Source organism: Acomys minous (genome assembly GCF_964271855.1).
Source record: "Acomys minous genome assembly, chromosome: 14".
Classification (NCBI taxonomy): domain Eukaryota; kingdom Metazoa; phylum Chordata; class Mammalia; order Rodentia; family Muridae; genus Acomys; species Acomys minous.
This window is the reverse complement of record NC_140496.1, coordinates 72,842,473-72,914,561: the sequence shown is the minus strand read 5'-3', so window position 1 is coordinate 72,914,561 and position 72,089 is coordinate 72,842,473. Positions and strand designations below refer to the sequence as shown.

Below are 72,089 nucleotides of genomic sequence, written 5' to 3'. Positions count from 1 at the left end.
TTCCTCCTCCTCTTTTCTTTGAACTGGATAAGTTCAAAGAAAGAAAATGAATTTGCCCCATACCATAAGGTTGGTTCTTTTTTTTTTCCCACCCTGACCCATCTTCAAAGAGGAGATGTAAACAAAAGAGGGAGGTAAGGATAGAGTTCCACAAGAAAAAACACTGTCAAACGGGAAAAGCTTAGCAATAAATCCTTTAAGATTTAACAGAAGATGCTTATCTGGGTGAATTTTTGTTTCCCATTTGAATTGCTATTGCTATTCTACTCAGGAACCACCTTATGCCACTGCTGCTTAGGATGTGAACACCCTACCAGCCTCAGATTTCATCTTAAAGAATTCCAAGTTTCCAGAAACCAGTGGGGGGTGGGGGGGGGGGACCCAGTAGACTGATTGATCTTGGATATTCACAAAGAGGGAAAATTATATTTTGCTCTAAAATTTTCCCTTCAGAAGACATTTGTATAGCATTTCAATTAAATGTATTAAGAAGATATTTTCATTGCTGAGGTTTAAGAACTGGGTGACATACAAGTGACGAGAGTATAAAAGGGCAGCTGCCACTGTCCCTGCTGGGTGACATCCTGCATCTTCAAATTCCACAGGAAATTTGGGCTCTAGTTAAATTCTAAAGAGGTCCCTACAGATCTGATTATTGTAACTCTATTTCTTGGAGCTCAATGCTGTTTAAAATCTCACCCCACCCACACCGCCATGGCTGTATAATGTGATCCTTTCAGTCTTTGCCCTGAGCACACATTAAGCAATCTAACTCCTACGCTTAGAATCTCACCAGAAAAGAAAAAGTAACAGAAGAAGAGGGGGAGGGGGAAAGAGAAAGAGGAAAAGGAAGGAAGGAAAATAAAGGATATGGGCCCAAAAGAATCTCACTTTGCATAATAGATTCAACGAAGGAACAGCAAAGATATTTCCCTCTATTTTACAGTATAACTTCCAAGTGGAAAATGATGAGGACTTTGAGGGAGAACGATATATTTTTTAGGGTCCCTTCTAAAGGTCTATGTAAAGCATATATGTAATAAACACTAGAAAAGCATCCATCTCTCTAAAAAGAGACCCATTAAATATTTTGAAGTAAGCTTTCAGTTGGCATCTTTCAAAACACTTGTTTCCAAAAAATCTTGAAGCTAGAATTACAATTGTCTGGAACCCAATCTGTCAGTAGGCAAACCCCCACCCAGCTTGTCCTCCTTCAAAGTAGAATGGGCCAAGGGGCAGACACACTGACAGCTGGCTCATTTCTTGCTTTGCCATGTAAAGCCACTTTAACATAACTGGCTCACACCCTGGCTCTTAGAGTGATAGTTCTGCCTAGAAGCTGAACTAATTGGATAAGCTTATAGAGTATTTCCATAATGACAAAGAATCAGACCCAACCTTCCAAGATTTCCAGTCAGTCTAATGGAAAATCTGCTGGACAAGGGGTGTTACCGTTTAGTGAACTGGCACCCTGCCCACGTTGGCTTCAGTTCTCCCATGTGGGAAATAAAATCATTGGGTAGCACTTTGATCATAGGGAAGGATGAGTGTGCTCTTTCTCTTGAACCAATCAGTTATGGTACTGGCATACATATGTAGAGAGATGCACTCAGCAAATGTGAAGGCACTACGTGAAAAGTAATGTACACACTAGTGTCTTTTTCATTGCTGTAAGAAAAGACTCTGACTGAAAGTAATTTGGGGAAGAAAAAAATTTAAGTTTACCTTAGCTCACATATCCAATCACAGTCTCTCATGAAGGGAGGGATGCTCCTATTCCACATAGCCTTCCCTCCTAGGGAGGCACTCACTTCACAACTAAGGGAGCAGAGCAGGGACCATGGAAGATGCTGCTGTGCTAGCTAGGTCATAGGCTACATTATACCCAGCTAGTTTTCATGTATAGTTCAGGGGCATCGGCCTAGGGATGGTGCCGCCCACAGTAGGCTTGAGCCCTCCTACATCAATTTATAATCAAGATCAATCCCCCACAAACATGCACAAAGGCTGATCTGACCCAAGAAGTTCCTCAGTTGAGGCTCACCCCTCAGAGACTCTAGCCTGTGTCAAGCTGATTGGTAAAGTTAACCAGGGTGTGGCTTTCAAAACCTGATGTACATTTTTAAAGATTTGGCTTGTCCGACATGATGATTAAATACTAGCAATGGTGATTATGAAGTAGACCCTTGTGGAGTATGTGTTCATCTCCATGGCCACATTTTTCTAAATTCTCAGTCTTTTTATTACTTTGAGACACAGATTCACTGCATAGCCCTAGCTGCCCTCAAATTCACAGAGACCCACCTGTCTCTGCCACCTGAGTGCTTGGATTACAGGTATATACCACCAGGCCTGGCCTTCACTTAATTTTGATAGCAAAACTTCATGAAAGACTGGTTATTCCTGTCAGATTCCAAAACCACCTCCATGTATCATTTTCCTCAAGATTTTGATATGGACTTTGGATGTCTTTAAAAATTACATAGAGATAAACATTCTTATGATGTAGGTGCATGTGTGTACATAGTATATATGTAAATATACTGTACAGGAGACATGCTTTGAAAGCCACAAAGTGGCGCTTATAAACCTGTATGTAATGACTTGGCAGCTTGTCATCCACTGTCTCCTATGGAACCTGGAAAGACTAGTTTATCTATGAAGATCTCAGAAAGCAAGGACTGTGACTATAGAGTGTCCCCTTTGCTTCCTGCATTGACACTTGGGACTCATTCCCGCCATTAGCTCTGATTCGTATAAATCTAAAACTTTCAAACAATCTAACTGTCTTCTGTGCTAGACCAAAGCTGGCCCTTCCTCTGCGCTGCCTCTGATTTTAATTATCTTTTTTACTTTCTTCAGTGTTTACTGTCTTCCATTTGCCTCTGTCTTCTTCAGTAAAATGGGTTCACTGTCTTATTTACTGTCTTTGCCTGAAGCACACAGCACGCTGTTGCATAACCAGTAGATGGTTTACGAAGTGTGTGGTGTACGGATGGAAGGAAGAAGTGGTTAGAATTCAGAATTAGAAGCTTCTGCTCAGAAGTGCCATCTCTTCACATTCCTGTGTCCAGTTTCCAAATTGTTCACATGTGTAGTAGCAAAACATGTTCTAGGAAACTTCTTAAGGGATACAGAATACCCATCCACAAGTCCACTTTTGAGAGGCCAACAGAGTCATATAATCAACAATTTGATCATGAGGAAACAGCTCTTCAAAGATCTATTCCAGTTCCTCTGTTGGCACTGATTGGCTCTGTCTAAATGCAAGGATGTTGTTCTCGCCATGACATCAACAAATGTAATTCAAGTCCAGGAAAAATAAAAGAGGAATGTAAGATTTTTAAGCCAGTAGAAGGGACTCCACTCAATAATTATTTTTGCAAATCCAGGACCAAAACTTGCAGCTATTCAAATGTTTAAAGGTATAATCAATTACTCTCCAAACAGAAACCACAGACTTCTGGAGATAAAAAGAGAAATAACTTTTCTAGACCAAAAGCTAAAAGACTGGAAGATGGTTTAGCTGTTAGATCACTGGCTGCTCTTGCAGAGAACTCAGGTTCAGCTCTCAGAACTTATATGGTGACTCACAACTACCTGTAACTCCGGTGCCCTCTTTCAGACTCTGCCTGCACCAGGAACTGTGTGGTACACATACACACATGCCGACAAACATTTGCACACATGAAAAAGTTCTTTAAATCTTTTTTTTAGATAATAAAAGATTATTAATTTAAACTATCTATCTATTTATTATTTACGTGTACATTGGTGTTTTGTTTTCATGTATGTCTGTGTGGGGGTGTCAGATTCCCTAGAACTGGAGTTACAGACAGTGGTGAGATGCTACATGGGTGCTGGGAATTGAACCCGGGTCCTCTGGAAGAACAATCTTATCTATTGAGCTATCTCTCCAGCCCAAGACCAATATTTTTTTTAAATTAGCTAAATCAAAGCAGAAACAATGTAGCTGTTTAAGTTTTACATTTTAGTTTAGTTCAATTATTAACTCCCACATTGTCATTAACCTAGCAGTCTTTGTAGTTATTCTTCCCAAAACAAAACAGAGACCCAACAGGTTTTCCTGGAGAAGGACACTGAAAAATAACTTCTTTCATGGGATAAAGGTTACCAACCATCTTGAATGGGATAAAGGTTACCAACCAATGGTGTTCTGTATGGATCTCGCTCGATGATAAAGTGTAGAGGGACAGAAACGCCCTTACCAGCGACAGCTTAATATGAGATATCACATATAATGAACACAATTAAAACTGCACCTTATTTCAGAAACTTTCTTTTCTGGTCCAAACATTTTACATGTTACATTGGATTGGCTGGCTAAAAATGAAAGTGTCAAGTGAAGGCATCACAGTGGACCAACATTTTGGAAAACACCCAAACCCTAAAACAATACTGAGGGAAGGGCAGCTTCCTTCCCTGCTAACAAAGGAAGGAAAGTGAATAAGGCAAATGGTCCTCAGTGAATGCTCCCACTAAAAACAAATACAATTAGATTTGGACCAGGATGGTTCTTTTCATCTTCCTCTTCGGTGCACACTGTGCAAGCATCCAATGTATGAGCACTGAATTCATGGAAGCTCTCAAACATGCTAAATATTAACATTTAATTTATGTGGACAAAGGGAGAGAAATAAATAAGGAACCATTTTCACTTGTGTTAGTAGATTATTAGGGGAAATTGCTATATGCGTTTTGTTAACTTTTTTTTTAACCTGTGGTTATTTATAGTATGATGAAAACAGCTGCACCTTTTATCTCTACACAGTCAAACAATTGGTTTCATTAAATATCCTTTTCCACCAGTTGTTTGACCTCTAGGAAACCTAGTCTGAAGGAATTAATAATGTTCAAAGAGAAATCAGGCTGCCTAGCCACACACAGTATTCTAATAGTGTAGTCATTTTTAATATATGAATATACTTTGAGAATACCTCCTTCGCTGAATAGTTGCGGTCTGTTTTCTAATAACTGTCTAAGAAAGATGATTATGGGCTGTGTCCAGGCTTTAAAAGTTTGTTTCACAAATCACCAAAATGATGAAATTTGCATGTCATGCATAATGCATCATTCTAGGTACATGATATATGTTGTTTAACATCATGGTATGGCATCTCGTTGTGACTATGTAAACAGTGATGGATGATAGCACTGAGATGGAGCTCTGGGACCCGATGCTCCTAGATTTAATCATAGTTCACCATATCTATGGCCTGTTTGTACTTTAGTCTTTTTGAGTGTTAATTTCTTAAGCCGTAGACATTTTAGTGCACAGCAAGGTAGCTATAATTAACAATAACTTATGCTGCAAAATAACTGAAAGAAAATATTTTTTAATCTTTGCATCTCAAAGAAATGGTAAGTGATTGAAATAATGACTGGGCTAATGACCTTGATTTGATTCTTTTGTAACATATGCAGAAACAAATATACTCTACCCTACACAAGCACTGCTAGAATGTGTCTGCTAAAATTAGAACATTATAAACTCCCTGTCTGCTAACTAGGCCTATAAAGCACTTATTACACATTAAAAAGTCCAATGAATCAGGTGATCACTATGTGACAATTAATGGGTGTCCATTAACTGTCACATCTCACCTAGGCATTTAGAATATAAACAAAACTTCTTCATTGCATGGAGGCTATAGTCTAGATCAAGAAGACAGATAACAACAAACGCACATTTTACCTTGTTGTAGAAAACAAATGTGGTGAAAACAGAAAATAAAGTGAGGCGCTGGGATTGGCAGCAGCAGGAAGATCTCAAGTATTACATTGTTGTGTGGTTAAGGCAGAAGTTCTTAGAGAGGAGATAACCAAGAAACATGTATGGTTGAATAAAAGGGAATACATCACAGAACTATGTGGCAGCGTGAACTCCACACAGAGAAAATAGTCTGAAGCCTAAAGCAGAAGTCTAAGCTGGGACTGTAAGTAAACTTGGGCATCTCGGCATCTTACTGTCATAAATTCTGAAAGATAAATAGAGAATAGACAAAAAAGAAAGAAAGAAAAACACCATCAGCCAGGCACCTGCCCATGTAAATTTTAAAATGGAAAAAGAGAAGAAAGAACCAATAAAGGAAGCTAAAGGGACATCAGGGAAGTGGGGACAAAGTAGAAAGCCAGATGTTGGGTGGCCAAGAGAAAAAGGAAGAGAGGAAGGATAGAATCTGCACAACGCTGCAGATACCGGAAGTAAGATGTGCATCCATACTGGGGATGGACCATACGGAAGTTTGTTTACCCTCTCAACCTTAAAGGTCAAATTACCTAGCAAAGAAATAAACAGTGCTATAGTATTGACAATACAAAAAGTGCCCTGGAGTAAACATCAGAGATCTCCTGTAACATGTGTGGTTCTCCTAGTCACAGACCATTATATTCTCGCCCACAGCAGTTCTGTCCTATTGAGGGGCCCACTAGAAAAGGCCACAGTCAAGGGGCTCTTACCGTAGGATGGGAAGAGTTGGGAAGAACAAAGAAGGGCGGGTTAACATGGAAACCTTTGGGCCAGGATTGTCTGAATGAGGCTTTTGGAGGTAGTGAAAGGAGGAAGCCCCTGAGCCAGCTGTGGTAGCACACGCCTGTGACGCCAGGAGTAGGCAGATGATGCAGAAGGTCAGGAGTTGAACACAAGCCTGGGATGCATAACACACTCAAAGCCAGCCTGGGTTAAGGATACTCCATCCCAAACAAAATCTATAGAGAAAAAAAATTCAAGCCGGGAGGTGGTAACGCACACCTTTAATCTCAGCACTGAGAGGCAGAGGTAGGTGGATCTCTGTGAGTTCAAGGCCAGCCTGGTCTACAGAGTGAGTTCTAGGATAGCTGGGGCTTAAAAAAAAATCAAAATACCAAAAAAATTTACAAAGAAAACAAAGTGAGTATGGTGGCACATGACTATGATCCCAGCATTCCTGAGGCTCACACAGGAGGATTGCCACAGTTTGAAGGTGGGCCTAGGCCTTGAAGAGTGCTGAGGCACTGTCATCTTGTCTGAAGAAAAAAAAATTACCCTTATCCTTAGACTTACATGAATTTAGGCCTCCAGAAGTCTAAAAAAGTTTGAGTCAATTTCCTAACATAATACCTAGTTTTAAAAGATTCTAGAAAAGATGAAATAATCACTCTGGGGTATGTGTATTACCTACTATTCACATTTATATCTGTATGCATACGTAAGCACTCAGATCCCATTTGCTTTATCCTATTCATGTACATTCATCATCCATTTTGTGCTTTTATAACAACTACCATCGACTGTATCAATTATAAACAACAGAAGTTTATTGGCTCATAGTTATGGAAACAGTATTTCAAGATCAAGGGGTTGCATCCAGAGGGGCATTTGGCTACATCATAAAGTGGTGGAAGTTATATGAAAAAGTCCAAGGAAAGGAGAGAAAGGATCACACCCCCTTTTTAAACTAACATAATATACTCAAAAAAAAGTGCCCTTAAGTCTAACCACATCTCAAAAGCACATAATAGAAGGTAAATTTTCTCCTGCATTTTGGAAGCTTTCAAGTGGCACCAATGACTTCCTGGCTTCTGGGTCCAGACCTTCTGAAGATTAAGAAGAATTCTGGGGATTTTGTTTTTTGTTTGTTTGTTTGTTTGTTTATAAATTTTTTATTAATTTATTCATATTACATCTCAATGGTTATCCCCTCCCTTGTATTCTCCCATTCTTCCCTCCCTCCCATTTTCCCCTTACTCCCCTCCCCTATGACTGTGACTGAGGGAGACTTCCTCCCCCTCTTAATGTTCATTAGCAATGTTTTAGTATTTCCCATAGGCACTCGCTCCTACAGCCTATTTCTTTCATCATCATCATCATCATCATCATCATTGTTGAAAATATTTCACACAATATATTTTGATCATGTTTTCCCTTCTCCAGTTCCAAATCCTCCCCATTTCCCTACCATTCAATCTGTCTCTGTCTCTCTGTCTTTCTCTCTCTATGTGTCTCTGTCTCTGTCTCTCTGTCTCTGTGTCTCTGTCTCTGTCTCTCTGTCTCTGTGTCTCTCTCTCTCTCTCTCTCTCTCTCTCTCTGTCTCTCTCTCTCTCAAAGACAAATGAAATGAAACACAAAAATGAAAAACAAAACACAATAAAATGGCCGCTGAAACAAAATTACTCCTGGGCATGCTGACATGGGGACTGCCCTGAACTGTGGCTGATAAGCCCAGTGAGACTCACTGGAGAAAACTGACTTTCCCTTTGCCAGCAGGTATCAATTGCAGGTAGCTTCTTGGTTTGGAGTGGAACTCATTGTTCAAATCTCACCTCAATGCTGGGACCCCGTATGGATTGAACTTGTGCAGGTCTTATGTGTGTTATCACAGTTTCTGTGAGTTCCTGTGTGCATCAGCTCTGCTGTGTCTGGAAGACACTGTTTCCTTGGAGTCCCCCATCACATCTGGCTCCTACAATCTTTCTGTCTCCTCTTCCACTTAGATTTCTGAGCCTCAAGGAAAGGTGTTTATGAAAACATCCTATCTTGGACTGAGTGTCCCAAAGTCTCTCACTCTCTCCACAGGGTCCAGTCATGGATCTCTGTGTTAATTCTCATCTACTACAAGAAGAAGTTGAACAGTTCACTTCTGCTTGTATAGCAGTTTGTTGCTATGTTCCTTTAGCAGAATAAAATTTATTAGACTTTCCCCTAGACCAGTAGTTCTCCAACTGTAGGTTGAGACCTCTTTGGGGGGCCATATATCAAATATCCAACATATCAAACATTTACATTATGATCCATAACAATAGCAAAATTATAGTTATGAAGTAGCAATAAAACAATTTTATGATTGGAAATCACCACAACATGAGAAACTATATCAAAGGATTGAAGCCTTAGAAAGGTTGAGAACCACTGCCCGAGGCCCATAACCTGTCTAGTCTCATGCTCTTAGCCATGTTAGCAATGTTAGATATACGTTCCATCTTCTGGAGTGGACGATGAATCCAATCATAAAGTGGCTGGTTACTCTCATAGCACTTGTGCCTCTATTGCATCAGTTTATCTTGCAGGCAGGTCACTGTTGTAGGTAACAGGGTTCATAGCAGGGTGATATTGGTGATGTGGTTACCTTTCTCCTCTGGTAGCATGCAGAGAACCTTCTAGTACCAAGAATGCAAGTTACTGGGTATGCAGCTTCTCGTTGGGCACCGGCTCAATGTCTCTGTGTTCTATGACATATCTAAGTGTTCTCTTCAGCAACTGAGACTCACTGTCAGGTTGTAGTTTTACTTGGAGGTATAAAATGTCTAATCAGGCCATTATCTCGCCTACTATTTAGTGACTCCATTTAGACTCTTTTCAAATATATATTTACATATATTCATATATATTGAATATATATTCAAATATATATTCAAACATATATATTTTAGGAAGCTTATACATTAGAAGGCTTCTATATGATTTTTCAAATGCCCTGTAGTGTTAGTTGCCCTCCCCATATTCCTTCCCTTGCTCTTCTCTTCCAGACCCTTCCTTAGTTAAGCCTCATATTTTAGTCTCCCATTTGTCTCTCCATAGCCCTATTTCCTCTTCCTTAAGAGATCCTCTCTAGATCCTTACTAGCTACCTAGCACCTGTGGTTATTCAGATTATAGTGCAAATATTGAAAGCTTAAAAGCCAACATTCACATATAAGAGAAAACATAAACTATTAATCTTTGGAGGTCTGGGTTATCTCACTCAGAATGATTTTTTTTTCTAGTTCTATCCATTTACTTTCAAATTTCATATTTTCTTAACAGATAAATAATATTTTATTTTTATTCAAGTCTAAAAGTTTTTAATTTCTTTCTTAATTTCTGTATTGACTCATGTTTCACTCAGTAGTGAGTTGTTCAGTTTCCATGAGCTTGTAAGCTTCCTTGTTTGTTTGTTTCTATTTTCTTTTGTTGTTGATAGCTAGTCTTACTGTTTGTTGTTTTTATTGTTGTTGATATGTAGTTTTAATCCATGGCATTCAGATATGATATAGTGTTATTTCAGGTTTTTTGTTTGTTTGTTTCAATTGAGAGTCACTGTATTTCTAAATATGAGGTCAATTTTGAATAGATTCCCATGAGCTGCTGAGGAGAAAGTATATTCTTTAGTGTAGGGTGGAATGTTCTGGAGATGTATGCTTTGACTGAGCTTTCTATTTCTTCCAACTTGTCTTCAAGATCGGAAATTCTCTCTTCCACTCTTGTAATTTGTTGGTAAGGTGTACATCTCAGGTTTTTGTCTAACTTCGTAAATTTTTATTTCCAGTTTTATTTCAGTTAGAATTTTCTTTCATGATCCTATTTCTTTGTTAAATTCTACTTTCATGTCTTGAAATGCTTTTGTTATTTCATTTAACTATTTGTGTTTTCAAAATCTTCATTAAGGCATTTATTAGGATCCTTTTTAAGGTCCTTGAACATATTCATGATGGCTGTTTTGGAGTCTTTGTCTTATATTTCAGCTAAGTTGCTTTTCTTGGAGCCTATTGCAATACGGTTACCACGTTCGTCAGGAAGCATTTTGTGTCAGGTATTCATGTTTGGTTTTATGACAGGATCTACACATCTGGAGTTATAACATTTGAGGTGTTTTGTTTGGTTGGTTGTTGTTTGTTTGTTTTGGTGTCTTCATTGGGTGGTTGTTCCATTCTTTGGTTTCAGTTGCCCATTCTGGATCTTAGGCAAGTGTGGTGGTTGTGGCGTCTCTGATAGAGAGTGATTCTGCAGGTCAGAGATAACACAAAGGAATGCAGATAGGCTACAAGGAAAAGCTGAGAGGGATATGGAAAAGAGCTAGGGGGACAGTGTCCACATCAAGAGGCAGGATCCTCAGGGAATATATTTCCTAATTTCTGATAGCTCTTCCTGCCTCATTTTTCCTTCTTCCCATGTGTCCTGAGAAAAGTTGACAACTTTATTCTCCTGAAATATGAATCTGATCTTTCTTCTCCCACTTCCCTCATTCACTTTCCATGAACACTGAGCTCACTGTATAGATATATATTTCTGTCAGTCTTTCTAATACTTCTTTCTGCTCAAGTAAGTTGGTCCTCTAACCCTAGAAATGCCTTTTCTGCTTTTAAGTTCAGTTTTCTCCTTGAGGTAACTTCCTTGCACTTCACATTGATCTCTTGTCTTCTTCCATTCACTTTGCCCTTACTATCTATGCCACCCATGGCTGTTACTCATGTGCTCCATGAAAGGAATCCAATGGAAATTTCCAAACTGTAGGATACTACCAAGAAAAGTAATAAGGTCTCAAATGGTGTAATAGTTAATACTTCATTACAGCGAGATACAATGGTGGTTGGCTTATTGGTATGCTTTGTTTGTTCACTAATTTCTTCAAACACATGCCTTACCTCTCCAACCAGACAGTAAAATTCTTTGCAAGCAGAGGAACTGTTTCAAATGTCTTATACCCTGATAACTCCCAATAAAACTCAGATAATGGTATAGTTTGAATGTGCAATGTTTCCCATAGGCTCATGTGTTTGAGCACTTGATCACTGGTGGTTTGGGGAGGTTGTAGAGCTAGCAGAGGTGGGTCAGTGGGGACTGGGTTTTAAGGGCTATACCTTATTCCTGCCTCTGGCCCAGACTCTTTCCTGATCCTTTAAGATGCAGCAACCCTGATGACAAGTTACTGCTACCCCAGACCAAGACATCTCCATGCCTTCTGTACAATGATGAACTCTTGAACTGTGCACCAGAATAAATTTCTCTTTCTTTAAGGTGTCTCTGTCATGTATTTGTCATGCTGATGAGGAAGGCAAGTGAAATTGGTAATAAAGAACAGTATTTAACTTATCACTCTCATTTATATTGATTAACAAACAGCAGAAGATCTGGTTAAACTATTTTAATAAGATCATTGAGAGCAGATAGAGCCCTGCTGTTATTCTGCAAAGGTCTCCAATTGTAACATTTAATGGATGCTAGTTCACTAAGCCACACTGCTTTATGAATTATAAATCTAGGTATTTTATAATCCAATTTACACTTCTAGAGGTACTGTAAAGTGTATAAGTCCATCTGAGACATCTTTTCTCAATCCCAAAGTCATAGCCAATTGCCTCTTCAATTATGGATAACTAATTGACTTTGTGAAAATATAAGTTCTTATTATCCATATTCACCCTCCTCACAGCCCCATCCTCTCCCTCCAATTTTTATTCACAAATTTCTCTGCCTCAATTGATGGGTGATACTACATTTTCTCAGATCAAGAAACTCAAAGTTTATCCAGAACCTTCCCTTTCTCTCATACCCTATATGCCTAGAATCTTTTTTTTATTCTACCCAAAAGATTAAAGCCTGTACATAATTCTAACAACTCCCACCACACTTACTACTATCATCTTGGACCAAACCATCATCTCCCACACAACTGCCTCCTAACTACCATCTCATCATCCATATTTCAAAGACTCCGTTACTGAAAATCATTGGTTGCTGCTCATTCCACAGAGAGTGGAAACTGTAGCCTTTACCATGGCTTACAAGGTTCTACATGGATTGAGGAATACTATGGGCCAGCTACATCACCTGTCATTATCCTTCCCTTGGTGCTCACCTTGAATGACACTAGACTGATGCTACAGCATGCTAGCAGTAGGGCCTCTGCATGGACTTTTCCTCGATATGTTCTTGCCCTTGGTACCGTCATGGCTAACTCCTACTTCCCCTTAAGGTCTTATTCAAATGTTCCCCTATTATCTAAGCTATCATAACTACCCAGTTCTAAACTGAAGTCTTCATCCTCCTCCATGCTCTTTTCTCTATAGCAATATCACTATTTCATGAAAAAGCATCTCTCCTGCACATCAAATAGAGAAGCCTGAGTGGGTGAGAGTCCTTTGCTGCTCTCTAAACTCTTTCTCTGTGTTTGCATCTAAGCCATGCTTTCCAATGGCTACTCTCATCCAGTCATTGACTATGGCAGAAACACTAACATGAGCTGGTTTCTGAAGGACATTGGACTACTCTGATAGCTGACCTTGGCTCTAGGACTCTCTAGCAACATGGCCAATGCCCCTTTGGCAGGACTGCAAAATCGACGGCTCCCATACAATCTTCCATCTCCCTTCCACTCAGATTCCTAAACTCTTCCAGCTTATCTCTCAGCATTCCTGCATATATTCATTTTTCATAATAAAGTTTTGCCTATATAGCTTTCTTGGCATTTGATTCTCAGAAGACCCAGAATAATACAACACCCATATATATTGAATATTGTATTTGGTTTTTATTGCTTACTAGAATTTAAATTTCTAGAAAAGAAGAATTTGGTTTATTTAAGAATCCCAAATCACCTTGCTAACACAGTAGTACCTGACAGGCACTTCAGTAAATACAGGATGAATGACTGAAAGTTCTTTTAAAAATATTATCAGTTTTAACACTATAAATTATGTGAATGAATAAACATTGTACCCCTCAGCTCTCTCCTAAATTTCTTTGGTTTGCCTCCCCACCCTCCCTAGAAAAATCTTTGTTTTCATACAGCAGGAATGAGATTTGGGTGATAAATTGGTTTTAGGAAAAGATCCAGATTATTAATTGGATGGCTTCCCATTAGTTTTGGCAAACAAATGCAGAATTCTGACCGAACTATTCACCCGCTTTGTCAACCTTAACATCAGTCAGGATCTGCAAATAAATAAAATCAAAAGCTTTGAAGATTTGATTTGATTTCTTTTTTAGTTTAAACATTCATCCAATAATAAACAAATTTGATCGCTGCCTAATTCAGGTTCTTACTCTCTACCCCTAAATGTCTCTTGAGAATGGAAGAACAGAGCGTCCTAGAAACTTACAAGAAGAACATTATGATGGGTGGATCTGGGCCCAGGGGTCCTGCTCAAACTATGACACCAGCCAATGATAATACATGCAGTAAACTTTGAACCCCTACCCAGATCTAGCCAATGAACAGGACATTCTCCACAGTTGAGTGGAGAGTGGGGTCTGACTTTCACACGAACTCTGGTGCCCCATATTTGACCATGTCCCCTGGATGGGGAGGCCTGGTGGCACTCAGAGGAAGGATATCAGGTTACCAAGAAGACACTTGATACCCTATGCGCATATAAAGGGGGAGGAAGTCCCCCTCAGTCACAGTCATAGGGGAGGGGAGTAGGGGAAAATGGGAGGGAGGAAGGAATGGGAGGATACAAGGGATGGGATAACAATTGAGATGTAATATGAATGAATTAATAAAATATATTTTTTAAAAAGAGAGAATAGAAGAACAAAGAACATCTTTTCTCAAGTATGATTTCAGAGTTTTTAAAAATACTTTTTTAATCACATGTGTGAGGGAAGTGCACATGAGTTCAGGTGCCTGCAGAAGCCCATAGTGTCAAACCACTGGATTTGCAGTTACAGGCTATTGTGTGGCCCTGACTTGGGTACTGGGAATCAAACTCAGGTCCTTTGGAAGAACAAGATATGTCCATAGCCTCTGAGGCATCTCTCCAGTACCCGGACTCTTTTTTATTTTAATTTTTTAAACTTAGCTTACAAAGTAATGTATTTCCATACAAGGTCTTCATGCCTAATTTATTTTGATTTGTTCCCCAAATCTCGCTCCCTGCTCCCCATCTCTCTGACCCTTCCTTCTTTATAGTGCCCTTTCTTTCCCAGTATTCTCCCGTTCCACTTACCTGGATTTTCTTCCCCTTTCTTCACATGGGACCTGTATGGTTTGAGTAAGAATGGCCCCCATCGACTTGTATATTTAAACACCAGGTCTGAAGTGGGTGAACTATTTTAGGAAGGAGTAAGAGGTGTGGCCTTGTTGGAGGAGGTGTGTCACTGGAGTTGGGCTTTGAGGTTTTAAAAACCCACATCAGTCCCAGTCTTACTCTGTCTGCCTACAGACTACGAATAAGGTGTAAGCTCTCAGCTGCTACTCTAGCACCATGTCTGCCTGCTGCTGTGTTCCCCACCACCCTCTGAAACTGTAAGCAAACCCCCAATAAATCTTTTCTAAATTGCCTTGGCCTTGGTATCTATTCTCAGCCATAGAGCAGGAACTAAGACAAGACCCTTTCTATTTTCCTCATGCTTAGCCATACTAACTCCCATCTGTATTTATACATATTTAACAGCTAAAGGTCAACATTCCCATGTAAAAGAAAGAACATACAGTTTTCTACCTATTTTCCTGCAAATTTCATAACTTTGTTTTTCTTTGTAGCTGAATAAAATGCCACATTTTCTTTATTTATCCTCTGTTGACAGACTTGTAAACTGATTCCATTTCCTTGCTACTGTGAAAAGAATTGCATTAAGTGGTGGCACTTGTCTTTGATCCCAGCACTTGGGAGGCAGAGGCAGGCAGATCACTGTGAGTTCGAGGCCAGCCTGGTCTACAAAGCAAATCTAGGACAGCCAAGGTTACACAGGGAAACCCTGTCTCAAAAACAACAACAATAACAACAACAAAAGTACGGATATGCAAGTGTCTTAATGATAGAATCTAGTCTACTTTGAGTATATTCCCAGGAGTGGAATAGCCAGATCATATGATAGTCCTATTTATTTATTTTTACAAAGCTCCACACTGATTTCTACTGTAGCTACACTAGTTTACTCCCACCAACAGTGTGAAATGGATTTTCGTCTTCCCCACATCTTTAACAGATGTTGTCATTTGTTTTCCTGATGGTGGCCATCCTTACTGCTTTAATTTGTATTTCTCTGATGGCAAAAGATGTTGAACACTGTTTCAGCCACTGGCTGGCCATTTCTATCTCTTCTTTTGAATTATATTTTTTCTTCTGTTTTGTTGAGGTCATCGGCCCATTGATCAATTGTCAATTTCATTCCTTTGGTGTCTAATTTTTGCTCTTCTTTCTGTGTTCTAGATACTAAGCCCTTTGTGATTTCAGATTCTTGAAAGTGATAAGCCTCCTCTTCAGGTAACTGACTCGAGATGTGGCCTCTGTGGTTGGGGAGATTCAAATAAAAGTATGAAGCAATCTTATTTTATTAATAATGTCTATAAGTTTCTCCAGAAAAGAATAATACAGGATTCTACCTAAGTTTTTCCACCCATCTGCAAGCATCCTGGGAGCTTGATGGAGGAGGATACTGAGGTCCAACTCCCTCATAAAGATCGATTTAACCTTCAGCCCTGTCTGTCTCTTTGCCCTGTGTCCTTGGGCATTGCTTACTGGATGGCTGTTACAAAGTCAGACAGCTGGCATCCCCGTCCTGGCTTTGCTACTTGTTAGCCATGTGGCAAATGATCTCCCCAAGCCTGCTGCCTCATTTTAAAATAGGAATAACAGCACCTACCACTCAACACCTCTAAGATAAATAAGATGAAGTGCATTTGTGTATGGACAAATATTAGCTGCTACTATTACCAATATGAGAAACTCAAAGAAATGTAAGCCATGTATTCAGTGTTGTACTTGTCCGGTTTACCTCTCCAGCTGAATGGTGATATTGTAGGGCTGACAGCATCTAAACACATAATAATGTGGTGGATGGTAATTGGGGTTGACCGCATCAAAATGCACTTAAAGAATAGGTAGGAAAAAGAAAAAAAAAAGTCCATTGCTGAGCTTCCTGGTCTCTGCTTTGACCTGAGTTTCACTGAGCTTCACTGCCTTCCTCTAAAGGGGAGGAAGTGAGCACCCAGAATGCCTGGGCACTCTTTCACAGGCTCCCTCCTTTCTCTTGCATAACTGCTAAGGTCAAAATGTGCACCTTCCCGAAATGAAGATCGTCATTTTTGAGTGGCATCCAAAAAAGGTGCCGCATTCCCCAGGCATCTGAGGATGGCACCGAGTGCTCCCAGAGAGCCAACTTTTTAGTATCAGCACCTTAACACTTCTGATTTTTGAAAGACCTAAGATTCCAAGGTCTGTGACAGAAGGCTTGAGGTAGGACTCAGAGGTGGGTGCTGAGCTTCATGCAAACACTCTACTGTAAGAATTCTTGGGTAACTACAGGAGCCATCATGACACCTAAAGCCAAGCAGAGGGAGAGGGAGGATGGCAAGCAAATGACTTGGCACTTTTGCCCCAGTCAGTCTCTATCTCTCTGTCTCTGTCTGTCTCTGTCTCTCTGTCGCTGTCTCTGTCTGTCTCTGTGTCTCTGTCTCTGCGTCTCTCTGTGTCTCTCTGTGTCTCTGTCTCCTCTCTCTCTCCCCCCCCTCTTTCTTTCTCTCTCTCTCTCTCTCTCTCTCTCTCTCTCTCTCTCTCTCTCTCTCTCCCTCCCTCCCTCCCTCCCTCCCTCCCTCTCTCTCTCTCTCTCTCTCTCTCTCTCTCTCTCCCCCCCCCCCTCACTGTGTGTGTGATCCTGTGATCTCTGGGGCCAGAGTGAGGTAAACTAAGTGAGGTAACATTAAACACAGACTCACAGGAACACGGGCTGCTCAGACACTCAGCACGACAGTTCCCTGAGCCACTCCTGGAAAATAATGACTTGGATAAGGAACAGTTAATAAGAAAATGTGCCTTGCTAACCGTGCACAGTACAACAAAGAGCTGGCAGCCCCTGAAGGAAAAGGGCTTGTGCCGCTGCCGTTCAAACTTGTCAGTCAACCCGTGCCAGCAGCCGCAGCGTCTGCCTCCCCAGCACACCCTCATTACATGTGTCTGGCCTCATCTGTGCGTCCTCGGCTCAGAGACGCTCCTGACAAGTCGGGGATCTCTTCCTTTCTCGCTGGTGCAAAGAGCGGATTTCTCTCCTGTCTCTTCTGTCACCTCCACCTCCTCGCCCCCTAGGAGGCACCTTGATTTATGGTAGCTTGGGACTTCCTTCAGCGGCTGCCTGTCCTTGACTTTTAGAATGGAAGAAGCTGAGCTGGTGAAGGGAAGACTCCAGGCCATCACAGTAAGTCTGCATGCGGGTTTTAAGTGATTAAGGTGGTGCCTTAGAGGAACCGCACCATTGCTGGCTGTCCTTGTCTCCTCACAAGTGGAAAAACAGAAGTGTCACCCTTCATGGGCTCCGTCGGGTCTGTTTCTCTTAACCCTTGTGACCCTCCACGACTCTGGGTTTCAAACGCTGAGATAAAGGGGGATGTTTCTAGATTTTACAGATGGTGTTTGCGTTTTAAATGGCAATCAAGATTTTTTTTAAGTAGTTTGTAAACTCTCCTTCACTTTCTGTGGACATTAGAAGTACAGTTTTTCCTCCAAGTTCCTTCTATCTGACAAAAAGTTTGAATAGATACCCAACTGGGAAACTTTTCAAAGCAATAAAAATAGCCCCCAAATGTTCATTTTTTGAAAGGGGGAACCAAAGGGAAGAATATGTGAGCGTGTTTTATTTTATTTTATTTTATTTTATTCATAATGTCATAATATATTCCAGAAAACATAACAGAAGTAAAGCAAAGCTTGATATATACTTTAGCGAAGTGTTAACCGAGAGAAAAGTAGGGAAGGCACACATCAGAGTAAGTCTCAGAGATCAGTTTTCCCATGCACACGTAGCCCAAGTAAGATCTCAATAAAAGGAATGCCATGCATGAAATGGATTTGGAAAATATTTCCCCTAATGCCAGGAAGAAAACTCGTACATTTTATGTTTGTTCTGGGAAAGAATCAAAGCAATAAATAAATTACTTCTCTTTCTCATTTGCTTTCCAATGTTGTGTCTGGCAGTAACCTGGAAGTCCCTGACCTCACCACCTGTCATCATCATTAGTGAAACTTTTGATAGCTTTTTTTTTTTTTTTGAGGAAAAGCAACAGTGAAAATCCATACCCCTGTGTGTCACATTTTCTACCATTGAAATTAACTGTCAAAAACGAAGTAAATGCTTTTTGGAAAAACTTATACTAAATCAAGGTAGGTAGGACATTATTCAACTTTTTGAGCTTCAAAATCTCACAATTAATTGTTTGTTCATTTGTTTTTAACTAAGTGAATATTGTGAGGTGTTTTTTTTTCCTGCCCAGAAAGGATTTAATAAATAAAAGAAATATTTTCATTACCAGTGAAAAGAGGCCAAAGGGTCCACTGATAAGACTGGGCACCTTTCTATAGATAGCACTTTTAAATTTCTGAATTCTAATTACTGTATTTTTTTTTCCTTTCACCAAAACACCTTGGTCTGGATTTTATTTTAAATTTGTTTTGTTGTTGAACCCAGCCACAGCTTCAGCTGTCCTCCTTGAAGGGACAGGAACTCCACTGTGCTCTGTTGATCTTGGCATGGCCTTTCATGTTACAGCTGCTGGCTAAAGGTTACTTCACTGTAATGTGTGACTTGTTCAGAACTAGGTTCCATCTTTCTCCTCATAGCTTACAGCTCCTGAAGAACCAAATGAAACAATGTACTAAGTGAAGCGCACACATAGACCTGCTTCTGCATCTATGCTGTTGAACTGGGAAACATCTCATGGTCAGGCTTTGTTACGTATGGTTTGTAGCTTGGACCATTTAGCGAATAGGACATGGTCCAAACAGATGGCTGTTATTCAGAAAGCCAGGGAATTTTTCATTGAGGGTTCAAATGCAATTAAAAATAGAAGGATGGTCAAAATGGCTTTAAGGGAATTGCGTAGGTAGGTAGGTTCCTGAATATAGAGATTTTTTTATTATTAAAAATAATAAAAATTTCAAATTATCTCACGAGCCTAAACATATCTTATTAGAGTTAATTAAGTCTTTGAAGTAAGGTCACCAAATTTAGCTTGAAAGGAAAATTCTTGCTTAAAGCCTGTAGGGTAAGAACTGGCAAAAAGTTTATAGGAATGAATTTCCATTAGCCTATACCTCACAGGGCACAGACACAGTTGTCACCACCTAGAGGGGAAACGCAGCAGTGCCGTGTCCATGGAAACAACACAACGGCTTTCCTCTTGGACACCCTGGGAAATGCCAGCTCTCTCCACCCTGGCCTTGCCCAGGAAGCCACCTCAACTCTTCTTTCTTCCTACGAAAAGAAAATGCACAGTACCCAAGGAACGCTCAAGAATTGTCTCGTTTTTGAAAGGCATTAAGATTGCCGGACTGTGATCTAGACAAGAACTCAGAGATAATCACTTAACTGCCCTCCCACACTGAAGTAACTTTTATGTATGTCAGTGACAACAACAGAACTCTCGATTCCCTAAGACACAGCCACACACAGACTTCAGCGTGGAAGGACAAAACACAACAAACTTTGGCAGTGCCAGGGCTGATTTTTTTTTTAATTGAATTATGATCCTCTAACTTATAGTAATAAAAATAAACATATTGTCTTATCTTCGTTCCTTTGGAAATGTTGGAAAATACAGCACCTAATACAGAAGTACTCAAATGGAGGTGCTCCTAGAGCTTAGCTATCTGGAGATTATAGACTTGTGAACACAGGGTGTTTCTGGGAAAGGTTCCGATGAATTCTGAGCGCTGATGTCAACTGCAGAGAACAGACCTGATTAGGAGATGAGAGATAACGCATTAACTGCTTTGTCTCTTCTTACTTAAAGGCTTTAACTTTGATGGCTACAGCTATGCCTGTCAACTCATATGCTCACGCCTGTATACAATTTACGATTATATACTGAGTCTCATGCATTTAAACTGAAAGTTCTATGAAGAAACTCTGGGCTGTCAGAGGGGAAAACGGAAGAGGGCTGCAGTTGTTGGTGGAGCGGTTTGGGAGGTGGGCCTCCCAAAGAGGGCAACACACCTGGCCACAGGCGTGAAGGCGGCGGCAGGCTCTGGCAGGAAGTTAAACCGCAGTAGGGCTCCGAAGCCGGAGCACCTGCCGAGGCCTCCCTCCATTTGGCAAGGGGCCGCAGAAAGGCCTGACCTTGCAATCTCCGCGTCAGAGCCAGCTCTGCGGGCCAAAGCTGCCCATGACGCAAAACAATAAGGCTCTCTCACATTTCCCTGGATCCACTCCCTATTTCTTTCCACTCCCAGCGAATATTTTCTTGACTTGTAAATATAGGGGATTTAGGAGGCACGAAGTTCTTGCATAAAACAGAGGAAATCTCCCAATTTTAAAAAAAAGGCATATTAAAATCATAACTTGCTAGTAATCCCCGATACCTCTTTAGCTCACTGTTCCTGTCCGTGGGCACTCTCACTCACACTGTTCTGTTTTTGTCAATATTTGAGAATCATCCAACCGTCAGTAAAGTAACTGGTCATCCAAAAGCCGACTTCCTGTTGAAATGTGAGGGCACCACAAGCAACATGGAAGGACCCAATATTTGAGATTTTAAAGTAATGGCACCAAAAAATACTAAAATTAGAACTGGGCCCACTGCCTCCTGTGACTTCACAGGCCACATGACCCAGAAATCATTAATATCTGTGTGTTCCAGGCCCAGCGTATCCACCTCCCTGCTCACTCTACCTATGCAAATGAAACAGTGACACCCAGAGCAAGCCAACTTGGTTCCTGACGAGCTGTATACACCTCTTCATTGTGCCTGGGCCACTATATTGCGTAGGTTTGAAGACTCGGTTTTGATAGGAGTGTGTCATGCGCCACTGTTAAGCATACAGCTGAGTTAAGACATAGACACAAAGACAACTTCCGGTTTGTTGGACGTGTGAAGACAGGCCCTATGCCAGAGTCTTTGAACAATGCAGCCCTGCCGTTCTTCACGGTGCTGGACCAAGATGACATGTTTCTTCCACAGAAGGAGAGGTTTCCTCCAACAATGTCCCAGGCACTGTTTGTTTGCCAAACATAACAGCCCACCCATATGGGAGGTCATGGGATGATGTACAATAATCCTGATAGCTCATTGAGGAAACTGTTTCTTGATAGTGAGAAGATTTTTTTTCCAATGTGCTACCAACTGATAAAGCTGCTGTGTTAGATCTGCTATTGACAGGATTTTCTGGACCTCGGTGGATAGCCTAAAGAAAAATGTATCTTTAGAAAACTATGATTAAAACAAACTCTAGTCTTAGTGTTTAACTACAGTCTAAACAAATGTTGCATATTTCGGTGCTAATATTGAAACAGATTTCCACTTTCCCATCTCCAATTCTCAAACAATATTTATGATGAGCAATTCAGGTGGGGCAAGAAAAATCCTTGGCGGATAGTCACTGAACCATGTTTTCTCTTTCTTATCCTTTCCTTTCCTTTCTTTTTCTTTTTCTTCTTCTTCCTCTTCTTCCTCTTCTTCTTCTTCTTTTTCTTCTTTTTGTTTGTTTGTTCATTTTTTAAGATAGGGTTTCCTTGTGTAGTCTTGGCTGTCCTAGAACTAGCTCTGTAGACCAGGCTGGCCTCAAGCTCATAGAAATCCACCTGCCTCTGCCTCCCGAGTGCTGGGATTAAAGGTGTGTACCATGACCATTCAGCTTGAATCATGTTTTCGAACACAAATTATTTCTCTACCACCTGCAGTCTCCTCTCACCTTCCCCAATCTGCCATGAGTAGAAGTGGGCAGAGACTCCAGTGCCATCTTAGAAACACTTGGTACCCTTTTTTACAAAGGTTTGAAGGACTCAAAGTGAATTCTCGGAGTGTACACTGTTCCAACCTCCATTACCTCCTCCCTGCCTTCCCCCCCACCACCACCACCACCACCACAGCCATTGCAGTCATTTCCTCCCTGCCAGGACTGATTAAAGCCAGGATATCTTTGCATTTTTCTGCTACCTCAACAATTAACTCAACAGTAGCTGATATACCAGAATAATAACATTAGGAGGAAGAGGAGGATAAATGAGTGAATGAATGGACAAATACAGTCCAAGCTGTGAAGGGGTGGGGCAAGCTGATCATGGGGCCTACTGATAGATTTTTTTTTCCACTGAAGACCCAGCCAATTTTACCATAGCCTCTTAGTAATTCAGGAGCTTGTTTGCATATCATTGTTTGATGTCATTGTTCGTTAGCATAAACCAGAAAGGATAGACAGAGGAATGAAAGAGCACAGCCCTAAAAGATTAGACCGTGCTTTAAGGTTAGAGAAGGAGGTTAAATTTGGAGAATGCAATGAGGTTTGGGAAACTGGAGCTTTTGAACTCATTCTGTAAGTAGTGGTAACAGCCCAGAGCCCTACTGCCATGGCTGACTTAAGAATGGAGGTGCAGGGCTGGAGAGATGGCTCAGTGGTTAAGAGCACCGCCTGCTCTTCCAGAGGTCCTGAGGTCAATTCCCCAGCAACCACATGGTGGCTCACAACCATCTATAATGTGATCAGATGCCCTCTTCTGCAGATAAAGCACTCATATACAATAAATAAATCAATTTTAAAAAAAAAGAATGGAGGTGCAGAGGCTGGAAAGATGGCTCAGCAGTCAAGAGTACTGGCTGCTCTTTCAGAGGACTTACGTTGGCTTGTCAGCACCCATATGGTGGCTCACAACTATCCTTAAGTCCATTTCCAGTGGATCCAATGCCCTCTTCTAGGCCCTGCAGGCACTACACACATGGTACACAGACAATCACACAAGCAGAAACACCCATACACATTTTTAAAGATACAAAAGTAAACATAAGTAAAAATAAGATAAAAATCAATCCGTCTTATTTTTACGGTAAGAAGAAATAAGGTTCCTGAGCCACATGCAGAGATCATAGGACCCAGAAATCAGTGGTTTCTTTCTCCACATTCTCATCCTCTGTATTCATGTCCTCAGCCAGAACTTCCTGTGTGCGGTGGCTCTGGACACTTTTCCATGTGGGAACAACTCTCTGCATTAACTTGTTCTAGTCCTCCATGGTGGCTCCGGCCACTGAGGCCACACAGTTTTACTTTATGATCTTTCAAGTTTCCTGAAAACATTTTTGATAGTAAAATTTCAGTACATTCCTACTTCATCCTTGACAACTTGATACAGAAAGTTATCTAGGGAGTTTCGTTTTATATGTTTGTTGCACTTATTTTCAGTTTTCTTTCCATCCTCTTGCAAAGCACCGCTTTTAAAAAATACTAAGAGAGTTGATTTCAAGAAGGGAGCTCGGTTAGTAGACACTGGTCTAGGAGGCATGAGGAGCTGACTTTAACCCCCAAAACCCACATTACAAAAGCCCCGTCATAATAGGGTATGCTTGTAATCCTGAGAAAGCAGAGACAAGCTGATGGCACTCACTGGCCAGCCAGCTCTAAGCCAATGAGAGATCTTGTCTCAAAACCCAAAGTGGGTGGAATCTGAGGAATGATTCAGAAGGGCCTCTGGACTTCATACGCACATGAGTACATGTGTGTACACACACACACACACACACACACACACACACACACACACACACTGGCTTCACATTAATATCCCTCTCAGCTAACATTTCCACAAACTTGCAAACCAGTGTGTTTGACTCTTTTGTCACGGCTGTGATAAGATACCTGAGAAGACAGCCAAGGGAAGAGAGACTGATTCCAGCCCTCAGTTTCAGCGGTGTCATCCTCTGATGGTGCTTGTCACCATGCCCATGGGCAGAGCGCCATGATGACAGTGGTATGTAGTGGAAGAGCACAGAGAAAAGAGCAGAGAACCCAAGCAGAGTTTTCCCAGGCGCTACACCCCAGCAGCCTGCTACCTCTAGCTCGGCGCTTCTCAACCTGTGGGTTGCGACCCCTTTGGGGTGTCAAGCGACCCTTTCACAGGGGTGGCCAAAGACCATTGGAAAACACAGATATTTACATTACGATTCATAACAGCAGCAGAATTGCAGTTATGACGGAGCAACCAGAATGAGTTTGTGGTTGAGGGTCCCCACAACATGAGGAACTCTATCACAGGGCCGCAGCATTAAGAAGGCTGAGAACTTTTGACCTAGCTAGTTCCCATCTCCGGAAGCTCCCACCACCTCCTACCCACGTCAGCACCGGAGGCTGAAGACTGAGCAATCACAACCAGAACCCACAAGGTACATTCCCATGTTTACACCATAACAATGAGGCTTTGTGTAAGGGCACGGGAAAACCACAGAATACTAGGTTCCGATGATGTAGCTGTCTTGGTTCCTGGGTCCTTTCACATACAGTACAGATATAAACATGGACCCAACCTTACAGAGATCTGAGGACAGCTAAAAAAATTAATGTGTTTATGTGTTTGCCTGTGTTAGGTGGTTTCTGACACAAACAGTCGGTGTTAGCCATTGTTTGGACTGTCATAATCATTATCTCTGGAGCTTGAAATACTCGAACCACACAGGGGAGACAATGCGAGTTTCAAATATTTTGGTTTGTTCTTTTGTTCTGGAGTGCTGAGGATGAACCAAGACCTCACACATTCTAGGTAAATGACATTAACCTATGTGCTCACCCTAAGCCTTTCTTTTCTTTTCTTTTCTTTTTTTTTTATTTATTCATTATGTATACAATAGTCTGCCAGAATGTATGCCTGTACACCACAATAGGGCACTGGATCGCATTATAGATGGTTGTGAGTCACCATGTGGTTGCTGGGAATTGAACTCAGGACCATTGGAAGAACAGACAGTGCTCTTAACCTCTGAGCCATCTCTCCAGCCCCTCACCTTAAACCTTTGCTTTACAGCATCAAATCCTGCCTCCTGGACATTGCTATCTAAACACAACATGCCTTGTCTAAGTAAAACTCATTCGACAATGTTGCCAGGGAATAGTCAATACATTTTCAGTCTCCAAATATTCATAATTCACTTTTATACCTCTTCCAAAAATTGGGGCATTTGCCGTTTTTGTATCATGTACTATCTTTCACTTTGTCCAAGATTTTGAGGAGATTGCATCATTTTTTACCATCACGTTTATAAGTTTTTCTTCCCTCTGAAATGAAGCCCACCAGAGACAGAAAAACCCAGTGTCTCTGTTAGAGGCCCATGTCCTCTCACGCATCAATTTCTCCTTAGCTACTCATAGTCTGTCCTTTCTAGGACCAAGATTTTCTCTTAAATTAAGACAATGAAAAGAAAATACGAGTGGAACACTCTTATTGTATCTGTCATCTTAATACATGTTACACTCTGTATGTAGTCAGTAGTTTTACTATTTCTATTATTTTTTTAATCACCATAATGCAACACACACCTATTTGTTGGTCTGTGTTTGCCATCTTCATGTCTTCTGAATTTTGCACTATTTATACTATTAAAACGGTTGCCACTATTTTATATTTATTTTTGTTTGTGTGAGGTCATTGGGAAGGTCCCAGCTAGATACTAAACTATTTCATCTGGCTTGTTTTGTTTGATTCATAGCTTTCTTCTCTTCATTTCTGAGATGAGTTTTCATTGTGTTTACATATTTCCAATTACAAATTACCTGTGTCTCATAATCTGTCTTCCCTATTGACATGTTGTTCCTTTTTTCAAGAATTCTTTCCTAATTCTGGTTATCAGGGCCCTGCAGGCTGGGCAAGCACTCTGCCGCTGTGCTATTCTACCAGCTACCTAGAGAATTTTTTAATAGCTTTTTCCAAGAATTCTTTCAGTCGACTTTCACTAAAATTTAGTACACTTCTTTGTGGAGTCAAAATGCGTCTTCAAGAAACGTGTGTTTGCACATGCCTCACTCTCATCTTCAACCAGTTGTGCCTGTTGGTCGTATTTAAATTTAAATAATCAATTGCTACTGTTAGTCTTCTGGTCCCAAGGGTAAAAATAACAGCAAACAGGTCACAAGTGACTCGGCTTCTAGGAGAAAGAGTCTGAAAACGGTTGACTAATCAGATTCTGCCATCGCTCTAACCTGCGCCTCCCGGTTTCTTCTTCAGTTGGTTCAGGAAAACACCACCGATGCTCTTTCTGTCCAATCAGGATCTAGTCAGTCACGGGATGCCTCTTTCCTTACTTTCACCTAACTTTACCTCTGTGATCTCTCTCATTCATGCCTTTCCTTGTCCTGTGGAGACCGTGTTGAGAAGTGAATGGAGCCCAGGCCTGGGAATTCATGGGATCTTCTTACTTACTAAGAAAAGGCTTATTAAGCGAGTATTTGGACCATGGGGGCCATAAATCTCTTACAACTTGCCGTTCCACAGCACAGTTATCATTATCATTTCTTGCTTCTTTTAGTCACGTGACCCAATTCATCGCGTTTCATTATAAATAATATCTGACTGAGTCTAAAACTTGCACATGAAAGTTTTCTATTCCTGAGGCCAAAGAGCTTCACGGGGGCTCTTCCTCAGCCTTCCTTCATGAAAGGACAGTTTTGGCCAAAGGACACACCAAGACCACGTGCTTAGCACAAAGAAGATTTATTTGCCTCAGAAAGGCAAAGAGCAAAGAATGTGAGACAAGGGAGTGAGGGGAGAGAGACTTGTCCCAGAGGGAGAAAGGACTGTCTCTGGATAGAGGAGACAGACATGACCCATAGGCAAATGGCAGCTTATCAAGGAAAAAGAGAAAACCCAGTGTTAGGATGAGACGTTTAATTTTAACTGGGCATCTAATTTTGTGAGCCGGGGCTGGGGTGGGGGCTTTTGATTACTGGACTTCAATACTTTGATAGCTGGACCTTGGTGACCAGCCTCAGGAGGAGAAAGTAGCCAAATAAGGGAATAGACCTTGGTGGCTAGCTTTAGGAACGCAATCTAACAGTTTAGGTAGAGGGAATTGGGGAGAAGGGTAAAAGGCAAAATGTGTCGGCACCGTGTTTGCCACGCTTGCTTCGGCCTGCTAGAGGCCTCCAATTCCCGTCATGCTCTCGTCCAGAGCTTCCCCACCTGCGTCTCTAGCTCACGCTCTTCCTTAATCCAAGCACCTAGCACCTAGCTCTTCCAAGTAGTCCCAAAGCCACCTCACACTCGATGGGAATCCCAAAGTCTTCTCTCCTCCCTGCCGAGTGTCCCTGCTTCCTGTGAATGAATCGGCTCTTCTCTGCGACTTAGCTCTTATCCCACGTGACCTTGCTTCCCCCTCCTCCACGTTTGTTTTTCAGGATCCATTCATTCTGCCTCTTCAGTCCAAGCACTCCCGGTTTGGTTTCCCCTTCAATGTCTCCACCAACTACACCACGAGGCTATGTTCAACTTGTAAAAAAAAATTTTTAACTGTTCTTTTCTCTCTGGAAACGCTTTATTGCTTACTGTCTCAAACATAAAGCTCCAAGGCCCTTGTCGCGGCAATTGAAGCGTCTCCGTTAGCAATCTGGTTTTGCCTGTTATTCTCAGTTTATTACATTCTACTCGCCATATAGAAATTGAGAGTCGATATTTGCTGTTACCAATAATGTCCAGTGGTCCCTATTTCAGACTCTGGCTCACACTGGACTTTTGACCTGAGTGACCTTTCTCCCGGTTCTCTAGTCCCCAGCCACCACTCACCTCGTGCACCCAGGGGTTGTCCCAGAGTCTCTCCGAATCTTGTCAGCTAGAAGCAACCTCTCCCAGTTTCTTCTCAACCTCATAGGGCTTTCCTTTTGCCTTAAGTAATGACTGTCACCTTATTTCTCAGGGGCTGCAGTTTCTTGTAGAAATTATTTTTTTCATGAGAATGTAAAAATATTTTTAAAAAAGTATCTACTTCTGAATCATTTATTCGTTCATTCACTATAATGTGTGTGTCGTGTGTTTATGTGAATGCAGGCATCTTGCATATGCGGAGGTCAGAAGACAATTTTTAGGAATCCGTCCTCTCCTTCCACCTTGTTAAAGCAAGTGTCTCTCTTGTTTCTGTCTCCTATCTCACCGGAGCACTGAAATTACATAAGCATGCTGCCACATCTGGCTTTTTTGTTGTTTTGTTTTTTAAGACAGGGTCTCACTCTATAGCCCTGGATAGCAAGTAATTCATTATGCTGACCTAGCTGTGCTGAAACTCACAGAGATCCACCTACCTCTGCATTAAAGACATGTGCCATCCTACCTGGCCAGGCAGTTTGGGGGTTTGGGGTTTATTGTTGTTGTTGTTCTGTTTTTGTTTTTGTTTGTTTGTTTGTTTTGTGACAGTGTTTTTTCTGTGTAAACCTGACTGTTCTGAAACTCACTATGTATACCAGGCTGACCTCAAAACCACAGAGATCTGCCTGCCTCTGCATCTCAAGTGCCAGGATTAAGGGGGTGCTCCACTATGCCCAGACTAAGTGTTTTGTTTTGTTTTGTTTTGTTTTGTTTTAATGTGTTTTCCGGAGACCCAACTCAGATCATCAGGTTTCCACACCAAATACTTTTATCCACTGAACCATCTTGCCAGTGCCTCCATAGTTTTGAAACACTGCAAAACTTCTACTGTAGTGAATACTGCAGTTGTACATCAGTATCTAAGTATCGGATAAATTAATAATAAAATAACTTAATATAAATTCCGCTTTGAAAAATCAATCATACATGACTATTGTTGATCAATAATTATTCAGCAACATCTCCACAATACATTCTTAGGTAGTATGCTTGCTTCTATGAAGCATGAGATTGGGTAATATCTTTTATACAACATGGACATCAGGACCTTCAGTTGCACAAAATGAGTAGATTAATTTTCAAAATAAGAGGTAGTCTCTTGCAGAATTGGAATTTGTGGCTCTCAACTGCTGAAATGAGCTAAACAAAGCAGTCAAAAGCCAAGGAAGTTGCTCAGTAAACAAAATGTCTAATTGTACACTGATGAAGTAGTCAGCAATAAAAGTCACTCAGAATAGTCACAGTAATAAATGTCTGGCATGCCAACTCACACGCTAGAGAATTTGAGGATTCGGGTGGCTGGGCACATTCATTTGTTTCATGCTAGGTTGGAGAGGATCTAGCTGGCTGGTAACCTCCGGTACAGTAAACCTCCATATAAAACGTAAGGTCGACTCACAGTTTATTTGGCAGTATTGAAACTAAGTCATTCTCAGATTATTTTTTCAGCAATGTTTATATATTACTATCAAGCTTAGCCAAGGAATAATCATCTACTGCTCATTATCACCTTATAAGAAAAAAAAAACCCACTCCTATCTTAAAATAGGAACATGCCTATAACATTATAAAATTACCCACCCCACCTGCCTTGACTGAGGGAAGAGAGGCATCACATTACCTCAAGTGACAAAACACTGACATCCCTAAGCAACACTTGCATAAACCCCGTGTTGCCAAAACATTTAGAAGTCCCGCCTCTACCCGCAGTTTCCACTGCATGATGACTGACCCCAAGAGAAAATCCACAGAGACTAGGGAGGTATCGCTGGCTTCTTCAGCGGTCACTGAATCACACGTCCTGTGCACCTCTCTGTGAGCTACTTCTGGAGAAGGAGGGAGAACATCCCCCACCTCTCACCTCTAGCCCCCACCCCCACCCCCACCCCCACCCCCGACCCACCCGACCCACCCCAGGGAACTTAAGTAATGATGGCTCCCGGCCCTGACTCTGTCCTGAGGCTGCCTCTGAACCTCGGGGATTCAGAGTGCAGAGGACAAAGAGAGACAGTGGGGCTTGCTTAAGGAACGTCCTACTTAATAAATGCTACAGTGACATGGTTAAGAGCTGGTCGCAAGCTGTCCAGCTTCAAATCCTGACTCTGTCTCTTGGTAGTGATTAGAATGTGAAGTTAATCTCCCTCAAACGTCCATTTCCCCTTTTGTAAAAAGACAGCTATCATGGCATGTCTTCGCTACCATAATTTATTTGAAGGAGATAGTGCCTATGAGGCACTTAACACAAGGTTTGGCCAAACAAAATGCAGCTTGTTGGCATTTAAGTGGTCTGCCTCTAGGTTGCTTAGCAACCTCTGACATCATCATCTGCCTCCAGCCACCAGCCACCAGAGGCACCAGATAGAAAAAGGAGGAATCGCCTCTCCTCCCTCTCTCCCTCTCCCTCCCTCCCTCTCTCTCTCTCTCTCTCTCTCTCTCTCTCTCTCTCTCTCTCTCTCCCCCTCCCTCTCTCTCCCCCTCCCTCCCTCCCTCCCTCCCTCTCTCTCTCCCTCCCCCTCCCTCCTTCCCTCCCTCCCTCCCTCTCTCTCCCTCCCTCCCTCTCTCCCTCCCTCCCTCTCTTCCCCCCTCACACCCCCCCTCTCTCTCTGGGGCACCCTCTTTCCTTTTCTCTTTCACTCTTACCATCTCTGGCTCTGCCTGTCTCTACCCTCATGGCCCAGTTAGGTCCTAACTCTTCTCTACTTTACTTCCCTCAAACAAATCTCTCCATATCAGATCTTTTTTTATGTCATTCTATTTATTTTTAGATACTAACACTTCTAATGTTTTTCAATCACAATAGAGAATTGGCCCACAGAGGTTTACAGAATTTTGTGACCAGTGGCTAGATTGCATGTCCCCCACAGAAAAGAAAAACAAACAAAAAACTAAAAAAAAAAAAAAAAAAAAAAATTTAAGTGATTATAAAGGCTCAAGCTTGTTTGTTGCTTAGTTATTTTTTCCCCCAAAGGACTGTTTATGAAATATAAAAAGGCAATGTTGATGAAGTCACGTATTCTTCCTACACACAAAAGGAAGCCCAGCACAACAGCTGGGGAACAGTGTGTTGTTTTCTTCACCGAATGGACCTGAACTAACACATCAAAAACTAAGAGGTTTTAATCTTCAAAGGGACCACATCAGGAAGCTGTGTACTTGTTTCAATAACGCTGCCAAATATTTCCATAATCTTCCTTCTGCGTGAGCTCCTGACTGGGCCTGAGATTTTTTTTTCAGGTGCCCTTGTTGGCAACAAAATTTTATGCACTGAGAGCTTTTAGTTTGCAAGCAGATTTAAGACAAACCCATATGAATAAGATGGCGAATGATATCAGCTCAGGGTTTTGTTGGTTTTTTTTTTCTTTTTATTGAGAAAATAAGAATTTTCCTTTTCCTTTTAACTTGGCTAATCGAATGTATAGATTCCAACCAGTGCATCTCTAAAGCATTTAGGATCGACAGAAGTGCTGGCAGCATGAGCCAGTTGCTTTCTGTATGCATGCTATGTTAGGTAGTTATTTACTGAATATTACTAAGCAGACACCCCTTGAGCACTGAGAACGGTCCCGGGTACTGCTTTGTGCCGTCTTCAGAGCTTATAATGTAGATACTTTCAGTTTTCCCATTTCACAGACAAGGTCATTCAGGTGCCATGGTATTTTGCCTAATAACATGGAGCAGATAAATGGAAGAGTCAGAGGCCAAACCCAGACTTCCTGTTCACTGTGTATGCTGTTTTCTAGAAAACAGAACCTATAAGCAGTAATGAGTCTGCTATTCTGTTGTGGTGTAGGCTGTAAGGTCGCTGATTGGTTGCTTGGTTCTTTGATTCATCCATTGAGGTACTGTGCTGAAATCTGATGGAAAATATATCCTGCTACGAATTATTATTTTTCACCTCAGCTAATGGAGAGTAGTAGTAGCTAAGCCCCCATTGCTTCATTGTCTGCCTGTTACACAAGGAGGAAGCTGCCTCATTTTCTAGTTTCCTCAGTCTCTGAGGATCTGGCCCCAGGCTATCCTGTTTTCTGTATGTGTAGGCCTTTCACCCAGCAATGTCTTCAACCTGTCCCAGAGGCAATCTTCTCTGAACTATTTTCAAAATCCTTCCTTAAAACTCACTTTTTTGTTTGTTTGTTGGTTGGTTGGTTGGTTGGTTGGTTAGTTTGGTTTTGATACAGAGTTTCTCTGTGTAGCCCTGGCTGGCCTGGGCTCACTTTGTAGACCAGGCTGGACTCGAACTCACAGAGCTCTGCTTGCCACCGCCTCCCTGAGTGCTGAGATTACATCTCCCCCAGTTTAGAACTCACCTATTTTTTTGGTTGGTTGGTTATTGATTTGGGTTGTTGTTGTTGTTGTTGTTGTTGTTGTTCAAGACAGGGTTACTCTGTGTAGCCTTGGCTGTCCTAGAACTAACTTTGTAGACAAAGTTGGCCTGGAACTCATAGAGATCTGCCTCTGCCTCCCAAGTGCTGGGATTGAAGGCGTGGACCACCACGCCAGGCTAGAATTCCTGTTTGTTTGTTTGTTTGTTTGTTGTTTGCTTTCATTACTTCACTCCTAACTCTGTTTTACCAAAGGAAGTGAGAAACTTTTCCTCATCATTGAAACACAGTTTTGTGTTATTTTCCCCAAGCTGAATCTTTTTTGTCACTCCGCCACCACCATCACCTACAACTTTTCTCTCCTTTGCTGTAAAGCAACAAGTTTCCAGGGTGGCTTGTCATCAGGGCAACAGTGTATCGCTGTCTATTCCTTCAGATAATGAGGCCTTCCAGATCACAAACCTTTGTAACCTTCTAAAATTAATTATGTGGATCGCTGTGAGTTCAAGGCCAGCCTGGTCTACAAAGCCAGTTCAGGACAGCCAAAGCTACACAGAGAAGGCTACACAGAGAAACCCTGTCTCAAAAAAAAAATTAACTATGCTTCAACTTTTCTTTCATTTCAGGATAAAAGAAAAATACAGGAAGAAATCTCACAGAAACGTCTGAAAATAGAGGAAGAAAAATTGAAACACCAATATCTAAAGGTAACTGTCTGATTTCCATTTTCTTATGGTGGTTTTGTGTTCAAATAGCCTGACCCCAAGCACAAGCCCACCCCCAGTAGAGATGCTTTGGGAGAGAAAAGGCTTCCCTGGTCAGATGAACCACAGGTCTAGTCAGTGGGGAAAAGGCCAGGAGGCCACTGATATTTCTGTGAGATAAATAACCTCTTGGCAAACATGGGGGGAGTTGAAAACATAATTTTACTGCTCCTGTGATTTAAGGAAGAGTTTACAAATCTTCCTGAGTGACCTTGAGAATCTGGCCCTGGTGCAGCCTTGTTTAACATGCCCGGGAAGTGGAGCCAGCTAGGAAGTTCCTTTTGAAATCAATGAAAGGCCAGCCCTTCCCCAGGGGCTGCAGAGCAGACAGTGTCTCGCCTGGTCAAGGATACTTGTGTTCCAAAGCTCCCTGCAATGAGTCCAGTGTTGTTTGCATACCGTTGGGTTTCTATTTTATTTTGTTTGGACAGAACATGAGATCATAACCATAAATAAATCTCCATTTGAAAACTCAGACTTTACGTCTTCCACAGGGTGTGGTCATGTTGTAATTAAAGCACATTGGGTTTCAACATTTTATTACGTAGGTTTTTGGTTTTTTTTTTTTAGTCAGAGAATCCAAGTAAAGGACAAACAGGAGCTCCTTGTGAATAGGCCCAAGCAGGAAACTGTTCTTATCTGGCAGGGCTGCTATCAATAGATCGAACGAATTCTCTCAATGAACAATGCTACACAGTCATAAGATCCCCAAACTTAAACTTGCCAGATTCAGCTAAATCCATTTTTCTAATGGACAAAGCACCGACCTCTGAAAAGGCACATCATTCAGGATTCTGGCTAGCCTCCGACCTCTGCATTCCGTTGACCCCTGTGTTCCCATCAAAGGTGACACTTTCACTATTTAATGGATGGCTGAAAGTCATAGTGAACCTGCTAGCCTCACAAACTATCACACTGAATTTGTGTTGAGTAGGGGACACACTCAAGAAATACAACATGTACACCCAGAAAAAAAATCAACGAAATAAGAACAAAATTTAGCAATTTGAATGAAGTCAGTCAATTCTCGAATAATGTTTGAGACAGGCCACACATGAAGTCCCAACAAGAACATATAATCTTTCCTATTGATGTGCTTTCTGGAGCCAAGGAACATCTTCTAACCCAATCAATGTGTTCACCAAGATTTGGACTGCTTGCTGTCCACTGTGGTACAGATTGTGTACTGTTGCATACAAGTCAACTACTGAAAACCTACCTATGCCTCCTTGCCAGCTGTGCACTCTGTCCCAGGGCCTGCCTGCGCCTAAAGCAATAAATTTTCATATTTTCTGTACAAAGATGTTCTCCACATTCTCTCAAAGACCCAAAAGGGAGGAAGTAACATGTCCTAATTTGAGAAATTAAAGATTAAACCTGGGAAGAAAAGTTAAATGGTAGTGGTTTTATTTAGACTATAAACATTAACTGGGTAATCTGAGATAGTCCAATAAGAATTTTATAAACATGTGGCATTGAAGTAGAGCCTTAGATGATAAGTAGGTTTTATGGAGGTACACATAGGGTCTTTCAGACATGGATGGAAAAACCTACTACTTACAAGGATCTACACAAGACCCTAAAAATATAGCAAAACTTCTCCTGTGCCTTTAAAATAACTGACATATGACTCATGCTGGCATCTGTCCTGTGATGAGCACGCTACAGGGGGCATCGACTGCAGAGGGAATAAGGGCAAAGAGCGGCTATTTCAACATTCTTCTAAGTTTGCAGAAATCGTTGGCTATTCCAACAGAAACCAGGCTCAATTCCAAAACCAGGCTCAAAAATGTGCAAAAGTATTTTAAAAATCAATTTTGAGCTCTTTCACCATGTTACAAAAGTTCCACTGGTGTCTACAGTTACCAGCTTATCTGTACTCCTTTCCACCCAGTTGCCTCAGCTCCCACGACTCTTCACGGCTTCCCTGACTGCAAGCCGGTCCATTGCACCACAGTGGCAGCCAGTAAACAGCACACACATAGGTATCTGCAAGCTCCTCCTCCTACACACACACACACACACAAACACACACACACACACACAAACACACACACACACACAGGGAGAGAGGGGAAGAGAGAGGGAGGGAGGGAGGGAGAGAGAGAGGGAGGGAGGGGGAGGGAGGGAGGGAGAAGGGGGAGACTAGACTGATTGAAGTACTCACGGTGACCATTCATTCGGATACCTGGACCCTCAATGCACACACAAACTTCCATGGACACTTACTTTATTAACATCCTAATCAAACAACTCTGAGATGTGTGTACTGCTGACCTCCTAGCCTGTAATAGCATCCATCAGTAAAAACAAATTACAGTTCATATTGACATTTTTTTTTCTTTTCTGTAATTCCAGTAAGAAAAATTAATTTGTTGCAAGGCAGTTGTTATTGCTGAGTGCAATGTAGTAATGTTTAGGAGACCTTTCTATAAAAACTGACAAGTACAGCTTGCGTGTCACTGTATCACTTGTGTTTTCATTTAGTTACTAGAGATCTTGGTTCTATTACCTGCCTTAGTGGTGATGGTATCAAACCCAGGCCTTCATACACAGTAGGCAAGCAGTCTGCCAGTGAGCAACATCAGACACCCACACAGCTTTTGATTCAGAACTTCAATTGTCATGAAATAGTTAACCTGGTGGTGTTACGAGATCTGGCTCTTCTAGCTTAGTACCATGGTGCTGTGTCACCTGAGTGTTTCTTAGACCAACAGGCAAGTAAGTGGTACTGTCCTTATGGATGATTCATAAAGACTAGAACTTACTGATGCATAAGAATGAATTTGCAGGTAAATAAGACTTAGAGGGTGGCCGGGCGTGGTGGCGCACGCCTTTAATCCCAGCACTCGGGAGGCAGAGGCAGGCGGATCGCTGTGAGTTCGAGGCCAGCCTGGTCTACAGAGCGAGTCCAGGACAGCCAAGGCTACACAGAGAAACCCTGTCTCGAAAAAAAAACGGAAAAAAAAAAAAAAAGACTTAGAGGGTGGAGAAGATGACTCAATTGATTAAGTGCTTGCTGTGGAAGCACAAGGACCTAAGTTGAGATTCTCAGCACACATATCAAGATCCAAACACACCAATGTACACCTGTAATCACACCTCTGAGAAAGTGAAGACAGGGGCTTGCTGTCAACCAGTGTGGCCAAATCAGTGAGGCAAATCCTGTCTCAAAAATAAGATGGAGAGCCAGCAAGATGACTTACCGGGTAAAGCTGCTTACTGCCGAGCCTGGTGACCTACATTCCGTCCTGGGACCCATAGAGTCGGGGGAGAGAATGCAGGTTGTCCTCTGGCCTCCACATTGCACAAGCACTCAGGGCATCCGTACGACCCCTGTACACAAAAGAAATAAGGAAAATGGAACTTAAAAAGATACCAAGGTGGACTGTGAGAGAGGAAGACAACAGCAGTGACCTCTGACCTCCACACATACCAGCACATATGTGCATGTGTAGTCACCTGTACAGTTATGAACACACACAAACTTGTACACACACACACACACACACACACACACACATACACACACACACACACACACACACACACACACACACACACACACACACACAAGATTTACATGTCTAGAAACTAGCTTCAGAAAAAAAAGCTAGAAGCTTAACAAAAGGAAAACAGCAAATTTATGGAGGCAGGATAACAGGAACGAGTGAGTCCGCTTTACTCTGCCCACTATTGCAAGTCATGAAATCTGAAGGCAACAAGAGACATTTGAACTAGTTGACAGATATAAGAAAGTAAATGCCTTCTTTACTACACGCTAGCTATCCTCAAATTCCATTAGTTAAAAATAAGTTAAAATCTAAGTAATGCTGATGTGTGACAGTTTTCTTGCTGTCTTAAACCCCAGGAATCAAATACAGGCCTATATTATTATTATTAGTATTAGTATTAGTATTAGTATTATTATTATTATTATTATTATTATTATTATTATTATTATTGTTATTATTATTATTTATTGGGTCTGGAGAGGGAACAGTTTTGTAAACACCTAACCATCTATTATAAAGACCTAAATTACCTGGGAAAAGACTCTCTGGCCTCAGAACAGAGTTCTTGTTGTGTGTGATGCTCAGATGAAATGACAGAGAATTCTGAAAGGGTCAACAAAAGCTGATGACGTGGGGCTCTTGCTTCATCTGATGGCCTCTAATCCATGTCCTCTACACCTATCTATAAGCTACAGACATACTTGTTTTGACAGGTTTTTACGTGATCATAGTAGTTCCTTGTAATTATTGCAATACTGATGTGGTCAGGCAACTTACAAAGAAGAGCAAATGCCAGATTTACTGAGCTCAGTCAGTGGGGGGAAAAAATAATAACCCCTCTTTAATATGCCCACTGTTGCCATTTGTAATACTTGTAAGTAACAAGAGATTTGGGGAGTTGTTGGCAAATATAAAAATATATATTTATATTCCCTGACATCAGAAAAAGGCCTTGAGGGAGAAATGGCTCCTGGATGGAATCAGCAGTGGAAAAGAACAGGAAGAGATGAAGAAGCAGAACCAGCAAGATCAACACCAGACCCAGGTTCTAGAGCAAAGCATCCTCAGGTATGGCCTTCATTGGGGTACTGCTCAAATCAATCTCCTGCCTAAATGTAAGCTGGTGGCCAAGAAAAGAATTGGAAAGTTCAAATATAAGACAGGATGCCATGAAAATAGATATCATGGGAGAAAGATGTTGGGGAGGAGGGACCAAAGCTATTTTTAATCTATACACAGACAGTAGATGGCAAGTTTTGTGTGTGTGTGTGTGTGTGTGTGTGTGTGTGTGTGTGCGCGCACGCGCGCGCGCGCGTGTGTGCACACATACATAGGTACACTCACACTTAAATGCCAGATACAGATGTTGGCATGTCTTCCTCAGTTGCTTCTTCCTTCATTTTTTAATTTTTAAATAGTTGTATTAATTTTTTAGAATGTCATACAAAATGCTTTTATTATAATCACTGCCAAGCCCCCCCCCCCAGATAAATAAACCTCTTCCTCTCTACCACCAGAATTTCAGACCCTTTTTTTTTTAAATGAGCCATGTGCTCTCTGATGTGTGCTGCCTGGGTGTGGGGGCCTCCACTGAAGCAAGGTCAGCCTACCAGAAGCTACACCTTTATAGAAAACTTGTTCTCCCTCTCACAGAAACTCCCCAGTTAGGGGGGTATGGGCTCGTGAATCCTTTCCTGTTCTAGATAGAATGCTGACTGTCTTGAAGTTGTGTAGGTCTTGTGCATTAGCTGCTGTGTCCGATACGTCTTGGTCTTTGGCCTGACTAAGGGTGGTAAGGGAATGGAGAAAGGGCAGACACATATACAGAATGTCTGGGGTCAGGTGGGTTATGTGTGCTCTGAAGGAGCTGCACCAACTGCCACAACAGCCTGGAATCTCAGAGGGAGGCGTTAGCTAGTCTAGGTAGGAGGTCTCTGTAGGAAAGCAGTCTCGGGCTGTAAACATCCAGGAAAACATTCTATGTTTTCTTATGTTCACTCCCTGTCAACAGGCCTCTTGACCTATAATTGACTTTATTTAGCTCTTGTTTACAGAAAACTCTTGGGTTAAAGGTGTGTGCCAGGGCTGAGCCACACCACAACTACTTGCTTACAATAAACAGAAAGCTCTTTGGTTAAAGGCTTGTGTTAGGGCTAAGCCATACTACAACAAGAAACAGGTTTTTCCACTTTACAGTCTCAGGGTTCACAATGGGATCAAATATCCTGCAACAGAAAAGCTCTTCCATTCTAAGCCTGACCTGGATGAGCAAGGCTTTACCAATTTTCTATAGGGCTGAGGCATTGGTCCTTGATGTGGCTGTGCCCATGTCAACAGTACACATTCGCTCAGGTCTACCTCTTCTCTTCTACATATTCACTCTGGACTTCCTCAGCTCCCCACAGACAATCACAGCTGCTGTGTGCTCATGAGTGCACTGATCTTGTCATGCCCAAAAGACATTACTTAACTTAAATCCTCACAGATGTCTGGCTCTTAAATCCTTCCATGCTCTCTGTCTTAGTCAATGTTTCTATTGCTGTGATGAAACACCACAACCAAAGCAACTTGGGGAAAAAGGCTTACACTTCTACAACATTGTTCTTCATTGAAAGAAGTTAGGACAGGAACTCAAACAGGGCATGAACATAGAGGCAGGAGCTGATATCAATTGGCTTGGTCCCCATGGCTCGCTCAGCCTGCTTTCTCACACAACCTAGGACCACAAGTCTGGGATGGCATTATCCATAATAGGCTGGGCCCTCCCTCATCAATCACTGATTAAGAAAGTGCCCTACAGGCTTGTCTACAGCTTGATCTTATGAACATATTTTCTTAATTGAGGCTCCCTCATTCCCTCATCTCAGATGACTTTAGCTTGTGTCAAGTAGACATAAAACTATCCGGCACATCTTCTTCCTTGATGGTCCCTGGACCATGGGAAGGGGATGTGATAAAGGTGTGCTGTTTGTGGCTTAGTACTCTATGGACACATACTCTCTGTACTTTGACCAGTTCTGTGTATCTATGTTAATCATTATCTGCTCTACAAAGAAATTTCTCTGATACAGTCTGAGATCTGTACTCATCTACAGGTAGAGAGAGAGACACACATTTTGAAGGCAATTTGATGCTTTGTCAGTTTTAGCAGAATAATAGTAGCTGGTTCAACCCTGAGGCCTGTGATCTCCTCAACCATAGGATACTGGCCAGATTTATAGTACTAAGCATGAGTTTCCCCGTCTTGAACAGGCCTTACCCCTGATGTTTTAAGACAAGCTGTCTCACAGAACTTGGATCTCATGGCATCAGCTGGACTGCTGGCCAACAGGCTGCCTGAATCACAAGTGTATACCATCATGCCCAGCCTTTATATAGATGCTGGGGAGCGAACTCAGGTCTTCATGCTTGTGCAAAAAGCACTTTATCTACTAAGCTCTCTCCTTCATCCCCAAAAGACGGGACTTTCTTGTGGCTTAATCATGACAATAAGTTAAAGCCTGCCCCTCCTTTAAATACTGGGAACTTCCAGGACCTCCCTAAAGTGAGCACTGTGAGGAAGGCCCTGGGCAGGGGTTATTCTGAGTCTTCATCAGGCCTGCCCTGACCGAATTCTCTCAATGCTCACCAGAGAAGACAAACAGCTCTCATTAGTCCTAACATGAACAATTATGGAAATAAAGACTTTTTCTTTCTGATGACTTCCACTGCCCTTGTTCATTTACATGCACCTAGATTTAATAGGTTAGACTGTTGGCTATCCTGACTTACTTAGATGGTCTTAAATGAAGGACTCTTCAAAGATAATGTAGTTGAGACTTTTAGTTTTATTACCCCCAACACTAAGTCGTTTGCTCAGTGTACTTCCAAAGAGTAGATAATAAACATTTTTTTCTAAAAACCAAGACACAGCAAGGACGGACTGCCTCTACAGTTGACCGCTCCAACCCTGACGAGGCCTCCCTTTAGCTCACGCTTGCACCCAGAGTCCATCCAGCTTACACCCATGAATTCTTTCTCTATTCGCCAACAGAGAATGACCCTTATCTCTAATGACTCACAGGCTAATCCCTGCAAACCTCCCCTGCCATGCTGTGGCCTCTGGGCTTCACCTCAGAACCTCCTTTTCAAGCCTTCCCTCACATTGAGCACCTACAGTTCCCTTTGCACCTGGTGATAGCTGAAGTGGCTGTGTGTGTGCAGTCAGGCTCCAGGGACAGGTCCAGGCAGCAATTCTGCGTAATCCCAGAGTATTTACTAGGATCCTCTGATTGCTTTCAGCCTTGCCTGAATGCTCTAGGAAGCACAAAGCTTCTAGCCGCAGTGATAGTGGCTGTCTAGACAGAGCTCCTGGCTGAGCAAGAATTTTAAAGAGACAGGAGATGTTTAATGAGGTATAGAGGATATGCTGTCCCCATTTGGTCTTAATAACCTTTAGAGAAAGACATCCATCACTTTTTGCAGAGAGGTCTTGGGGGAAAAAAAAAAAGCAGCCAGACAGGTATTCCCTCATCTAATGCTGTCATTGCCTACAAAATGTCACACAGCAAGTTTTCGGGACTCAAGAGGTCTCTCATGGAAAGGTATTATCTCTCACAGGAAGTCTTTAGCCATGTTCTATTCCTTTGTTCTTTCTCTAAAGCCCACCCAACTCCCTTTATTCTCTTTACCAAATTGCCCCTCATATGCCCAGTTTCCGGCATTTCACTGTAACTTAATTTTGGACTTTCAGGGTGCTATTAAGCCATCAGGACTCCTTTAATGAGCACCAGGTGAATTTAGTCCACACATGATGATGATGGTGATGATGATGATGATGATGATGATGATGATGATACAGTCATCATTTTTCAAAAAGTGCTCTTTGCAAGTTGTACAAATACAATGAAGTATTTGCCTAAACATGAACTCTTTTAACAGTTACAGCAATCCTAAAAAGAAAACATGGAATAACTCCATGCCGTGGACGAGGGAATGGGCTCAAAGAACGTAAGGGACTCTGTGCCCAGCTGTGGGGCCATGAGGAACAGAGCCGGCTCTCAAGCCAGAGTTCCTCAGCTGGAAATGAATGTTAAGTGCGAATGCTTGGAATGATACAGCTGATACGGGCTAGTGTCTATAATAATCACCAAACAGCTTTCTCAAGGAACTATCCTAAACAGATGCAGTTGCATGAAATTAGTAAATAATCCACATCTTTGTCGGCCTTTAGAGGCATGTTTATCTGATTCAAAAAAAAATGTGCAAGGACAGAATGTTCTGAAACACAATATGAGTGTGAATAATATCTGTGCCTTGCCTGGATTTCAGCAGCCCAAGTGCCCTGCGTTACAAAACCATGTTGTCAAGCAGCTTTACCTGGCTGCTGAATACTTTTTTTTTTCCTCAGCTATTTCTAAAGCTGCTAAATAATCAGGTGCGTGTTTTTTTTTTCATTTTTTTTCTCCTTTATTAATTTATTCTTGTTACTTCTCAATGTATCCTCCCATTCTTCCGTCCCTCCCATTTTCCCCTTATTCCCCACCCCATGACTGTTCCTGAGGGGGATTACCTCCCCCTGTTTATGTTCATAGAGTATCAAGTCTCTTCTTGGTAACCTGCTGTCCTTCCTCTGAGTGTCACCAGGTCTCCCCTTCCAGGGGACATGGTCAAAGGTGAGCAGGTGTGTGTTTTTCAATTCACTCTTCTGCCTAAGTAACTACCACAGTGCTTAAGAAGCTTTTATTACCGATGAAATCAGTAGGTTCCTGCTAGCTCTCCATAGCCAGCCGATGCAATGACACTGAGCGATGCTGGGCCTTCTCTGAGCAGAGAGAGAGAATCCAAGCGCTGCCTGTGACTTATCACTTAGGTGCCTGCTTGGGAGTGACACTTGCTGCTCTGCCAGGCCGCTCAGCACAAGGATAAGAATGAAACAGGGACATCAAAATAGAAATGACGGCATTACCTCAGAGTTCGCAGCAGGGCCAGACCCTGCCTGTGAGGTGTTCATTCCTTCTCTGTTCATGCTTTTGTGACAGCACGCCTTCAGCTTCTAAATCTCCTCTATCACCCACAGACTGGGAGCTTAGCCTGTCTTCTTTCACCTCTCTCAGCCTCAGTTTCCTTGCTTGGAAGTTTAGGGCAATTAGAGCCACCACCGGACTCTTGGGAATACAGTGATTTCCCTGACATATAGTAGGTGATTGGTATACATATATGCACACATATATATGTATATATATATATATATATTCTTCATTGAAGGTATAAACCAAAGGGCTAGGGAGTTGTCTAATGCCGTTTCTGTGCAAATGTGCTAGTTTAATTCCATGACCAAAAGCAACTTGCGGTAGAAAAGGGTCTATTTGCCTTTGAAGTACAGTCCATCACTGGGGAAAGCCAGGGTAGAAATCTGGAAGACTATGGAGGAATGCTGTTTACTATCCTGCTTCCCGTAGCTTGCTCGGCTGCCTTTCTAACAGAACCCAGGTACACTCTCCATTAATTAACAGGGAGTAAAATTCCCCATAGATCAGTCCGATGGAGGAACTTCCTCAGCTGAGGGTCCCCCTTTCCTAGTGTGCCAAGCTTAGCCACCGCAGCAAATGTGATGACCGGAGCTCCAATCCTCAGCCTCCATGTGATAAACCAGGCAAGCAGCCCCTCCCTGTAACCCTAGCAGTAGAGGCTGACGCTGATGGAAATGACGGATAGGGAGGGGCCCTTGCTGGCCGGCCAGCCTAGCAAGGCAGCAAACTCTAGTGTCAGAGACCATGTTTGAAAAAAACTAAAGGAAGATACAGAGAAAAGATCCCAACACCAACCTCTGGCATTCCTAAACACTTATGCATGCGTACATGTGTGCACAAGGATGAGTAAAAGACACAGCTCCACTTAAAGGTTACATGTGAGCGAGGGAGCTCGCATGTATTTCTTCCACAAAGAAGTAGAACATTGCACAAACTAAGTGGGTCTCCATGGTTTCTGTCCCTGAGTCATAATCCTAGCCCAGGAATATATTACTCAGAAAGTATGCTGCCTGGTTCCCTGATTTATACCTGAGGAGATGGTGTTGTGCATAGAAAGCTACATAAGACATCTTCTAAGCTACTTTCCTCACAGTTTTTGGGTTGCCTCTTAAGTGATCCCTGCTTGTCTTGTGACCGCTGAACCATCTACTTCATGATTGTTGACATTGGTGCTCTGACCTCTTGGTTCAGACAGTCATGCGCACAGACAAATGGGCTGCTATAGACACCCTACTCTGACACTTCACTGCTGCCCTGCACCCCACACGTGACAGGAAATCTGGTGCTTCTCACACACACTCAAGAAGTCTGCCAAAGGGGCTGTGTTCCCATCAAGTACTCACTACCATCCTGAGTCCTTTCCTGCAGTTACCCTATAGCTCTCGATGACTGAAATTGTCTTCAATCAAGCTCCTCCCCAGACACTTTTCACTTCTTGGATAGTATCCAAAGACCTCTGACTTTAATTGGCACATGCAGAGTGCCCGAAAGAAATGTCACAAGCATAAAATGTAAAGGGTTAACTGCCAAGGAGAATGATGCAAACACAGCTCATTCCCTTCATGAAGGGTAAGCTAAGCTACTTATGATTAAATGTTCTCTAAGCTTTTTTTCCCACATTCCTAAGGACCCTTCTGACCTTTTGCCTTCTGTTAATAAGCTTTCGTTGATTCCCAAATAGCTAGAAGCTGTTTTCTGCGTACAGTAGAGTTGGGCAAAGGTATGTGTGAAGTCTTGGATTTCTGTGTGACTCTACAACATGAGAAAAAGCCAAGAAATTGGATGTGATAACAGCTGAAGCCATGACTCACAGAACTCAAAAAAAAATCCCTCCACAAAAGGAGGAAGAATACTGGACAATACAGTCCACTCAATACCATATAACAGGAATCTCAGGAATCTATTTGGTTCACTCAGAGGATAGAAGGCAGGATTCAGTTACAAAAGTAAGCCCAAGCTCCTGATGTGAAAATAGAAAGTTCAGTGCTTCTCTGTTGCACAGTGACCTTACTTGCCTAATGGAGGTGCTTGTACCTTCATGGAACTAGGGCCTCAGCAAATAAGCAAGAGATATGGGTGAAAATAGCACATTCTAAATGCCCAGCCTTCCTATTTTGACCCAAACAAGTATATCTAACACCATATATCAGGGACAGAGTCAAGCTGTTCTCTGTGACAACATAGGAGAGAAGAGAAAGAAAAGGAGGGCGAGCAAACCCACCACTTGTCTCTTATTAAAGTTCTGTTGCCTAGGAACACTTAAGAAGTTATTCTGAGGCAATTACATGAGTCAAGATCATTCCAAGCATGTTTTTTCACTTTCCATATTTGTATAATTGGTTTACCAGATTTGTAATAGCTCATCTGCTGTTGTTTTTAATTTCCCAGATAGACTGATTATTTTTAGTTCAGGAGCCTCAGTTTTAACTTAACCAAATAAACTAAGTAAAACTCAAACTTCAAACAAACAAACAAAAAAAAAAAGGAAACAAATATGCACACATAATCCCCTATACACACACTCCTCCGTGTACTAAGAATAGTTCTGAATATATAGGTTAATAGTTTAATAAGAGAAGCAGTTGATAGATGGGTCAGTAGAGAGGTGAATGGATAGATTTAAAAATAGAATCGCGAATAAATTGAATAGTGATGAACTGGAAAAGGGCCTCAAGCTTCTTTCAAAGCCAAAAATACCAATCACACAATTATCTTTGGGTCAAGAGAAAGGTATATGGTAAAAGTGCCCAGGGTTTTGAGTTGTTGCTGGTAGTATGTTTTTCACACTTCACCACTTTACTTTTTTTCTTCCTTCCTTCCTTCCTTCCTTCCTTTCTTCCTTCCTTCCTTTCTTTCTTTCCTTCTTTCTTGTTTGTTTTTTGAGACAGGGTTTCTCTGTGTAATCCTGGCTACCTAGAACTCACGCTGTAGCCCAGGCTGGCCTCGAACTCACAACGATCTGCCTGCCTCTGCCTTCCTGAGTGCTGGGTTCACAGGCATGCTCCGCTCTACTTTCTTTCCCTCTCTTCATTCTCCTTTACTTTTTCAGCCCATCCCCATGCTTTCCTTCCTGTCCATACCTAGCAATCTTATCCCATGTCATCAGAAACAGAGTGAATACTGATCCAGATTAAATACTCACCCCATGGTAGGTTGGCGGGCAGATTAGAGCAACATCTAAGGGTCTTTCCGTGTACACCACCTCAACCCAATGATGCCTTCCTCCCAGGCTCTATTCTATGCCATCCTCTGAAGGCAATCTTAGCCTAGTTTTACACTTAAGGCAGGAAAGAAGAAAACATTGTGGATGTTGTAACAACCAGGCTTTGAGAAGGCTGACTGTGAACTCACACGTTCTTGACTCATTTCTCTGAATTTCCCGTCCAGTCTTCTGAAAGTGAGTCCAGAGCCAAAGCCCCACTTCCAGAAATGCATACATTTGTATTTGCATCTCTTTAGATCGTTTAACTTTTCAAAATATTTTTACACTTATTTTCTTATCCCAAATGGCATTCCATACCTTTGGCAAAATGTGTAGATCTTTGTCTCAGATGAGATTAAAACGCACACACACACACACAGAGGGGGGGGGGAGAGAGAGAGAGAGAGAGAGAGAGAGAGAGAGAGAGAGAGAGACATAGATCAATCGACTTCAATGATTCACCCTCTAAGTCTTGGTTACAAAAAATAAAATCTTCAAAAGCAGAGGAAGGGTCTGTGTTGCCAGGAAGAGTAAAACTTTTCTCTTTCCAGGGAACATTTACCAACTCAAGATGAATCACACCCACCCCTTATAAGGCATTCTTTGTCTGCCATCAGACAAGTACTGCTGAGTCTCTTTGGACCACCCACAGTGAACTGCCGCCCTCCCCCCTTTGGTTATCAGATGTTATATTAGGATTGGAATTTACGGTTGTTGGTCTTCAAATAATAAAGCCCTCTTCTTGAAATCAGTAAGAACAATTAACACTAATTAGCAAAGTAAAACTGAAGTGCATAGAAAATATAGAAGCTACTCTGTAACACTATTAGAGACAAATGTTAAGAGTTACAAGGCTCAGAGCCAGTGGCCATTTCTGAATGAAGAAAGTCAATGGCTGTATAAATCCCTCAATAGCCTTTTCCAGGCATCGAATAGTTTCAAATGGCTTGTTTACTAGAAATACTTTTCTCCCCCACCCTACCACACCTTTTTTTTTTCTTGTCTTTTTTTTTTTTTTTTTTTTTTTTTTTTTAGTTATTGCTGGAACTTACTGTGTAAACCATGGTGGACTTGAAATCTCAGAGACCAACCCACCTCTGTTGCCCTAGGGCTTGGTTAAAGGCCACCAAGCCTGACCCCCAGATTTTTAACAATTAGGGGAGAAAAGGTTAGCTGAATCGTGGCTAGGCAATCTTGAATTAATTTACAGTGTTCTGCCTGCAACAGCACTTTAAAGTCACTTGGAAAACTCAGGACACCTAGGCAAAGATTAAATCGAGTTATTATTACAAATATTTTGCTCTTGTTAAGTGTTTGGCAAATGCTCCTGGATTATCCGCATGCCCTAATTAAAATCTGCACAGTCCACTTCTGTACTGCCACATCATTTGAGAAGTACCAACCTAACCAATTCCCCTTTGCCAGACAAGCTTCCAGTGTGTGTTTATTTGCATTCGTTTGAAAATGACTACCTGCCCGGCATGGTGGTGCATGCCTTTAGTCCCAGCACTCGGGAAGTAGAGGCAGACGGGTCACTGTGAGTTCGAGGGCAGCCTGGTCTAAAAAGCAAGTCCAGGACAGCCAAGGCTGCACAGGGAAACCCTGTCTCAAAAATAAATAAATAGAAAGAAAGAAAGAAAGAAAGAAAGAAAATTATTTCTCTAATAATCTGCACACAGTGCAGATGACTCTCTAAAAGCCAGTTTTTATATTCTTATTTCTTATAAGAAAATGTTTCTTATAGTCTATGTCAAATGAAACTCAATATACAAAACCTTACTCTGATTGAGAAGGCGGGCTTCTCTAGGAACTAACTCTACTCTAATATCACCCGCTGGATAGCAGTGGCCAACCATGGTAGTCTCATCAATCCATCCAACAGTTATGACTATTTCCAGAGTTCTATTAGGAGAGCAGGCTCACACTTGTACAAGCTGTCTGCAGATGATTATAAATTATTTAGCTCTCTTAAACATCTGCTGTTTCCAGTCCTCAAAACACACTGACATTTATTTCCACACCATTGTGTTGCCTCTCAACTTGTAGTCATCTGAAAGCTACAGTGTGTTTTTTTGTTCTATTCTTAAATGCTCAGGATTGGAAAGAACAGATCGAGCTCTTGACAAAATGTGTGTTTGCTGCTATGAGTGTCCTTTTATTCTCTGACCTATAGCTGTGACTGTTACAATGGTAGCTGGGCCTTCAGCAATTCATGGCTTTACCTACATGTCTGTACAATGTACATCATCTTTTTTTATATGCCTTTGTATAAGAAAAGCAAATGAATTTGACATGTAATCACATCTTAGTAAAGATGTTAAACATTTGGTAAAAAGTATTAGCATTTAAATGTTAAAAACAGGGCTGGTCGTGGTGGTGCATGCCTTTAATCTCAACACTCAAGAGGCAAAGGCAGGCAGATTGCTGTGAGTTCAAGGCCAGCCTAGTCTACAAAGGGAGTCCAAGACAGCCAAGGCTACACAGAGAAACCCTGTCTTGAAACCCCCCCCCCAAAAAAAAGTTAAAAAGAAAATATTTTTAAAATCTCTTCTCTTACTCTGGTTTCTCTTCAGATCATATAAATCTTTCACCTTTTAAATCTCTTCTCTGATATGATTATATACATTCAATTTTATTTTTGTTTGCTTCTTTTTGAGATGGGGGAGTCTCACAGTATAGCCCAGGCTGGGCTTAAATTTAAAATAATATTCCTGCTTTTCATCTTGGGTCCTGGGATTACCAGCATGAGCCAGTGTACCTTAATCATAGTCTTAATTTGATTGGGAAAATCTAGTTTTGCATCACAATATCTTTAACCTTTGACCTATTAGTAGTAACCAATGTCTCCAGTGAAGATCAGCCAACTAAGGTTATCAATTGTATGTATACAATAACATCCACTGAGTTTCCAGAGGGATTCCCTCATAAGTTTTTATTTAAAAAAAAAATAGAGAGCACACCTTTAATCCCAGCACCCAGGAAGCAAAGGCAGGCAAATCTCTGAGTTTGAGGCTAGCCTGGTCTACAAAGCCAGTTCCAGGACAGTAAGGACTACACAGAGAAACCCTGTCTGAAAAAAACAAATGTGCATGTGTGTGTGTGTGATCAATTTAAAAATTGTTCTTTTTCCATCAGAAATTTTAACCATTTAATATTGATGTGCTGTTAATTTTTTCTAATTAAAAAATAGCTAAGCAAATATATATGAGCTGCCCATATAAACCATCACTAACAGAAAGGTCTTGGGTTCTTTTCCTGCGAGTTCATTACCCCCAAATTCAAAATACTAGTGAAGAATTCTTCAGCTCAATGACTGAAACTAATAATCTGCCACATCTTGATTTCTCACCCATGAAGTTACGCAGTGGTTAGTACACTAGCTCTCTTGATGTAAAGGAGTCTGGTTAAATGCTGTTTAGTGTGAAATAAAAAGTCTCATTTATCTCACACTGAAAAATCTTAACTGTTAGACATTCACAAAGAGTGTTGAGAACACCAGTGTTCTGAAAGCCTGGAGAGCGCCTGCTCCTTTCCATTTGTTCCTTTGTATATGCTTGGCAGTGTACTCAAAACCAGCTCACCACACATTTCAGGTTATGCAGGAGAGATAAATGGAGTGCAAGCTGCTCTATTTTAGCAAAATGATCCAAAAACTATAGCCATTTGCTAGTATCCTACTAGACAAAAATAAATAAATAAATAAACAAACAAACATTTTTAAAAATGAGTCATGGACACCATCTAAAGACACAAGAGAAAGGGACATCTGGTCTACTTCCAGATATCTACACCATGCATACCTCCAGATAACCACGGAGGCATATGAAACTCGGGGAAATGTATTGCTAAAAAAGAAAAAAACGAATGGATTTGGGCCAGCAGTAATAACATTATCAGAATAGATTCAAGCCAGGCATACTGGTGCACATCTGTAATCCTCATACTGGAAAATGGAAGTAAGAGGATTGTAGAAAGTTCAAGGCCAGCTTGGTCTATGTGAAAGTTCATAAAATTAAAGAAAGAAAGAAAGAAAGAAAGAAAGAAAGAAAGAAAGAAAGAAAGTTCAGGCCAGGCAGAGCTGCATGGTAAGACCGCATCTCAAAAAAAGGAAAAAGAAAAGTTTGACTAGGGTGATCTTTGTGCCAAATTTCATTAAAAGACTCCATCATAAATATTAGGGCAAAACTGGGGACATACTATGCTTTTCTGCTAGAACAGTGCTTCTCAGGGACAAGGCTTAAGATGGAGGTCTTCCTTAGTAAGGACAAGTTACTCTTTTTACTTCCTCAGTCAGCTGAGAAGGGGTGGGCCATCTGTGACAATCCCTGTAAGAGAGATAGTGTGGGTAGCTGGGGCTACCTCACTCCTCACTTTGTTACCATGAACAATAACACATGCCTTTTATGTTGCCAGTCCAAATGGATGTTACATCTAAGTTCACAGAAGTCAATTTTCAATTTTAAGACTTATTTCCATAGTGGCTAATTGGGCAAGCACAGGCAGACATATGCTTTTAAATTCCATCCAGCCTTAGGCTGCCTATGAGCCTCCAGAGCAGTTGCCTTCTTAGGTGCCTTGATTGCTCATATGTCTAATGGACTTAGAAAGCTACTCATAGGTAACTACAAGAATTAATTAGGCCATGGTTAATACTGTATCAGTATAGAGCACATGTTGGACATTTTCCTAATCACTAACATGTCCAGTACTGAAAGGTTTTGGCTGTAAACTTTTGAATTGAACAACTGGTTATTTTTTTTCCCCATGAGTTCCAATCTGTTTGGCTCCTAATGGTGAACTCCATCAAACCGTTAGCTCTTGTTAATGGCACCAAAAACTGAAAGAGATAAATGAACCCTTAGCTGTGGGAAAAAATTGCCTTCTGAAATAACCTCTTCTTGACGTATCCAGAATGTAGGTGCAGTCTTGGAATTGGATTGAGGATATTATCTCCCAATCATTAAGGGAGGCCATTACCATCACCAAGCCTGAAATGAAAGCCCCCTGTTTTCACATAGGGAGCTCTTAGAAATAGCCCTCTTTTCCCCCTGAGCAAATAGGCAAGAAGAAAGATTCCAATAATGGATACCATCGAAAGCGCTTTCCCGTGTGCTCTACTTATCTAAATTGGCGCGTGATGACTGACCACCATCTCTCAGAAGTTAAAAGAGAGACTGACTCATCCATCAGGCCCCACCTCACAGCCCAGAGGCACCAGAAAGGAGACTTTTTCTTTTCCTCTGTTGCCTGCCTCTCACCAAACTGAATCAGCAATCCAAGGAGCTCAGTTCCTATTCTGAAAGGTTATACTCTCTAAATACCAGGGAGCAGCACTTAAAGAAATTCTAAGCCATCCACTGAAACACAGTCAGGGGACGGTTGGAGTCAGCCCAGCAGCAGCCCTATTTGATGTTCTTCTTTAAAATATTAGCTTGTGTGTGTGTTATGCATATATACCAATATGCATACCACACATGTAGAGATATAGAGATTATATATGTGTGTGTATAAATGTATATGTGCACATGTATAGAGCTTCTCAATATCTCAGTTACTTTTTTAGGTTTACTTTCATTATTTTGTGTGTGTGTGTGTGTGTGTGTGTGTGTGTGTGTGTGTGTGTGTGTGTGTGTTAGCTTTCATGTATAGATGTGTGCCAAATGCATGCTTAGTACTCAAAGAGGTCGGAAGAGGTCATTGGGTTCCCTGGAAGTAGGGTTCTTCAGGGTAGTTGTGAACCACCATGTGGGTTAGAGAAACTAACCCAAGTCCTCCGCAAGAACAACAACAGTGCTTATAACCACTGAGCCATCTCTCTAGTCCCTCGATAACCTCATTTATCGTAGCTAATTTCTTTCTCTTTCCCAAATATTTATTTGGAAGAGGTTTGGCCTCAGTCCCTAAGGTAAGCACTACATTATTTAGCCTTTAAAACAGAAATAAACATCTTCTCAAATGAACATTGAATGGAGAGGTGCTGTCAAACAGATGCACACATATGTATATTGGAAGGGGAAAAATAGAAGGAAGAGACAATGCTAAATTTTTTTTTTTAAAAAACAACACATAACAGAAAGACCACACTCCACCAGGTAATATCTTATGAGAAAATTGTCTCTGTGCATTGTGGGATATTTAGCAGCGCCCCATCCTCTGCTTAGTAGGTTCCAGCAGCACTCCAGTACCCAGCCATGACAACCAAAAAGCATCTCCAGACTTTGCAAATGTCCCAGGGCACATTGAGAACCACCCTACTGGGGATGCTCAAAAGGAAGTTCTTGCTGCCATACAGCTTAGTGGGTCCCAAACACCTGATGTGTTATCAAGAGTAGCAGTTAGCAGAGCACCTCCCTTTCTACTGTTGGCCTTCTCTTGTTAGGCTTTTGGGGAGAGGTAGTGGAGGGAATCATGGGAAGGAGATGGCCAGCTAAGCTGTCTTTCAGGGGAATGATTTATTAATGACAAAGCAAGCAACATGGCAGATCTAAAGTAACAGGTTTCAGTCCTACCAAACAAAGGGTCATACAAGACATAGGCTAAATAACAAGGAACACACTTCTTTGTGTGGAGCTTACGTTAATGTGTGGCACGTGTAAGGTGACAGTAGTCAAGCTGTCTCTCACCTCTAGGTGGCAAGGAGGAGCAGGGACTGGGTGTGTTCCCACCCTCTCTTAACCATCCCTGCTACATAGAGGGTCAGAGTTGTTGGACACTGCTAAATCCTAAGCAAGTGGAGACACTCTGAGAATTTCTAGGGTTTTTTTTTTTTGTGGGTGGGAGAGTCAGGGGTGAGCCAGGGTTTCTCTGTATAGCCTTGGCTATTCTGGACTCACTTTGTAGCAGGCTGGCCTCAGTCAAACTCTGCCTCCCAGAGTGCTGGGGTTACAGCGTGCACCACTGTCAGATCAAATTTCTAGTTCTTCATTCTTGGTCATTCTTCTTTAGATTCCCACCACTAAGCAGACATCTGGATCTTTTAGGAAGATTTCAGAAAGGAAAGAAGAAAAAAAAAAAGAAACCACAAATCAAGCCTCTAACATTTATCTTTCCATGGTAACATCTATAAATAACAGACATGTGAGAAACCAAGATCCAATAAGAAACACTGAGTTTTGCACTCAGCGGAAACTACAAGAGACAGTCTCCATCAGTGTGGTTCTCGTGAGGGAGGATTCTAACCATCACCCAGACAGGTCCATACTGTCCTGGCTCAAACCAAGGAGTGGGAACTGGGAGGGAAGCATGTGGTTGTGTTTAGTTTTCACAACCTTCATGATACGTCATTAGCCTAAAGCCCCCTAGTAATGACACTTTTTCACACTGAGACTTGAAAAGTTTCGCATCCATTCATTAGCAACTACTTTGATGGTTAGCAAGCCTCCAGCCACATGTTCTTATCATTGTTTTCTAAAAGCATTCATGAGACTCATGCAGCATTCCCTTGTCCTCTGCCTTTTCTTCAGAGGAAACAATACCCAATACCAGTACAGCTGTGATTCACCAAGACGATACTGCCCAGGCAGATGAGCAGATGAGGACTAAATCAGAAAGAGGCAGAGGCAGGAAGAAACTAGCATTTGCTGTACACACTATTTCTTTTACTTCTTAGTTAAGGACTGATGAGTATTTAACATTGACCAGACTTTGGTGTTTTAAAAAAATAACTATTTGCTCATTAGGGAGTGATAGGGGATCTATGTGTGCCTGTGTGCACATGTGCGGTGTTCCTGTGGAGGTCAGAGGAGTCAGTTCTCACCTTCTACTATATGGGCCCCAGGATTGAACTCAGTCATCACGGCTTGGCAGCAAGCTCCTGTACTTTCTATGCCATCCTCAAACTTGGAATCTTTAGCTGTCTCTTTTCCTTTCTAGGAAATATTACCCAAGCATAGGTATATGGCTATACATACTTACTTCCAAATTCATGTCTTCAAATCCAGACTCCTGTGGCCTCCAGACTTTACGGGCATCACCTTCATATCACACTTGGATGTCTGAGATTTAACCCAGCCCACCAGCCTCCTGCCTTTATCTCCCAACTTCAGTTCAACTAGTTACATGTGTGGGTTGCCAGTTACACAGGTCCTAACGATGGCATCATCATCATCATCATCATCCTTCTTCTTCTTCTTCTTCTTCTTCTTCTTCTTCTTCTTCTTCTTCTTCTTCTTCTTCTTCTTCTTCTTCTTCTCTCTCTCTCTCTCTCTCTCTCTCTCTCTCTCTCTCTCTCTCTCTCTCTCTCTCTCTCCCCCCCAATCCCCCCTGCCACCTATAAATATATTCTGGAAGTTCTCCCTTCAAAATATTTCCAGGAGCCCCACCATTTTTCACCTTAGCAGCCTTATATTATCCTAGCCATACTATCACCAATTACTCTCCATGCTTGCCTCTCAGTGCAGTCTCCCATCCAAGTAGGAACCAGGCCTGCCTTTGCTGAGCTTCTGAACGTGATAGGTTAATAGAGCCTTCAGTCGACAAATCTTTCTATGTCCCAGGTCCTGTATGTTCCTGCTACCTGTGGTCTCTCCTCACCTATTGCCTCGTTTCTCCCTATTCTTTCTGCTCTTAACACCAAGTTTTTAGGTACTCTGATCTCTGGGCATATTTTTGTGCCCCATCCTCATTATTTTCACAAATAACATTTATTTAATGAGACTTTCAGGCACAATGTTGTGGGCTCTTAATCCTGGTAGTAAACTATGCCTTTTTTCTCATGGAAATATTTTATATATAAATATATATATATATATGCTTATACACATATTTTATTGAATATATATGTGTATATGTATGTAAGTAGGTGTATGTATCCATTCACAAAGATAAAAAGCATGCATATTACACTTATTAATGCAGGGGCCAGCAAACCATGGCCTAGAAATTATCTAGCCCTGGCTTGTATTTTTGCTGTTGTTGTTGTTGTTGTTTTGCTTTTTTGAGACAGAGTTTCTCTGTGTAGCCCTGGGTGTCCTGGACTCACTCTGTAGACCAGGCTGACCTTGAACTCACAGAGATCGGCCTGCCCCTGCCTCCCAAGTGCTGGCATCACAGGTGTGCACCACCATGCCTAGCGCCCTGGCCTGTATTTTTATGGACACAAAATAGGAATGCTACACACACACACACACACACACACACACACACACACACACACACACACAATTGAAGTGTTATACAGAAAAAAAATAAGGGAGAAAGAAATGAATAAATAACATAAACCATATGTGGACTATAAACCTAAAACATTTTGCATCAGATCTTTCACAGAACAATCCTGCCAGCCCGTGTATTAATGTCTTCCTTCCTGATAGAATGCCAATTTCTCAATTTTTGACTATCATATTAATACCATACAGAATAGTTCCTCCTACAATGAAGACACTAAATAAACATTTAATGGAGACATAAAGTAATGAAGACAATGATGAGTTTCAGGCTTGGGTTACACAGGAAGCTGTCAGATGAAGCAGAATTCAGGCCTCGCTGGGTCTTGAGAGTCAAGTCTGTAGTCATTTGAACTTCCTTCATTTCTACCCAGATTCTCCTTTTTTTGTGGTTGTTTTTTGGGTTTTGTTTTTAGAGACAGGGTTTCTCTGTTAACAACCCTGGCTGACCAGGCTAACCTGGAACTCACAGAAATCCACTTGCCTCTACCTCCTGAGTGCTGGGATCATAGGCATGCACCACCACACCCAGCTCAGGTTCTCCTTTATACACTGTGTCTAACACACATATTGGGAAAAGAACTCTTAGGTAGGTTGTAAAGGGAAACAAAGGTAGAATGTGTTGTTGAAAGCCTTGAGAATTTTCTCATGAATGGTCTTATGCCTGCCACCTGCGACCTGCTACCTGCCACCTGCCACCTGCCACCTGCCACGTTCACCTGGCCTTCACACCCATCATCTCTTCTACCATCACCTAACATCTGAACTGAACAAGCGTTGCTACTCTCATCATGCACAGGGCAAAGTTGCCTTTTGAGAAGGTTAAAGAAACTGACTATCATGTGTAGCAAAGACTATAGAATCCAGGTCTATAGCTTTTTTAGTGGTTTCCCACTCTACTAAACTGGACCAACACACATTCCATAATTCAGCATACATTTTATAATTCTGCTGATGAGGAAATACTAGCAGAGACCCGGAGAGATTTTTTTTTAATAGAATCTCCTGGGAAACCAGGGCTACTATAATTCACTTGAAGCTGTATGATGTTCAAGAAAACCTCCTCGCCTATATATGGCCTGCAAATGGCCAGAGGCAGCATCAATATCAGAACCTGAAGTTAAAACAATGATAGACCACCTAAGATAATCACATCCTGGGATTTTTATTGGTGTGACAATAAGCCAAGGTTCTGGAGCAGCCAGGCCCATGGCCGTCTCCAAGAAGGAAGCCAAGAGAACTGGCAATTATGTTAGCTGACATGAATGTCCACAGCTGTCCTCTCTTGGGCCAGCTGCTACATCAGATCAGCAATTCCTCTGAGGCAGCTGACTTTCGAGTTCAGAATGTCTGGCAAAGACTACATGTATTTCATGGCTGGAGGGGCCTGCCTTAGTAACTACAAACTGTCAGAGCCTGTGGCATCACACAGAGCAGAGGTCCTGGAGCTCGCCTGAATGCTGATATGAGTTCACAGTGTGTTTAACAGTCCATTTTCAAGTGTGTCTCCTTGTCAATTCCTTTGTGCACTATCAGGATAAACATACCCACACCTACCCACCCCCCCACCCCCTCACCCCACCCCCACCCCCATCTACCAGCACAGCACAGAAAACACACTCTCCGTAACAGAAACAATTGAGACTGTCGTATTAGGATTCTCTCCATTTCTCCATCTCTTTGCCCTATTGAGAAAATAGCACAGTGCTCAAGGAGCTTAAAATAGTGTCATTTTTTATCTTAGAATATGCAAAGGCGAGATATGGTGGCACACTCCTCTAATCCCAGCACTCAGGAGGCTGAGGCAGGCAAATCACTATAAGTCCTAGGCGAGCTTGGTCTACACAGTGAGTTCCAGTACGGCAATACAGTGAGAGCTACATAGTGAGACCCCGCTTAAAAAAAAAAAAGAATATGCAAGAATTTTACTTATTAAATATCTGTGATTAAGTCAACTTTAATAATGGTAACTATTTTCCAAATAGATGGAGATTTGTGTAAGAAAAAATTAAATAACTTTGTAACTACAAATGTACCATTTCCTTGGGTTAATCAATTTCCATCTCTCTCTCCTTCCCTCCCTCCCTCCCTCCCTCCCTCCCTCCCTTTCTCCTTCTTTCATTATGAACCAATGTTGTTAGTAGCTCAGGCTAGCCTCAAACCCTCAGTCTTCCTGCCTCAGCCTCCAGAGCTCAGTCACCAAGTCTGCTCCATCTCATTCAACCTAAGGAGTCTCTTTATGAAGTAAATTATTCGGGTTTGTGTGGAAGCAGAATTAGTCATTGCAGCAAAGGTAATGAGGCCAAAGCCAAATGCTTCACTAACGTGCTAGCTCGTTTTTCTCATCCCTGGGACAAAGACGCAACTTAAAACAGGAAGGATTAATTGGGATCCACGGTTTGAGGAAACACAGTCCATTGTGGCTGGGAAGGCACAGAATCAGGAACAGCATGCAACAGCTGACGACACTGAAAACAGAGGGGGGATGTCGGTGCCCCCTTGTTAAGTTAGCTTCTTTCCCATTCCCATCTCCATTCAGTCTGGGTCTTCAGTTTTTGCTATGATGGGTCTCCTCATCTCAGTTACGTCGCCCTGGAAATAACACACACACACACACACACACACACACACACACACACACACACACACCTATTAATGCCCTTGCAGACACTTGGATCCAAATGATCAAAATGAACTTTTATACCTCAGAGGTCCCTATGTTTAAAAAAAAGATAAAGTAAATGAAAGTAAGCACACTTGGATTGAAAATTATTAAAGTGCTGGAGCCTACTATGCCTTAGGTGTGTGGTACTTGGGGCGGACCTGTGATGCTCAGTGGGATGCTACATGCTGGGAAGACATCTGGCTCCTGAGTCTGCATATAAGAGAGATGTGTCTGAGACTTACACAATAAGGAACATATCCTTTTTATTGTCAGGCTTGAGAAAGAAATCCAAGATCTTGAAAAGGCTGAACTGCAAATCTCCGCCAACGAAGAGGCAATTCTAAAGAAGCTAAAATCGATCGAGAGGACTACAGAAGACATAATAAGAGTGAGTGTAACTCAGTTTTAAACTACGACTCCCTCTCAAAAAAATACACAAGCACTGTGCTTCATAATTCTTTGCTGCTTTACGTCTTTATTCTTTAAACTGAGTTCATCATGGAAATCTTTTATCTTACAGTCTGTGAAGGTGGAAAAGGAAGAAACCCCAGAAGGTATGTTTTTTAGCAGCCTGTTTCATGTGGAAGCAAAATGATTTTTGTAAGTTCACTGCCCTTGTCTCACTATTAGAAGTACCTTACATGGATTTTGAATTCATATCAACTTTACAGAGTCAATCGAGGACATCTATGCTAATATCCCTGACCTTCCCAGTTCCTACATACCCTCCAGATTAAGAAAGGAAAGAAATGAAGGACAAGATGACGATGACCAAAATAGAAAAGGTATTCAAGACCCTACATCCAATGGCATGTTCTCAGTTTTAGGTTTCTTTTAAGATTATGACGTGTGTGTATGGTGTGTGTGCGTGTGTGTGCGTGCGTGCGTGTGTGTATGTGTGTGTGTGTGTGTGTGTGTGTGTGTGTGTGTGTGTGTGTGTGTTTGCGCACGCGCACATGCACGCGCACAGGCCATGGCATTTACATAGAGGGCAGAGAACAATTTTCTAGGGTCACTTCTTTCTTACTGACTTGTCTGAGGCAAGGTTTCTCTTGTGTCACCAGTATACAGCATTCTGCAGGCAGCTGGCCCATAAGTTTCAGGCTGATTTTTCAGACTGATTTTCCTGACTCTGCATCCCACTTCACCTAAGGAGAGGTGACTATCATCACAGCTAACTTTTTTTTTTAATGTTGACACCAGGGATTGAACTCAGGTCCTCAGGCAGCAAATGTTTCCACCTGCCGAGCCACATCCCTGGCCCTCTCAATTTCAAATTTTATACTAAGTCTTCACGGTTTCTTTATGTTTCCAGTTTAGGCAAAGTCCATTTTACAAAGTTCCCTGGACTATGGGACAGATCCTAGGTCTTTCACAGTTAGGGATAATGAGAGTAAAGTATTTATTCCATGCATTTTGCTCCCTCCCAAAATAAACAGGAAGATAAGGCCTGAAACAGGCAACAACAACAACAACAACAACAAAAAAAGCTTTAAAGCTTCTCTGCTCAAAGTTTTCACCCAGTAGATATTAAGTTACTAAGATATTTGTCAGCGAAAACATCCCCTCGGGAGGGTCAGGCATTATCTATCTTCATGGGATAATGATTTTCATGAAGCTAATACTTTAAAGCCGCTGGGAAAATGAAGGTTTGCTCATAGAGGAAAACTCGGAATCTTGGAATTGAAGGAGAGAAGCTATCCTCTGTTCGCAGGTACTCACTCAACAGATATTTAATGAGTGACTACTATACACCAAGCTTATGGTAGGTTTCACTAAATTAACCATTTAGGGAGGGCAATGCAGAAAAAAATAGGTAAAGATGTGAGGCAGGGAGAAGATGGGTAGGGATTTTTCAGGTTTAATTGGGTACCCAGGGAAAGCCACAATGTCACTCAGTAGAAGAGACAAGAAATACAAGATGAGCTGCAGGAAAAATATACCAAAAGCAAGCAAGCACCGGCACATTCTAATTCTTCAAAGAACACTGTTCCCTTCACATGTTAAGACTCCACCCACGGTGCTCTTGCCTGAACCAGGAGACTTCACCGTGGACCACTAGTCACCTCCAGATCAGTTGTCTCAGTACAGTTGCTATTGCTCTTATTTAAGCCCTTCATCTACTTGGAAGTGGTGTTAAACTAGGAATATAAAAGGGAGGCGGCTGGAGTGATTGCCCAGGGGGACTCAGATGCCCTGGAGATGGAGTTATAGGAGCCCATGGGTCTTCTAACGCGGATGCTAAGAATGTAACTCAGGCCACACAACCAGCACCCTCTCCAGCACCTAAACCAGGATTAAGGGGTTGGGTTTTTGTTGTTCTGTTTTGTTTTGTTTGAGACAGGGTTTCTCTGTGTAGCTTTGGCTGTCCTGGAACTTGCTCGGTAGACCAGGCTGGCCTCGAACTCACCGAGATTCACCTGTCTCTGCCTCCATAGTGTTGGGATTAGAGGCGTGCACCCACCACCTCCGGGTTAGACGTTTTTAAATGCCATCTAAAAGACCATCAAAGGATGTAAAAGTGAAGAAGTTAGTTTATAAGAGAAACTGGTACTAAATCGTGCGTTACATTTGCCTTTTAACAGCTTTGTATGCCATGGAAATTAAAGTTGAAAAAGATTTAAAGACTGGAGAGAGCGTTGTTCTGTCTTCAATACCGCTCCCATCAGATGACTTTAAAAGTACGGGAATAAAGGTGTACGACGATGGACAGAAGTCCGTCTACGCAGTCAGCTCCAATCAGAACACAACCTACAATGGCACCGATGGGCTCGCGCCTGTCGAAGTGGAGGACCTCCTAAGGCAAGCCTCAGAGAGGAACTCTAAATCACCCACAGAGTACCATGAGCCTGTGTATGCCAATCCATTTTGCAGGCCCATGACTCCACAGAGAGAAAGAGTAAGCCCTGGACCAAATTTTCAAGAAAGGATAATGATGAAAGCTAATGGACTGGGCAACCGTGCAACAGAATCCACATACAATATGAATGATGGGCTTTCAGAGCAGAGAAGCAATGGTCCCACTCAAGCCAACCTGACTCGACCAACACCTCAGCCCCGATCAGTGGTTCAGCAAGCCGAAGAGACGGTCGACAGCCGGCAAATGAGGACAGAGACTCCTTGGGAAGAATCCAATATCAGGCAGAATGAACATGAGGTTTCTCCAACCATGGGACTGAGCCCCAACAGAGCAAGCCCTGGGAAGTCACGACCCCAGAGTTCTTCACCTGCTTGCCAGGAGGAGGAGGCAGAAGATGTCAGATACAACATCGTTCATTCTCTGCCTTCTGACGTGGATGACACAGAACCTGTGACTATGATTTTCATGGGGTATCAGCAGGCAGATGAGAACGAGGAAGAAAAGAAGCTTTTGACCGGGTACGACGGGGTCATTCATGCTGAGCTGGTTGTGATTGATGATGAGGGGGAGGAGGATGAAGGACAAGCTGAGAAGCCATCCTACCATCCCGTAGCTCCCTGCAGGCAGATTTACCAGCCAGCCAAACCAACCCCACTTCCCAGAAAGCGATCGGAAGTTAGTCCTCATGAAAACGCCAACCATAAATCTCCCCACAAAAATTCCATATCTCTGAAAGAGCAAGAAGAACGCTTGGGCAGCCCTGCCCACCGCTCTCCCCTGGGTGTTCCAATAGCTGGAGATGGGACTGAGGATCCTTCTTTAACAGGTAATAAAAATGACAAGGCATGCCACTGCTGTTTACTCATGTGACAGTCTTCTCTGTGTTAAGGAACGCTCTGACTTTCTGCATCTGAGACCTCCTCATTAACTAACACGCACTGGCAGCTTCTATTAACGCTAATCCGAATTATCAGCAGAGCAAAGTAAGTCACTTCAAAAGATAACGAAAGTGAAAACTCCGCCTTGCTTTGTTTTAATATAGCATTGACTCCCTTCAGCTACTGGAAATGTGTCTTCTGTGAGAGGGCAATACCATATGTGAATAACTGGGGTTGCTAATTGATGTGCTGATCATCAGAAACATATTTTCCCCAGCAAACTCCAATGCCAACTACTTGCCTGTGCCTCTCTGTGACTTACATTTTACACATAAGCTAACAAGTAGCCTTAATTTTGCAAGGAAATAGAAGACACTATTTTCTTTGCATTTTATTACTCTGCCATATCTCCTTTCTCTATACTTTTATAATTTTATTAACCTTGGCTCTTTAATTTTCTATACTTTAAAAATAGAATGCTATTTTATCTTGCATCATCTATGACTCAATTTTTCATAGTCTTCTCCAACTTTGCATATTTATTTTTTCGATTTTCTATATAGCTGCATTTCTCATTCTCTATGAAGTTTTTATGGCTTTGTATCTCTTTAGCCATTTTAACATTGACTCAAAAGGAGTTGTAACACTTTTTGTACAAACTGACAGCTCCTCGATTTCAAATTCCTTGTCATCATTCAAATATAGTAAATGATTATCATTTATAGAAAAATGAATAAGGATATGACAAACGCAATTAGAATAACTGGGCTTACTTTAGCTAAAAATCCAAGTCAGATTATACACATGCACAGGCTCTAAATGGTAGATATGGAAGGTAATTTTAAATGTTTCTAATTGAAGAATGTTCATTAAAAAGCAGTAACTATTAAGTGGTAGACTGCCCAGCAAGTAGAACCTAATAGTTTTTAAGAAGTGTGGCAGGACCTATACCATTCGAGATATGTCTTCCTCATCAAACCATGAGCTCAGACTTGTGTTGCTAATAACACCATAATGGGGACATTCTTCCATTCTTTTAAGCTCTTGAGTTAAGTGAACCCACTGTAAGTTTAATCATTTGAAGAATTTCTACCCTCTTGGGAAATATTCAGTCATATAGCTTCCTCGGGATCTGGAGTAGAGTCCCCATGATAGAAAAATGCAGAGGCTAATCCCTTTCCTTTTGGAGAATGAGCTTTGTTTGCTGGTCAAATGTTTCCTTTGAAATTCGTTCTTAAAACAATAAATGAGACACAGAGAAAAGGATCACTCTATTTATGGTCAGAATCATTGGCATGACCAAATGTTAAAAACAAACAAACAAACAAACAAAAAACAAAAGCTCCCTGTTTTGATCTGGGGTGTTAGCCAGCTCCTCCCAAACACCCTGACTCCTTCTCTCCTGACCATGTCAACACATTTACCCCAAGAAAAAAGACAGGAAGTGACTAACATTTCCAGACAACACTAATCATGCTACTGGGCTAAAATTATGAAAACAGGAAAACCTATTCAAAGTAACAATACAAAGTCTTGTGTTATCAAACTAGGTATCTTATAAAGAGAATGCTCCAAATTCCTTACCTTTCATTGTGATATTATTTTACATCATTGCCTTCCAATTCATCATATAGATTACAGCGTGGAGGTGTTAGTCTGGATGGGTTTTTAAAATAAGTCAATCAGATTATCATATGCTTTCAGGGGCCACTTATGTATATTAAGCACATAGCTACCTATGTACTGCAATTTCACAAGTACATTGTATATTGTGCTTTCCAATATCACACAAACACACACACACATATACAGAGGGGGGGGCTACAATACTTAAAGACCCACAAGTTAAGTCCATTCCTTTATCATATTACAGATTGCTTATTAAATACTAATAGTATTTAATAAAAAAATAATAAAAATTTAAGTGCATGCATTACACACACACACACACACATGGACAAGCAGTTTTTAACTTGAAAAAGTGTATGTAGGAGGAAACCAGTCTAGCATGAGTCATCTACAGTTTGTTTTAGTAAAATTTTGAGCGTTGTGACACATGACAGAAAATTTGGGTAATCTCATGTCTGTCTGCTTGTATAAGCATGATATAGCCCAGACACACCCACTACTATATGGCTTCTAGTAAGCTTTCCATGATATCCCAGTGCCCCCAACAATGACGACGATGACGACAGCTACACAGCTAGCTTTCTTTGTTAGGCCTCGCACACCTGTTCTTGTCCCAGCTCAATTCCATGATCTTAGAGATACCGATGATCCTTCCAGATGGAGAAGAAGAAAAACTTTAGCTCTGGAGCACTCACGCATCATTGATTCAGAAACTGCCAGTAGGAGTCAAGGAAGGATGAGGGTGGAACACAAATCTCTCTCCCACCAAGTTTAAGCAGCTGAAACTATGTGTCTGAGTGGTTGTAGGAAAAGACAGCTGGGATCAGAGAAGAGGAGAAAAAGAAGGGTAAAGAGGAGACCTGAGGGCACACTGTTTGGGGGGCTGCTCCTTACACCGCCTGGGCATGCTCTGACTGCACACCTCCACGTGGAATGAGGTCCATTGCCACAGGCTTGGAGAAAGGAGGGGAAGGAAAGCTGGTGCTAGCTGACGTCGCTGTGTGTCCCTTGGACACAGTGTGACCTCTGTTTACAAGATGTTGTGCCTGCCTTAAAACATATTTTTTTAAAGATTTATTTATTTATTTATTTATTACGTATCAGTGCTCTGCCTGCATGTACATGTTCAGGCCAGAAGAGGGCATCAGATCACAGTATAGATAGTTGTGAGCCACCATGTGGCTGCTGGGAATTGATCTCAGGACCTCTGGAAGAGCAGTCAGTGCTCTTAACCTCTGAGCTATCTCTTCAGCCCCACTCCTTATCCCTGCTCTCTCTGTCTCTGTCTGTCTGTGTCTGTCTGTGTCTGTCTGTCTGTCTGTCTGTCTGTCTGTCTGTCTGTCTGTCTCTCTCTCTCTCTCTCTCTCTCTCTCTCTCTCTCTCTCTCTCTCTCTCTTTCTCTCTCTCTCTGCACCAGTAATGCAAGAGGCCACAAAACCTCAGCCCTTCTCAGTAGCCCTGCCTGTTCTGCAGTGGGACTGCACGCTCCTGCTTAGAGGTCAGCCACCCAGCAGCTCCTGGCAACAGAGCCCACCCATGCTGCTGACTGAGCAAAGGAAATTCTTTCAGCACACCCTGAACTTGGTCTTGCCATTAGACGTGATCACTCCTCTCTGATTTCAAGGGCAAGCCATGCTTCTTACCTTCCTTGAAATGAAACTATCTCACTGAGGCAGCAAGGCAACGAAAATAGCCTCATGACAGTGGCAGGTCATAGTTTTGTAAAAGGCCTTTTGGAGATCGGGTCATTTCTTTGGTTAATGGGTAACTAATGTGTGGCATAGAGACGGGGGAAAACAACATGTCTGCCCTTTTATTGTTTCATTAAAACAAAATTGTGCAATTAGCTAAATGGCTGCTTCTTGGGCCATTTAACACACAAATGTAATATTACATAATTAATAATAATCATTTGCTCAGTGCCTTCAAAGCATCTTACAACTTTTGGAACATAACTGAGGCAGCTATACCCAAAGGCCCTAACTATTAAAGCATAATACCAGGACACCAAAGGAGGACTATAAATTTCACCCCTACATTTTTAAAAAAAAATGTCTTCTACAGCCAACACTTTTTCCGCAGTAGAGCATACTCAAAGGTACATGTGCCATTCAAAAGCAAAACTGCACATTAATGCTGGTTGTTAGTTCACATCGTCTCATACATAAATTTATTCTTGTCATTGCACACCCAAAGGTCAGAGAGCCTTTGGACAATCAAACCTAATATTTTTTTTAATCCAATCACTAAATATAGTTTAAGAGTTAGTATCCTTTTTGTTCATTAGTACATAGCTAAGGATATGCACAAAAGACACACACACACATGTATGTATATATATATATATATATATACATATATATATATATATATATATATATATAGAGAGAGAGAGAGAGAGAGGCTTGTAGCAAAATTACAAACCTTCCACCTATAATGTGTTTACTCTGCTCATTTTCTTACCTTTGTAGACATAGGTTCTTCCTAGTTTTGTTTTGTTTTGTTTTTGTTTTTGTTTTTGTTTGTTTGTTTGTTTTTCAAGACGGGGTTTCTCTGTGTTATCTTGGGTGTCCTGGACTCAATTTGTAGACCAGGCTGGCCTCGAACTCACAGCGATCTGCTTCCCGAGTGCTGGGATTAAAGGCATGCGCCACCACGCCTGGCTAGTTCTTCCTAGTTCTAAACCTACTCCTGCCCTAAGTTAACCATAGCTCATTATTTCTACTATCTTTTTGTGCTACTAAAACAATGCTCACGCTGTTGGATAAAACCATCTGAGGTATGTTCTCAACTTTCCTGCCTTCTATGAAATGGTCGTTTAGAGCAAAAATTGTGATTCTTTCATAACTCATTTTTTTTTTACTTTAATCTACAGCTTTAAGGATAAGAATGGCCAAGCTGGGGAAAAAGGTCATCTGAGAGCCATAGTGCCACCTGAATAGCCTTTGAAGAAGAAGCCAAGAAATGCCTGACACTTTCTCTTCTGAATACTTTTATTTCTTGTTCTTAAAGTCCAAATATATATAATTAAACCCATAGTAAGCCACATAAATAAATATTAGTCATTATTTGTGAGGGGAAGGCCCCCCAAAAAAACTGGGGACAACAAATGCTAACTTTTCCAGTTACTTGACATGACTCAGTGGGGTTGGGGGAACCAATATATTTTTATTGTATTGATACCAAAGCATTTCTAATAAGAGCTTGTTAAATTTAAGAATAAAGTTATTTAAAGTATTTTGACTATCTTGACTGGCATTGTAATGTTGGTGATGAAAAGATGGGTGCACCTCATTCCGGAGATATCAGCCTTTCCCGATGACAGACACTCTCTAAAAGTCAGTAACTCCTTAAGGTAACTGCACTCTCATGCCGAAGACCAATTTCATTGGCTCAGTTGAGACTCCAAACCATTGCACACAACCAAAAGGCACATGTAACAATTATGCTTCTCTGTTCTGAGAGTGTGCTTAGGTTGGCTACCTTGTGAATGCACATGACCTTTCCAGAAGACAACGCGCGCACTTATTCTTCCTCAAAGTTCATCCTCTCTCTACCTCAGTTCAAGGTGCCGTAAACGATCACAGCTTAAGGCACTAAATAAAGAACTTCCCGTATTCTCAAAGGGCACAATGCTGGCCTAGATGAATAAGTCAGCATCTTCACATTAAAACTAGGAGGAAGGGTTAAGGGCGGGGGGGGATATCGCTCAACTGATAAAAGTGTTTGACTTGCAAGCACAAGTTCAATCCCTAAAATCTATGGAAGAATGACCAGCATGGTGGTGTTGGGGAGCGAGAGACAGGCAGGTATGACCTCACTGGTGAGCTCCAGTCTGGGGCAGGACCTTTTCCAGAGGAGGAGACACTCTAGATGATTCTCCAGCTTCCACACATGAATGTATATCTGCACGCACACAAGCACACACATACACACACATATGAGTGCATGAAAAAAAAATAAGCATGTATAATATGCCACTCATAGATCTTCTTCTAAGGTGTTTGAAAGAGAATAATTCTGTGCTGGTGATTAACCTGTCCTTTACCTATCATCCTCAGGATGGATCCCACAGTTAAGAGAACTGGCTTTTCTTCCAGAGGGCCCAGGTTCAATTCCCGGCACCTGCAAGATGCCTAACAATGCTCTGTAATTCCAATCCCAGGGAACAAAAATTGTCTTCCAGCCTCTGTGGGTACAGCATGTGTGTGACACATAGACTTCAATGCAGGCAAAACACTCATACATATAAAAATAAATACATTTTTTAAAAAGACTGCTCCCACATATCTTTCCCTACGCCATCATCCAAGTACGCATTATCCTGGCCTCCCAGGACGGACACTGACTTTCCCTGATGGGATTCTGTATAGTAAGGCTTTCTCATAAGTCTTAGTCTACAGGCAATGTTAGGTAAGAAGAGCAGGTCCTTGTGGACAAGCATTCACCCATGAAGCATCTGTCTCCGGTGAGCTGTTTTTCAAAGGCCAGCTGTTCTCCGTCAGGACAGCACTCCTCTGACAGCCTGGAAGAGTCTGGACAATCAAAAGAAGATACCACATTCTGTGTGCAAGGGACTCCTTCCTTTCCTGGCTCTGGTTTTAGCATGAGTGACCTGGCAAATTATCCTTTTGTAGCCCTGGCACCTTCAAGCTTGCAGTATGAGTCTGCAGCACATGACACTAGGTATGCCTTGGAACCTCTCTGGCTTCTTGGCATGTCCCAACAGTTGGCTGATCTTGCCTGAATTCTTTTCCTTCAGGGCTTCTGAGACAATTATCAAGAAGGATCCAACTTTAGATTACAGGTCAGCCCACAGCAATACATTTGTCCCAACCAGATAAATTCAAAACTGCTGTAGAATCACATTCTTCTGGCTTTGACCCCATCATCCCAATTCACTGCAACTGTGATTCTTGGAAACTGCTATAATACAGGCTGCCAAAGGCTATCACCATCCACTTACCACAGTCATTGCCATCTGACCAGTGACTAGACAATCCTACTGGAATGAGTAATTTCTCTGAGAAACGATCCCAAAAGCAGAAAGACAGACACAGGCAAGGAAGGTCATGTTATAGAGGAAAATCAAGGCAGTGCTTCAGGCAGCAAGACTGACTCCAACCAGCTAAACCCTGCATTGAACACATCTAAAAATGTCTATCTTAAGAATGCTGGAGACATTCGTGGTCTTCACTTATCAGGAAAGTGGGACAGAGGGGAGGACATCCTATTGGGACTCTAGGTGAGAGAAGCCTGGGAGAATGGGGAAATAGAAGGATCCAGAGGGTCCTAGAAACTTACAAGAATAACATTATGACGGGCAGAGCTGGGCCCAGGGGTCCCGCTCAAACTATGGCACCAGCCAAGGACAATACATGCAGTAAACTTCGAACCCCTACCCAGATCTGGCCTATGGCCAGGACATTCCCCACAGTTGAGTCGAGAGTGGGGTCTGACTTTCACACAAACTCTGATGCCCCATATTTGACCATGTCCCCTGGATAGGGAGGCCTGGTGGCACACAGAGGAAGGATAGCTGGATACCAAGAAGAGACTTGATACCCTATGAGCATATATAGGGGGAGGAGGTCCTCCCCAGTCACAGTCATAGGGGAAGGGAGTAAGGGGAAAATGTGAGGGAGGGAGGAATGGAAGGATACAAGGGATGGGATAACAATTGAGATGTAATATGAATAAATTAATAAATTATATTTTTAAAAATTAAAAAAAAGAATGCTGGAAAACTGAAAGCCAGGCAGAGTGATGCATGCCTTTAATCCCAGTACTTGGGAGGCAGAGACAGGCAGATCTCTGTGCATTCAAGGCCAGCCTGGTCTACTAATCAGGTTCTGGACACCTAGGGTTCTGGACATCTCTCTGTTACACAGAGAAAACCTTCTTGAAAACCCCAAAACAAAACAAAACAAAACAAAAAGAATGCTGGAAAACCAGCCCACAGCTCTATTCCACTCCTTTACTGATGGTCACTACTGTAAGGACTGACTTCCACACTTCTGAGTTGCAAATACAGGGAAGTTACACAAGCTCCTGTCTCCTTGGAGATGGTTCCAAGTAAGAAAAAGACACAAGTAGGGACAAAGGCAGTATCTCAACTTACTCAGGGCAGTCCACTGCAATTGTGGCACTGACATCACTTGCTGTTAGCACTCATGCAAACAACTTTCCTGAACTTGGTTTCTTATCTCTAAAATGAGGTCAATCGTCAATTAATGTCACATGCCCGGCAGGGTTATCTGAGGACTCCGTAGGTCAGTCACTGAACCATGTCATGTGTCTCAGCCAGCCAGGGTCAGTTTTGGCTGAGAAGTCACATATTTAGAGCTAACCCCACAGTACCCCTTATGTACACCTTGCTGCCTTATTGTACTTAAGTTAGAGAAGTAAATGTTTAGCGAAATGTGAATGAAACAAGAAATAAAGTGAACCAGGCTGGGGGCTTGAGCCTGTAGCCCTAGCACGCAAGCAAGCAAGGCAGTGGGATCACAAGCTCAAGGCTAGCCCAGGCTGCCTTGTTAAATTGTCTCAAGAAATAAAAAACCAAATAAATGTTCAAAATAAGAGAGATAGAGAGATAGTTGTGCCAGGCATGGTGGTGCATGCCTTTAATCCCAGCACTCGGGGAGGCAGAGGCAGGCAAATTTCTGTGAGTTCAAGGCCAGCCTGGTTTACAGAGTGAGTTCCAGGTCAACCAGGGAAGCATGGGGAAACCCTGTCTCAAAAAACAGGGGTGGGGGGCTGGGGGTGGGGGGAAGATACTTTTTCCCAAGAGGTATTCAGTTGTTGTCTTAGTTAGGGTTTCTATTGCCATGAAGAGACACCATGATCATGACAACTCTTATAAAGATAAACATTTAATTAGGCCTGGCTTATAGTTCAGAGGTTTAGTCCATTATGATCATGGTGGGAAGCATGGAGACGCACAGGCAGACACGATGCTGGAGAAGGAGCTGAGAGTGCTACATCTGGATCCACTGGCAACAGGAAGAGAGAGAGAGACTGAGCAGGGTTTGAGCTCCTGAAAACCCCAAAGCCCACCCTCCAATGACACACTTCCTCCAGCCAGGCCACATCTATTCCAGCAAGGCCATACCTCCTAAAAGTGCTACTTCCTATAAGCCTGTGGGGCCATTTTCATACAAACCATTACAGTTGCTGTAGTTTTGTTTAAAAACTATATTGCCCACATTGAATTACTGTGATATTTTTTGTTAAAAATCTATTGCCTTTTTTTTGTTTTGTTTTGTTTTGTTTTTATTTTTCGAGACAGGGTTTCTCTGTGTAGCCTTGGCTGTCCTAGACTTACTTTGTAGACCAGGCTGGCCTCGAACTCACAGCGATCTGCCTGCCTCTGCCTCCCGAGTGCTGGGATTAAAGGCGTGTACTGCCATGGCCAGCTTATCTATTGCCTTTTAAGTGTCAACCTACATACAGAAAGAACATTTGTTTGGTTTTATTTGTCTATATCCATCATGCCAAGACCACATTTTACCTCTAGTTATAACAAGAACACAGATCAACTAGGGGTGGGCCTTCCAAAAAACAAAACGTGTTGGGCTCTATCTGGCTGTCTGGCTGTCTATCTATTTATCTATATCTACCTATATCTATATCTATATCTATATCTATATCTATATACATACATACTTATATTCATACATACATATGTATGTGTGTAGATAGATAGATAGATAGATAGATAGATAGATAGATATGGATGTATCATCCCTCCGCCTCTTTTTTTGTCTGTGTGTGTGTATGTACCTCTCTGCCTTTCTCTGTCTCTGTGTGTGTCTCTCTCTCTATCTCTCTCTGCGTTTCTCTGTCCCTGACTCTGTCTCTCTGTCGTGTGTGTGTGTGTGTGTGTGTGTGTGTGTGTGTGTGTGTGTGTCTGGGCTGTGATTGACTTCATGTATTACCACTGTACATTTGCTGCAGTCAGTGCCATATAGGACACTGTTACTAGGGCCCTATAGTTCTTTCAGACAGCCTTAGTGTTTGTATAATATCCTTTTATACCTCAGGATCACATCTAAAAACCACATTGTTTCTAGTTACTGTGTGTCCTTGGCCAAGTCTTATTTGTGGCCATTGGTTCAGAATTCTTTTTTTTTTTTTTTATGAACCTGACAATTCTAAAAATTAATGGCTAGGTATTTTGTAGGATATTCATCTACTACATACTTCTAAGATATAGACAGACAGACAGACAGACAGACAGACAGACAGACAGAATGGGGCTATGGGTTTTGAAGAAGCTACAAATATAAAATGAGATTTTCATCATGTATCAAGGACATGTTCATTCATCATGATTGACTACGGGCCCAGGAAGCCATGCAACTAGGAGAGCTGTCCTGGAGCAAGAGTGAAGTCACGGGGTGTCCAAACCCCAAAAATCTCATCTTGAGACTGGCAATAGGACCATTCCCTCCCTCCCTCGGGTCTACATGTCCCAGTGCATGTAGCTTTACATGCCCCCCTCACCTCTGCCACCCTTGAGGTACTGAACCTCTGACAGACACTCAGGTGCCCATGATGTGGTCATTGCCCCTTGGCAAGATGGCCTACGAGGAACACAGTGGAAAGGAATGCAGGCTATCCTGATGAGATCTAATAAGCTATCGCCAGGGAGTTGGGGTGGAAGGACCACCCCCACCAGAGGTCTAAGGGAGGGGAACAGGCAGAAGAGGGAGGGAGGGGGGAATGGGAAGATAAGAGGGAGGGCATAACAATCAGGATGTAGGGTGAATAAATTA

The 72,089-nt window shown here is 42.0% G+C and overlaps 1 protein-coding gene across 1 annotated transcript; it reads left to right on the top strand.

Moving 5' to 3' along the window:
• Nucleotides 1-17,411: 17,411 nt before the first annotated feature.
• Nucleotides 17,412-66,546, top strand: PALMD (palmdelphin). The gene is made up of 8 exons (XM_084756352.1): nucleotides 17,412-17,892; nucleotides 33,248-33,328; nucleotides 37,844-37,968; nucleotides 58,216-58,330; nucleotides 58,463-58,496; nucleotides 58,614-58,727; nucleotides 60,528-61,628; nucleotides 66,185-66,546. The coding sequence occupies exons 1-8, from the start codon at nucleotides 17,848-17,850 to the stop codon at nucleotides 66,226-66,228; spliced, it is 1,659 nt and encodes a 552-aa protein (XP_084612478.1). The 5' UTR covers nucleotides 17,412-17,847; the 3' UTR covers nucleotides 66,229-66,546.
• The last annotated feature ends 5,543 nt before the right edge of the window (nucleotides 66,547-72,089 follow it).

What these genes read in the sequence shown, in the direction of transcription:
- PALMD (XM_084756352.1), top strand. Translation starts at nt 17,848, where the DNA reads ATGGAAGAAGCTGAGCTGGTGAAGGGAAGACTCCAGGCCATCACA. An exon ending in TGAAACACCAATATCTAAAG is followed by an intron (nt 33,329 to 37,843) that starts GTAACTGTCTGA and finishes CCCTGACATCAG; the next exon opens with AAAAAGGCCTTGAGGGAGAA. An exon ending in CTACAGAAGACATAATAAGA is followed by an intron (nt 58,331 to 58,462) that starts GTGAGTGTAACT and finishes TTTATCTTACAG; the next exon opens with TCTGTGAAGGTGGAAAAGGA.